Source organism: Hibiscus syriacus, unplaced genomic scaffold (genome assembly GCF_006381635.1).
Source record: "Hibiscus syriacus cultivar Baekdansim isolate YM2019G1 unplaced genomic scaffold, ASM638163v2 tig00002317_pilon, whole genome shotgun sequence".
In the NCBI taxonomy this organism is placed as follows: domain Eukaryota; kingdom Viridiplantae; phylum Streptophyta; class Magnoliopsida; order Malvales; family Malvaceae; genus Hibiscus; species Hibiscus syriacus.
This window is the reverse complement of record NW_024061925.1, coordinates 518,109-590,197: the sequence shown is the minus strand read 5'-3', so window position 1 is coordinate 590,197 and position 72,089 is coordinate 518,109. Positions and strand designations below refer to the sequence as shown.

Here is a 72,089-nt window from a genome sequence, read left to right as displayed (position 1 = left end):
CCTCATCTAAAGATGAGCTCGAATATGAATCATCAATATCAGAGTAATTAGACCAAAGATGATCTTCCGAAAATTGCTTGAAATATTCTTCCCACAAGTGCATGTTTTTGTTCTCCTATAACTCTATCAACTAACTCAACTCCTATTTATAGTTAAAATTTGAGAATATGAATGTTGGAACTCATCACATCGAGGTAACGAGTTTCAATGGATACCAATGACTCTTTTTTTCAATTTTAAACGATTATAATTTTTAAACTAAGGAACTCGTCACCACGAGGTGACGAGTTCTAGTGTATTTTTTTCAAAATTAAATCCACATAATAATCTAAAAAATAACAATTTTTTAATATAACTCATCACCTCAAGGTGACGAGTTTCACAAGTAATATTAAAATATTGGGTACGAAATATAAAAATTATATTTTATGGAATTCGTCACCTCGAGGTGATGAGTTTTCCCTGGACTTTAAAAATTACCGTATATCCCAAATTAATTTTTGAGGTGCCTATTGTGCCAAATAATTACACCGGGTGCTGTATTGGGAAAAAAACCCTTGTTTTAGGCACAATTGACCCAAATTATCTATAATCTAAAATTCAAAAAAAATTATATTTAACATTTAAATATTAAAAAATTTAAAATAGTTTAACAATAATAATGTATATTGAATTAATATTTAATTTAAAAATAATAATATAATCATTTATATCTAATTTAATAATAAAATAATTTATATAAAATATTATAAAAATAATTATGAGTATATTATTCTTAATTTAATTTTTACCGTTCATAATATCACAATTTAAAATTTATATTAAAAGATTTAATATCTTATTTCACTATTTCATGTATACTTAATTTTCATAAATTTATAATCAATTTGGATAAAACATAATATAGAATAAAATCAATTTAAAATAAAAATATATACAATTTAATAGTTTAAGATACAATTAACTCATTAAAATACAAAATTTTAATAAAATTATTTTAAAATTCATCACATACATGCATGCAATGATTTAAAAGTTTGTTTAAGAATATACTATAAATGAGTGGGCAAGGCTGTACTTTCCACCTAGTCAAATTCGGTTGCTAGGTTGTCGCTGTCAGTAGGGATGGGCATGAGACCCAAACCTGACGATTTCCAACCCGATCGGGTCGGATTTTTTTTTAAAAATTTGGGGTCGGTTGATTTTTTTTAATATGGTGTTCAGGTCGGGTCGGGTTTGAGTTTAGGGTAAAAATACCCGATCTGACCCGACTCGAAAAAAAATATAATTTTACCTTATATATTTAGGAATAATTACAATAATATCACTATATATATTTTTTTTTCAATTAAGTCACTGTTTTTATTGAATAAAAATAAATTTTTTATTATTTTGGGCCGGGTTGTGTCGGGTCGAATTTTTAAGCTATATATCAGGTCGGGTGAAAAATTATTTTCGTCGGGTCGGGTCTCGAGTGGAGGACTCCTTGTTCTCGGTTCGGGTTAGGTAGACCAAAAACCCGACCCATGTCTATCCCTAACTGTCAGTATTATAGTATGGTATTTGGCAAAATTGTCAAAAAAATGCATTTGAGATTATTTAATTCCCAAAATGATGTTCTTCCTAGATTATTTTCTCATATACGATAAAATCTACAGTATCGAGCTAAAAACTCCAAGCTTACCTGGTGTCTTTAGGCCAACCAGGAAAACTCTAGGAGTGCACAGCATCTTTAGGCATCTTTAGGTCATGCAGAAGGACCCGGGACTACGTGGCGTCTTGAGGTCAACGGTTCAACATGTAGAAGGCCCCGGGACTACGTGGCATCTTCAGCCTGTAACATGAGGAAGCGGGAAGGTTGACTGCTGCATCCAAATCATGGTGCTATTACTGGGCACTAATAACAGTGCCATTATTGTGCACCAATAATGCATGTAAGGGCGGCAATTTTTTTATAAATAGGGGAAGTTGGGTTTTGGGGAGTAGGGGTGAGCTGAGAAAAGAAAGAAGAAAGTTTATGCTTCCAAGAGATATTAGAAAAAATAAAAGAATATAAGAAAGTTTGAACAAATGAAGAAAAAATTCTAATTTTCTAATAAGTTTAATGTAAATTTTATTTTTTTTATTTTAATATAAATATATTATATTATATTATTTTATTGTATAGATTAAATTATATTTTCGTGGTTTAGTAAGTTTAATTTAAAATTTTGTGTAATTTTTATTTTTATTTTAAATAATAATTATTAGACTATTATTTTGATTTTATATATTAAGTAGTATTTGAGTAGTTTGGTAAGTTTAGTTTAAATTATATTTTTATTTTTTATTGAGTAATACAAATTATTAGACTAATTATTTTTATTTTAGAAATTAAATCGTATTTGGGTGTAAATATATTAATTAGATTATTTATTTTAATTTTATAGATTAAACTGTATTCGAGTAGTTTGGTAAGTTTAATTTAAATTTTTGTGTAATTTTTAGTATAATTTTGGTTTTTAATTTAAATTATAATTTTTAGACTATTTATTTTGATTATACATATTAAGTTGTATTTTAGTAGTTTTGTAAGTTTAGTTTAAATTATATTTTTAATATAAATTAATTAGACTATTAATTTTGATTTAACAATTTTTTTGTTTGAATTTTCATTAATTATGATTAATATTATAAATTGAAATATTTAATTTTTTTTATAGATTTGTTTAAGCATGGCAGAACAAAATGTTCTTTTGAGAGTAGATGATCGACACATTTCTAGTCATTTGAGAGCACTGGTATTATGATCGAATAATATATTTTATTTGAGAACGATGAATTAATTCTAATTACATGGATTAATAATTTGCAGGATGACGAACAATGAGTCGTTCATAGTCGAGTGAACATTTGTGATAAGCCAGATGAACTTATTGTCCCAAATTTGCAAATGGAAAACTATTACGAAGTAAAATTTAGAAGAGAATATAAGTTTGTCCTGGTTTGATCAGTGCATTAATTGAACGGTGGAGACCAGAAACTCATACATTTCATCTTCCGTGTGGTGAATGTACGATCACTTTAGAGGATATGGCTTTACAACTCGGGGTCCCTACAAATGGAATAGCAGTGGTGGGAAAAAATGACCAGGACGTGTTTGAAATGTGCAGAACTTACCTTGGGAAGGTGCCAAAAAAACATTTACTCGGTCGTTATAGTATTGAGCAAGACATTATATATGCAACTATAGCATATATATTACGGTTAATCAGGGGAGTCTTGATGCCAGATAAATTTGGTATTCTTGTTCATATACAACATCTTCCGTTTTTAGATAGATTTTTAATACCCATCAGTATAGTTGGGGATCGATAATATTGGTGTTCTTTTATCACGAGATGTGCAAGGCGTCATTACTTGTAAATAATATGTGCATGATGGAAATCGATGGATGTCTGATGTTATTACAATCATGGGCTTAGCACAAACTTCCATGGTTAACACCGATTAGCCAAACTGCAGTTGATTTTTCTCTTGTCGGAAGGTAATATTTTGATTTAAAATATTTAATCTTAAATTAATTAATGATTTTTTATAGGAACAATAATTAGTGAATTTTATTTTGATTGGTATACAGATGGGGCATAAAATTGAAGGAAAGTGGTTGGTGCACAATAATGTGAAAAGTTTAGATTTAAGATGGACTTTAAATGTAAAGTTGAAGTATATAATTAATTTATTTAGTTTCTTATATTGTTTATTTATTTAGTTGAATTATGGTATTATTTAATTAATTAATAATTATATAATTTTCTTTTATAGTTTATATGGAGGTCGTACAATGATGGAGAAATTATATCGTGTGTGCCACAACATGTCTGGGAGGGTTGTCAATATTGGTGTTCTGTTACACCATTGATCCATTTCACTTTTGTTGAGTTCCAATTTTCTGATAGAGTGTTGAGGTATTTTGACTTCCACCAACCTATTCCACAAATTCCAGAGAATCATGACGCTCTCCACAGATTGGATGGGTAGGGTAGGCACGGTGAGGATTGAGCTGTGAGACATGTCAACTATATCAATCTTTAGAACAACATGGCTTTATACTTGCCAACTCTCATTCTCATTCAAGCGGATGACTTTGACTTATAGAAGTTGGATTACCTAAATTATTATTGGAAACATAGAAAACCATTATTGACAACGAACATAAAAAGATGACAATTTATACAGTATAAGAAAAAATTTGGTAAAACTGATAAACCAAGATAGAGTGGGAGTGGGAGTTCATCTCACCATGGAGCAGAACAAAAGGTAATAGATAATATCCCATCTGAATCATTTGGCGGTATAAGATTATTTCATCAAGTGTTTGGTGATTCTGGTGTTACAGCCTACACTCCTTAGCTTATTCCTCATCAATCACCCATGTTCTCTCCCATGTTTAGAGCAACATATGATTTTGATCAGATAAGATCTATGATGTCAAATATGATTATTTGTCCTCAGGTGGGAGAGCAGAGTAGTGGTGTGTAACATCCTAATAACCAGGTCAGTGACTAAAATGTATATTTTAGAAACTTGGTGCTTAATTTTGAAATAAGTAAAAAGTTTAGGGATTTAATTTAAATTTCTTTGTGTAAAATTGAATTACAAGGAAGGAGGAATAGAGGGATAAGATGTTCATTTGTAAGGAAATAATTAAATTATGTTATGGTTATATATTAACCCACGTGGAAATAGTGGGAAGCAAAAATCTAAGCTTCCAGAGTTCTCTTCTCCTCTTCTCTTCTTCATACGTGAAGGTCTAAGGCAAAGGTGAGATTTCTTATTAGTTGATTATTAGTTGAAATTTAAGTTGTGTTTTGTTCTTTATATTATACTTAAGCTTAAGGAAAGCTTAAGTTACCTTAAAATTCAATGATAAGAGAGTTAGATGTAATTAAAGAAAAGAAGGGAATACGTAAAATTTTGATAGAAAGATATTAATTAGATTTCAAGATCAAATTTGACTTGTCATTAGTGGAAATAAAAAGTATGAAGTGTTAGAATTGGATTTAGAACATGTTGAAAATTGAGTTTAATTTTTTAATGACATATAAAAGATAGAATTTTGAGGTTAAAGAAGTGATTATTGAGTATAAATGAGTGTAAGTATGTGCATGAAAGTTAAGAATATAAAAGGAGGTGAAATATGAAGTGTTTAGAGGATAATGAAGGGATTTTCGTGCTCAAAAGAACACTTATGGGCTGTGTGCATCGGTACATCTTTAAAGGGTACCGATGCACTCTCAAATAAATAAACATCGAATACAATTAGTGCATCAATGCATAAGGAGTACATCGATGCACCCTCTTAAGATTAAAACATCGAATGTGATTTGTGTACCGATGCATAGATAGTGCATCGATGCACACGTTAAGGGATGCATCGATACACTGTAGAGTGCATCGATATATACCTTCATTAAGAGATGAAAATAACCTTTCTTTTAGTGTAAAAAGTGATAGTTTAGAATATACCAATTAGTATACTGATATGTATCAATGTATTACTATGTAGATTTAGAGCGTAATTTTGTTCCGAAACAATTAAAGGATTAGGATCGAGACAAATCAAACAAGGCTAAGGTGAGTATATATCCTAGATGGAATTATATCGAGATAAGACTTGCGATGAGTCTATCTCTTACAGTTGAATTTATTATTTTATATTCATGCACATGCATACATATATATGTATTAATGTATAGTGATTACATGTATAACGTATTCATGATTTAACACGATATTATATGAATGAATACCAGTATAAGAGAATTACTCCAGGTATGTGAAATAATTGAAGTGATCATATGTGTGCATATGAAGTGACCTATGTGTATACATGGACAGTGATAAAAGAGATATGAAATGAGAAATGTATTCATATTTAAGCCCATGTTATTTAATATGAGAGATGTAGGTATAATTGGCATGCCAAGAGTCTATGTAATTAACATGGTCCTTTGTTATGTAATTGTGTACTTGAATATGAGTGTATTAGTTGCATGTATTGCATATGTTATTATCTATGTTAAAAATTATGTTTGTTTGATATGATGGAATATAAGAGACAATAATGAACTTATATGATATGTTTCAAGTAAATTACTTGAGAGATGTTATGAATTCCATAAGTATGTGTATATGCAATAAAATGATGGGCTATAGGATTATATGAATAGAGTAATTATGATCGTATGGTGAGAATATACTTTTTGGGTGAACTAGTATAATAGAATTATACTAGGAAAATAGAATTTAGATAAATTAATTGAGATAAATAAATAGTACATCAAATAGAAAATATGTATAGAAATAAGTTGTATAGGAAATTCCATATGTTTCAATGAAATGATGATCTAAAACTGGTTTAATTCTTAATTGATATAAAATATAGTACAAAGATCTAGGAAATGAAGTCATGTGAGAATATTATAGGAATTAAGTTGTGACAAGTTATGATAATGTGTTTATGTGGCAAATTATGTGAAAAATGAACTAATAGAATATAAAGAATTATTACACAAGAATATAAAATAGAATATGTAACAAGAGTCTATGGATTCTATGGTAAATAGAATCATATAAAAATAAGAGATAAGATAGATTACTGTAATATAGAGATTATATGATTAAGAATTATATAAAAAAGGGATGATTCAAAGGATAATAGGAGAATGTGATATAAGCTGAGTGAGGTAAAATAAATGATTATATGCACATGAAACAATATATTATGTTATATGATATGATGATATGTGTGCATGTATAAATTGATTGTTTAAATTGATATATGATGTTGCATTATATTTATATAGATGAATTGTGAAATGTTCATGCATTATTAAATATAGAGAGTTCAGATTATACATGTTTTATGCCTCACTAAGTCTTCGACTTAGCGTGTGAATGTTTCACACGTAGGTTGGAAAGCGATAAGATAATCTAAGAGGAGCAAGACAGGTCATGATTCTCCTTCATAAAGATAAGATCAGAAAAGTATTTTAAATTATATGTATTTTGTTTTATTGAAATGTAGTTGGCATGTAAGATAAACAATTTGATTTGTATATGCTCTGATAAGTTTGTAAACTTTTACTTTGAAATAATATGAAGCTTTCTTTTAATTGAAAAATTTTCATTATTTTGCACAAGTAAAGGTTTTGAAAGTTGATGTGACACCTCGGGCTCGGATTCGGGTTAGATACGGGTTGGGGTGTTACATTTAATGGTATCAGAGCTGAGGTTTTGTCAATTCTAAGCATAAATCAAAGGTAAAAGAGCTTTAAAATATATACATGCAAACTCAAAGTGAAAATTTCTGATCTGATAATGTAAGGAGTATACTGTCTTGCTAATAGAATTAGATTTGTATGTTATAATAGAAATATAATAATGAGAGTTTCAAAAGAAGTGAGAGGTGATAGACCTGATGGTGATAGCAATTCACCTGCCCTGGCCAGGCAAGATGAAGAGTGTATACCTTAGGAAATGCCTCGTAAGATCAAATGTTGATTTCAGAAAGTCGAAATCATATCATAATAGTGATCCAAAGTTTCTACTATTTTGAATCAGAAAAGTGATATGGAGTAGTTTTGTTATTACATGGATAAGATAGAATATAGTGAACAAGTGTCATTATAAGGACGTTAAAAGATCAAATGATGCGGTGAGAATTTGTAGAAGAGTTCAAGAATAAGTGCATCAGTGACAAGCGTATAAGATAAAGTGAAAGAGTTGATGCTGGCTAATAAGGATATGTGAGGAAAAGTGTATTGAAGTTAAAAGATTTGAAGATATTGTCAGGATAAGTTAACCAAATATGAAATGGATATGGATATAGTTGTGTATCTCGATCATGTAAATGTGATGTAGTGAATGAGATAAGGATTCGTATGTTTAAGGGAAGTTAAAGAGTAATAGAAAAGTTTAAGAATCAATATACCAGTAATCAGTTTATAAGACAAATAAAGTTAGAATACTTGAGTTTGGAACCGGGGAATAGTACTGTGTATGAGTAATAGTACAAGTTTGAAAAATTGAGTAAGGTACCGTGGAGGAAAATTTCGACGGAAAAGAATGTTATTGATGTTGAAATCATTTTTTTTTCAAAAAGTAGTTATTTGTGCTAAAACTCTAAAGAGAAAGCTCAAAATGATTAAGAGAACTGGTATTTATAAATATTAGTATTATCAAATAGAGATAGAAATTATGGGTTTCAAAAACAACTGTGGTTAGAATCAGTTGTATTTCATGTTGAAAGATTAAATTCGATGAAAGTTAGAATCACTTAAGTAGTAGAGTTTGGTACTAAAAGATTAAATAAGGAATTTAAAGATAGATATGAAGTTAAGTTTAGATATGAAATTGGTGAATTGGATTGAAAGTTATGTTGGAAATTATGTATATAAATTGAAGAAGAATAAGTATCTAGAATGGATCAGGTGATGTAGATATTGTTTTGAAGAGTTTAAGAATGGATACATCAGTGATCAGTTGTAAGATAAAGGAAGTTTTAATGCTTGAGTTTGAACTCAAGAGATTTTGATTATGAAACTGAAAATGGAAAGAGAATAAAAATGATATAGTATAAAGGATCACGTAAGATAAAAGTTATATTGACGTGCATATTATAAGTTTGATTAGAATCAAGAAAAGTATGTAAGGTGATAAGAAAAGATTTTTTAATTGTAGTAAGGTATACATATTAATCATTATGATCAAAGTTCAAGGTGTGTTTCTTGATCAAGTAGAGGTAGTCGGAATTGAGGATAGAATAAAAGTTTGGTAATTAGAGATAGATGAAGAAATTGATTGATTGATTCATGATTTTGGAGTGATAAGAACTGATGTTACTGTATACATGATAAATGACATGATATGGATTTTCAACGGTCAAAAGTAAGTGTATAATCAAAGAAGAGAAAAGGTAGAAATGGATTGAGTTATTTGGAAATTGAAGGTAAATCATTAATTGCAATTGCGTAAGGGATAAAGTAGAGAAAGCAACATGAGAACATTAGCAGATATGTTCTTATCAATGTGTACACTAAAAATTCGAGGGCGGATTTTCTTAAAAGGAGGGGAGATTTGTAACATCCCAATAACCAGGTCAGTGACTAAAATGTAAATTTTGGAAACTTGGTGCTCAATTTTGAAACAAGTAAAAAATCCAAGGGTCTAATCGAAATTTCTTTGTGTAAGATTGAATTGCAAGGAATGAGGAATAGAGGGATAAGATGGTCATTTGTACGGAAATAATTTAATTATGTTATGGTTATATATTAACCCACGTGAAAATAGTGGGAAGAAATAATCTAAGCTTCCAGAGTTCTCTTCTCCTCCTCTCTTCTTCATACGTGAAGGTCTAAGGCAAAGGTGAGATTTCTTATTAGTTGATTATTAGTTGAAATTTAAGTTGGGTTTTGTTCTTTAGATTATACTTACGTCAAGGAAAGCTTAAGTTACCTTAAAATTCAAGGATAAGAGAGTTAGATGGAATTAAAGAAAAAAGGGAAAAAGTGAAATTTTGATAGAAATGTGTTAATTAGATTTGAAGATCGAATTTAAATTGTCATTAGTGGAAATAAGAAGTATGAAGTGTTAGAATTGGATTTAGAACATGTTGAAAATTGAGTTTAATTTTTGAATGGCATATAAAGGATAGGGGTTTGAGGTTAAAGAAGTGATTATTGAGTAGAAATGAGTGTAAGTATGTGCATGAAAGTTAAGAATATAAAAGGAGGTGAAATATGAAGTGTTTAGAGGATAATGAAGGGATTTTCGTGCTCAAAAGAATATTTATGGGTTGTCTGCATTGGTACATCTTCAATGGGTACCGATGCACTCTCAAATAAATAAACATCGAATGCAATTAGTGCATCGATGTATAAGGAGTACATCGATGCACCCTTTTAAGATGAAAACATCGAATATGATTTGTGTACCGATGCATAGATAGTGCATCGATGCACACATTAGGGGATGCATCGATGCACTGTAGAGTGCATCGATAAATACCTTCATTAAGAGATGAAAATAACCTTTCTTTTAGTGTAAGAAGTGATAGTTTAGAATATATCAATTATTATATTGATATATATCAATGTATTACTATGTAGATTTAGAGAGTAATCCTGTTCCGGAACAATCAAAGGATTAGGATCGAGACAAATCAAACAAGGCTAAGGTGAGTGTATATCCTAGATGAAATTGTATTGAGATAAGACTTGCGACGAGTCTATCTCTTACAGTTGAATTTATGATTTTATATTCATGCACATGCATACATACATATATATTAATATATAGTGATTACATGTATAATGTATTCATGATTTAACATGATATTATATGAATGAATACCAGTATAAGAGAATTACTCCAGGTATGTGAAATAATTGAAGTGATCATATGTGTGCATATGAAGTGACCTATGTGTTTACATGGACATTGATAAAAAAGATATGACATGAGAAATGTATTCATATTTAAGACCATGTTATTTAATATGAGAGTTGTAGGTATAATTGGCATGCCAAGAGTCGAGGGATTATTAGTGGTCCTTCGGGATATAGTGGTCCTTCGGGACAAAACTTCAGTGCCCCTAGTGGGAATTTATTCAAGCTGTTGTGACAACATTAGTGCACAACCTCATTGTACTCGCGTACCTCAGATTCTCAAATGTGTACATGGGCTAATAAGGAGATAATAGAAATAAATATAATATGATTGTTATGTAATTGTGTACTTGAATATGAGTGTATTAGTTGTATGTATTGCATATGTTATTATCTATGTTAAAATTATGTTTGTTTGATATGATGGAATATAAGAGACTATAATGAACTTATATGATATGTTTCAAGTAAATTACTTGAGAGATGTTATGAATTCCATAAGTATAGGTATATATAATAAAATGATGGGCTATAGGATTATATGAATAGAGTAATTATGATCGTATGTTGAGAATATACTTTGTGGGTGAACTAGTATAATAGAATTATACTAGGAAAATAGAATTTAGATAAATTAATTGAGATAAATAAATAGTACATCAAATAGAAAATATGTATAGAAATAAGTTCTATAGGAAATTCCATATGTTTCAATGAAATGATGACCTAAAACTGGTTTAATTCTTAAATGATATAAAACATAATACAAAGATCTAGGAAATGAAGGCATATGAGAATATTATAGGAATTAAGTTGTGACAAGTTATGATAATGTGTTTATGTGGCAAATTATGTGAAAAATGAACTAATAGAATATAAAGAATTAGTACACAAGAATATAAAATAGAATATGTAACAAGAGTCTATGGATTATATGGTAAATAGAAGCATATGAAAACAAGAGATAAGATAGATGACTATGGTATAGAGATTATATGATTAAGAATTATGTAAAAAGGGGATGATTCAAAGGATAACATGAGAATGTGATATAAGGTGAGTGAGGTAAAATAAATGATTATATTCACATGAAACAATATATTATGTTATATGATATGATGATATGTGTGCATGTATAAATTGGTTGTCTAAATTGATATATGATGTTGCATTATATTTATATATATGAATTGTGAAATGTTCATGCACCATTGAATATAGAGAGTTCAGATTATACATGTTTTATGCCTCACTAAGTCTTCGACTTAGCGTGTTAATGTTTCACACGTAGGTTGGAAAGCGAGAAGATAATCTAAGAGGAGCAAGACAGGTCAGGATTCTCCTTCCTAAAGATCAGATCATAAAAGTATTTTAAATTATATGTATTTTGTTTTATTGAAATGTAGTTGGCATGTAAGATAAACAATTTGATTTGTATATGCTCTGATAAGTTTATAAACTTTTACTTTGAAATAATATGAAGCTTTCTTTTAACTGAAAAATTTTCATTATTTTGCACAAGTAAAGGTTTTGAAAGTTGATGTGACACCTCAGACTCAAATCTGGGTCGGATACGGGTTGGGGTGTTACATGGTGGGCATGCATTTATAACACCAGATCATATGCCCTCGGTGAATAAGCATGTTGGTTATGATGAACAAACTCCTGAACCATCGCAACGACTACAACGAAACCGTCGTGCACCTCGACATTATTATTCAACAACACCTAGACACCGACAGAAGTTGTAAACACTTTATATATTTGAATTAATAAATTTTAAGTTGAAACTAAGATTAATATCCATCACATTCATTCAAATATTGATATTAATCACATTAATTCAACTATTGATATTAATCACATTAATTCAACTATTGATATTAATCACATTCATTAAAATATAGCATCAACAAATATCCATCATATTAATTCAAAAAATAGATAAAACAAAACATTTATTTAAATACAAATAGGCAATAAATTCAATTATTCGTTCAAATAGAAATAAGATTACTAGTGAGGCCTGTACCGTGGAAGGTTTGGATAATTTCTTTTTGAATGACCTTCACCTCTACATAATCCACATCTCTTTGGTTGTCATTTCTCTCTAATATGGATATACATACTGGTATGAATACGAGTAGACTCAGGTCGAACCGTTGGACTTTTATGAAGCAATGGATTTGGCAACCATTCATCATGATGTTGTTTCAGCCAAAATAATTCATTTGGAATTGGTTTGAACTCATGGTTGTATATATTTAATATCCTCTATAGGTGAAGGCATTAATCAATATAAGTGTATGAATTTATTCCAATATGCATTCACGCAGCGATTGCATGTGCACACGGATATCTCCACGCCTATAAATGTTTCTCGCTCTACTCCTTCATTGTGACGTATGCATGCGATGACAATAAAAATATGTCCAATTCGATCGAAGTCATGAACAAACATTGAGGTTTTCAATCTCTTATTTACTTCTATTACTTCCACCACTGTTTGAGCCTAAATTTTACCTCGATTTATCAAACACTCAATCTATTTCCCTTTATTAGACCAAACTTTAGCCAATCTAAAACACGTCTTTTTCACCACACACGCTATTGAGAGATGGCATGTACCTTTTAGTACTGAATTAATGGACTCATCAAGGTTTATTGTCATGTGTCTGTATCGCCGACCACCATTGTATGCTTGCGAACACTTTTCCCGCTCGATTTCGACTCCTATTTCCAAACACGCTCATATGTGACCTTTAAATCCTCCAATTTCTTATCAAAGTTTGGTTGGCGTAGTTCATATCCTGTTTTATAATAACTCATGCTGACTATCTCCCTACGAATGTGGCCATTATAAAACTTCTCAATATAATTCTTACCAATATGGCATATACAATATGTGGGATATGCGTGCAGAGATGTCCAACGACTTTTCGATCGTTCAATTGCTGCCAAAAGGCCTATTCCTCGATCGTATATCAAGGAAACTTCATCTTCTCGGATGACATACCAACGTATATTAGTCAGAAAGAAATCCCAAGCCTTTGTCATCTCTCCAACAATGGTGAATACAACTGAGAAGATATTTTGTTGACCATCCTGCGCAACTGCTATCAATAATATATTTTTATATTGATTGTATAACCACGTACCATCTACTTGGACCATACGTTTACGAAATGGAAACCCTTCTATGCATGACTTGAATGCCCAAAAAAGTCTATGGAATATTCTCTTCCCTTGAACAAGTTGACCTTCTGGGTTGTATGCAGGCATGGTCTGAGACTTCACTATGGTTTCAGTTATGAATTGTTCCATAGCTTCTAACAAATCAGGTAGATCATTGTATGATGTATCCTAATCTCCATATATCAACCTCCTTGTCTTCTCATTCGCATGCCAAACAGGTTTGTATTTTACATTGTATCCGATCTGGTCTCAAATAGATGCAACTAATACCGAGCAAAGGATCCTTGGATTTTGTTTAAGTAACACCTTCACATATTGACATATTACATCGGAGTCCAATAGTCGGTGGTCTTTCGAAAGAGTTTTGCAAACATGTGTGTAAACCATTGTACCTTGTGATGACCCAAGCATCTTGCCTCTGCATTTTGGACACTCTGATCAGCCACTTACACTTGGGCCCATGTTTAACACACTTCGCGTACAGAGTTTTTTGGTTGGTCTCTGCAACCTTGCAATCTACATTTCCTTTTATGCAATACTCTTTAATCGCTAGTGTAGATTCTTTTTTCCCTCTGTATTGCTTCCCAACTGATAATTCACCAGATTTTTTGGATGTTTCAGTCATGTAGCCTGAAGTTAAATGTGGCATCTCTGAGAATTCAGGTGCCCTCATCGCATCATATTCTATCTCGTGCATGTGAGGGTATGTTGATATGGTGTTAGATATTTATCAATATTGATATCAGGTTCATCAACATCAAAAATATCATCATCCTCAGCCAAAACAGGTTCCTCAGTTTCTTCATCTTCACTGGAATCATCAAGTATTTCTCCCCAGCAATTTTCAGCGTCAACATCAATAATCGAATGCGGATGATGTATGCTTCTTGCCCCATACTCTACGGCTCTAGATATTCCACCGACTTCATTTGCACTTTCCAACATCGCCACGAAGTTGTTTATAGACCAATATGTCGGGTATCAAACTGACTTTTGAAAGCCATTTGAGATGAAGTTCCAACCATATTTCTTGATGACCCAGACACATCAGATATATTACACACCTCAACAAATAACTTAATAATTGGAATATTTGTTGAGTCATGTAATTCAATCATAGTTGTAATATCATCATCTTGTTCAAGTGGTATTGTAGCATACCTGACTGGATTGGGACATACCATAAACTTGTACATCAAAGCATCAACTGTAGCTCGGATTTTCATTTCTATCATCTCCTTCATTTCTACAAATGTGATGTCTCTTTTAAACATCATATTTATAGGTCCTTCAAACTGAAAAATAACTACGACCTCATTTTCCATAATTTGTCCATTATAATGGACAATCGTGAAAAAATTGTTGCTCATTTTTCTCTACATATAAAAATATAGATATTCATAATAAATTAAAATAAATTATAGTAATAACGATAAATTACATTTATGATTAAAATGAAAATAAATTAATTACTAAAATATTATTAATTTAATTATAATAAATATTATTAAAGTTTCAAAAAATGTAAATATATTAATAATATTTTTTTATAAAAATGTAAATATATTAATAATATTTTTAATATTTTTACTAGAAATACTAAATCAAATGTTGATCTAATTATTTTAACATTTTTACTACAAATGCTAAATCAATCTTATTCAAATTATACTAATGACTCGTACGATAAAAATGTAAAATTATACCAACGACGAAAAATTAAATTTATGATTAAAATTATAGTAAATTAATTACTATAATTTATATAACATTGCAAAAAATGTAAATATATTAACAATATTATTTTTATAAAATAATGATTAAATATTATGATTATATTATAATAATGATTAAATTTATTACTTCGAATTTTTTATAATTACTTATAATTACTTTGAATTTATTACTCCCTAATTCTCAACCAAAACACCTCATTTTATAAGATCCCGGCGTATTCATTATACTTTCCCGTCAACCACCAACCTACACGGGTTATTAATAGATAATTAATTATTCCATTATTTTTTGTAATTATAATAAAAAATATTTTTCGTCATTATAATTTTATTTTTTTAACATTTCTACTACAAATACTAAATTAAATATGTTCATCTAATTATCTTAATATTTCTTCTACAAATACTAAATCAATAATGTTAAAATTATAATAATAATATTTACATAACAATAAATTGTAAACTGATATTTACTAAGTCAATATGTAACTAACAATAAATCATAAAATACTTTAAATAAAATATTTTTACACTTACTTGAAAGTTTCTTCTAACAAGTTGATGTTATAAAAAACATTTTCGAATTTCTTACTCACTTTTTTACCTGCAACAACATATTAAAATTAATATTTTAATATGAAATAACACGAGACAAAATAGATATATTTTATTCAAATACGAATAAAATTTTATTGGAATAATACTTACAGATTAAAGATTGGAAGAAAATTTCGTTTAAAATTTTCTCTAATATTCTTCTCAAACGATCACTCTTTCAATTATTCTCCAGATTTTGCCTCTTTTCCCCTTTCCTCACCACTACTTTACTCCCTAATTATCAATCAAACACCCCATTTTATAACATCTTGGGTATTTATTATAATTTCCCGTTCAACCATCAACCATTAATGAATAATTAATAGTGCCATTATTACTTACATGTTTCCCAGTCGGAGGCAACCTATCATCCTAGACTAAAGATGCCAGGTAAACTTGGCGTCTTCCTATTTTTCCTGAAGACGCTATGTAAGCTTGGAGTCTTCCTATTTTGCCTGAAGACGCTAGGTAAGTTTGGAATCTTCCTATTTTGCCTGAAGATGTCGTGCACTCCTGGAATCTTCCTGGTTGGTCTGAAGACGCCAGATAAGCTTGGAGTCTTTGGTTCGGTACTGTAGAATTCACCCTAGATGGGGAATAATATGGGAAGAACATTATTTTGGAAATTAAATAATTCCAAATGCATTATTTTGGCAATTTAACCTATGGTATTTACATATTTTATCTCAAAAAGTATATACTAAATACTATTATGGAAAATAAATAAGTTATCTCAAGTATTAAAATATTAACTAGTAGCTGATTATTTTAATGTAATAAAATAGACTTAACATAAAAATAATTACTTAAATTATATTCAAAATAATTTTTTTGCGTCTAAAGAAATTTTTGCTAAAAATAGAAGTCTAAAGTTTTATCCGTTACACTTTTTGGTCCTACCATTAAAAAACGTTAACTGACACGTGTCAAGTCTAATTTTTTTAAAATTTATTTTTTAAAAAATAAAAAATATATAAATGTGACATGTGTCACTTAACAATTTTTTAACTAGTGGACAACTAAAAGTGTAACGGATAAAACATTAGACACAATTTTTAACGAAAAATTATTTAGGCACTAAAACATTTTTTGAGACATTCTTTAGACACTTATTTTTGTATTAAGCTAATAAAATATTAAATTCTTTAATTAATTTAGAAACTTTAAAATTTTATGATTATGAATTAAGCGATTTGAGTTAAAAGGATAGTCAATATAATAAACATTTATAATATTTGATATATAAATTTGATTTTTAAAATTAAACTTAATGCCTATTTTTTATCTAATTAGGTGTCAACCTTGATTTTTTAGTTTAAATTAATACTTAAATTTGACTATTTTGTTCAAACTAATTCTTATTTTAAATAATTCATTTGAACTATGTTTTTAAATTAAAATACAAAAAATTAAATTTAGATATATGATTAGACCAAAAATATTTCAAGTACCAAATTGAATACTAAAACCAAATTCATATACGAAAATATATATAATCCTTAATTTTGGGGTAAAATGGAAAAGATGGTCAAAACGAACCATATAATTTTCCATAAATAAACTACTGAGGCAGACAAGAGTATAAATGCAGAGGCCAACACCCACCTATGTACTATTCTAACACGCTAACACACGCTCTTTAGAAATTCTCACTGACTTCACTTTCACCACTCCAAAAAATATATATATATATATATATATATCACGACACCCCCCAAGAAATCTCCATCTCCATCCCTTTCTCTTTGGTTTTCCATGCTTTGTCTTCATTAATGGAGCCTCAATAAAAAAACATCCGCCTGATTGCTTTTTATTACTAAACTGAGACCTGTAAATATGAAGTGTGCAGGGAGAAGTAAAAGCTTGATATGGGTCACCACACGCACCACAACACCACCACCGATGGCGTTTCACAGCGATATTACAGCCCGCGTTTATCGGGTCCAAGACTCGCCGAACTCACTCGTTCAAGCGGATCAATAACAACAACAACGGAAGTAGTACCAACAATACTTTAAGCGTGCATCATGAGATTGATCTACCGCTAAACTCACCCAGATCGGAGGTTTGAGCTGTGGGTTCGGTTTCGATCGATGGGTTGAGCCAAAGAAAAGGGTTGATGAAGAAACATAGTGTTGGATCCATGGTTTTGGATTTTGGGCTGAAAGAAAGGAAGAGGCTTGGGCATTGGGTGTTCTTGGTTTTCTGTGAGTTTTGTTTGTTTTTGGGTGTTTTCAAGATTTGTGCTACTGGTTGGTGTAGATCTGCCATCGAAACTGCTACATCAGATCAGGTATTTCTGAATTTTATGTAGCTTTCTTTTGTCATAGCTGTATATCATTATGAGTTCACCTGCATTTCATCAACGTGACAAATGTTTATTATTTTTGGAGACTGTTAGGTTAGTTTAATTATCTCTATTGCGCACGAACCAAGTGACATTTGTGCTTTTTAATTGTTATTATTTGAGGTCTCATATTCGAGCACCACCTACAAATATTATCTTGTACTTTTCATAGATTAATGGCTATATTTGCAATCGAATACAATAAAAAGTTTCTTCTAAATGTCGGTAATTGGATAAAAAACATGTATCTCAAACAAAGCATAAGATATGTTCCAATGCTGAAAAATTGTGGGAAATTGTTTATGGTTTTTCCTTGCTAATGTGCTCTCTATCGTTGTAACTAGGGGTTATCTGATTCCTCAACCAGTGGACTAGGGCTAATGGATCAAGGCTATCATGACTATCGGTACAAGAAAGGAGGAAGTGATTTGGATCGAACTCTAATGACATTGAAATCAGAGATAACTGTTGTGAGTTTAAAATCTGTGTCTCAAATATACTGCTTTGCTTCTGTTTGTCTTCAGGCTGAACATGTCGATTAAAAAGTAACTTAAGAGTTGATTATTCTGATTATCCAAAAGAATTTTCATATTTTTTTTTCATTTCTAACCCAGCTTTCAGGTATTTGGTCTCAATCAAATAGTGCGAATTTCACACAGTGCATTGACCACTCAAAGAATTAAAAAAGTATGGGAGTCTTACATCTCTGTTAACTATTTTTCTTTACATTTTATGTTTTGTATGTTCACAGCCATCGATGTTTTTGTTTTTTGCCAACTTGCTATTAGTTTCTATGTTTTCGCTTGTTCTAAGCTTCTGAATGCTGTTTTCTTGGCAGAGCTAGATGCAAAGACAAATGGCTACGTTCTCTTAAATGCCAACGTCGGTTTGAATCAGATGAGATTTGGGATTTGTTTGTTGTGTGTTTCTCATTGTTTTCTTATAGCCTAACCTTTTATTAGTACCATCGTTTGATGTATCAATAATTTTAGAACACAGATATGTGATATGGTTGCTGTTGCTAAGGTTATGAAAGCAACACTTGTCCTTCCGTCACTCGATCATGCCTCGTACTGGGTTGATGAAAGGTTAGTTTCTTTGTGTACTGTGCTAATGTTTCACATCGCCTGTTTTGCACCAAAAAGTACATCAGTTCCTTATCTGATTCTTTTGAATGCTGAAAATGCTTAAGATAACTTGCATTTACACAAGGGTTTCTTCTTGCGCCCTTAAGTAACTTACATCTCGTGCTATTAATGTATGGCTAACTTATGGATTATGGTAATTCCTTACATTGACATTCTTGAAATCTGTTATTGGGTAGCATGCACTCTAGTGGTACGTGTATCATGTAGCCCCTTAGCTGATGGATTGTTTGATATATTTGCAGTGGCTTTAAAGATCTGTTTGACTGGCAGCATTTCATTGAGACCCTGAAAGATGATGTCCATATAGTTGAGACAATACACCCCCCCCCCCCCGAGTATGCTGGAATTGAACCTTTCAACAAAACACCTATATCTTGGTCTAAGGCTAGCATAAACTTATCTTTTTCATTTCCAAACGTCTATGCAGAAACTGCAAAACGCACTATCTTTTTCATACGACTTTTCAAGTGGCTTTGCTTCAGTTGAACCGTATCTTCTGAGATACATATATGTAATTTATAGTTCCTTATGATATTAGAATAACTTACATTCTTTTGTTTAGGTTAGCTATTACAAGTCAGAAGTCCGACCATTGTTGAAGAAGCATAAAATAATCTATTTTACTCGCACTGATTCTCAGCTTGCTAATAATGATATCCCAAGCTCCATACAAAGGCTAAGGTGCCAGGTAAATTAGAGGGCACTGAAATATTTGGCTCCAACTGAAAAAGTCGGAAACACTTTGGCTTCTGGAATGCGCGAGAACGGTGCCCCTTATCTTGCTCTCCATTTGAGGCAAGTAAAAGAAATTTATTTATTTTGCATATCGATACAACTTCCCCTTTGCTTCATACTCTTTTTGATTGGTTTGACATGAGGTTTGTGTAGTCAAGTCTGATGTATGTATGTTCTTCTCTCTTATTTTTTTTTTTTTACTTTGTAGATATGAAAATGATATGCTTGCATTCACTGGCTGCAGTCATAGCTTGTTAGCCGAAGAAGATGATGAGCTACGTAGGATGCGTTATGAAGTTGGTCATTAGAAGGAGAGAGATTAACGGAACAGAAAGAAGATTGCTTGGTGGTTGTCCACTAACCCCTTGGGAGACTTCTCTCTTGCTCAGAGCATTGGGTTTTCCATCAAGCACTCGAATTAGCTGGTGAAGCTTACGGAAATGGAAGTATGGAGCCTCTCAAGGAAGATTTTCCTAATATCTGCTGCCATTCCTCCCTATCTACAGACGAGGAGTTCAAATCTTTGAAGAATCACCAGAACATGTTGGCTGGTTTAGACTATATTGTCGCCCACGAGAGTGATTATTTGTTTATACGTATGATGGAAATATGGAAAAGGCGGTTCAAGGACATAGGCGATTTGAGAACTTCAAGAAGACTATCAACCCTGATAGGTAATTTTCTGCCATTGTTTTCTTGAATGAGTACCTTATATCGCTGCCATTTCCGGAGCAAAATATTTATGAACCATCATCATTCTGTTGGTGCAGGATGAATTTTGTGAAACTTGTGGACGATTATGATGATGGAAATATTTCTTGGAAGGAATTCAGCTCCAAAGTGGAAAAGCTTCATGAAAATCGGGTCGGAGCTCCCTATCTTAGAGAGCCTGGGGAGTTTCCGAAATTGGAGGAGAGTTTCTATGCAAATCCATGTAACATCTCCAACCCGTACCCGACCCGGATACGAGTCTGAGATGTCACATTGACTTTTTAAAATAATATTTTTACAAAATATCAAAACATTTGAACTTATATTAAGAAAATACAATAAATACTATTAAATTATGTTTCATTATAAAAATTTAAGTCAAAAATATATTTATGAACAGTATTATACGGTATGAATAGTACCATGAACAATACTATGAACAATACCATGAAAAGTGAAAATTTTCGAATATAAATTGTGTATCGATGCATTGTTACAATAACTTTCGTAAAAATACGTATAAACTTATAAAAATCTAACATTTCATCTATATAAAATTTATCAATTATATATACACGTTTAAAATATTATAAAACTCAATCATATGACTTTTCAAAACCGATTAGAACATATTGGATTTAATCCTTTATTTACATGTCAACCACTTTCTTTATTACAAAAAACATACTATACATTTCTTTTCTGATATTTGGAAAGGAGGAATTGATCTGTCTTGCATAATTTTTATCAATCTTCCTCTTCTCAAAATCTACGCATGAAACAATTACACGCTAAGTAGTCGACTTAGTGAGACATATAAAACATATAATAAAACTGTAGAATATTTCATATAATAAAATGCATATATATATATATATCATCATTATCATAATCTCTATTTATCATATGATTTTGTACTTATCATTCTTGTATATCATATAACACACATAACATCATATAATTCATGTAACATATTTCATATCACCAAAACATATACATTATATGTATTGTATTTGTTATTGTCTCTTTATTAGCCCATGTATATTACTGATAACTTAAGGTATATGAGTACATTGAGGTTGTACACAAATGTTGTCACCACAGCTCGTATAAATTGCACCGAAGTGCCACGTAGAAATGCACCGTAGTGCCATATAAGATTTGTCTCTAAGGACCACATATAAATTCCTCAAGAATCATATACATATACCAATGATCAAGTAGGTGTCTCAAAAGACCTCATACATGTTCTAAAGAATACATATATATCCCGTAGGATCATGTAGAATTGTCCCGAATGACTGCGTAGACCCTCAACTCTTGGCATGTCAACTATACGTCTAGATCTTATGACACATAACATGGCATTATTTTTCATATTTATCACATATTCATATCGACACATAGTTTACTTACACGTAGAACATTTTCATATGATTCATATTCACATGTCACATAGCTTATATCTTATTCTTATGTCTTCTCATAGACATATATTCTTTCTCATGTAGTCACATAGATCCGTATCATATAACACATATCACATGTGCATGTAATCATATAAATCGTATCATATAACTTATATTATTTCTCATGTGTTCATGTAAACATACATGTCGTATCTTGTTCACATATGTTCATATATACATCATAGATCACATATTGCATATTCATGTAAGCATGTAGATCATGTAACTTATAATAGCATACACTTATTTCCATATACTAATGCAAACATAAGAATCACATAACATTTTAAAGGTTACTTCTTATCATAGTAACTTCGTCACTTGCTCATCGCAAGTCAATGTTTATTCAATAATATAAGTACAATTTAAATTGCACTCACCTTAGTTTTGCTTTGATTCGATCCTAATTATTTGATTGTTCTGAAACTTGTTTAGGCTCAATATCTACATAAACATAATTTCCGAGATAATTATCAGAAGCCTAAACCTTATAACTTGATGTTAATAACTTAAGCTAGTTTAATGAACCAAAATTTCATTTTTCCTTTAGGGGTGTATCGATGCACTATGGGTGCATCGGTACACAAAATAGCTTCGAAATTCTTATGCATCGATGCACTCCTTAATGTATCGATGCACCTTCAAAATTTGTCTTAGTGTGTCGATACACATTCATAATGTATCGATGCATCTGTCAGTTATAAACTAATTTTAATCCGAAAATTCCATAACTTTTCATTAAAATTATTCATGTTTCATTCCCCTTTCTATTCTTAACTCAAGTACATATATTTAAACTAATTTCTACTCATTCAATACATCTTTAACCTTAAAATTCCATCTTTCATATGAAAATCAATAATCATATCAAATTTTCAAGATATTCTAAATCCAATTCTATCATTTCATATCTTTTAATTAAGTTGATGACAAGTCAAATTTAGTTTCAAATTCAACTTATCAACTCTTTTCCAAAAATTCACTTAAAAACATTTTTTTTTTAATTTTTCATAACTTCTTAATCTTTTGATTTTAAGACAACTTAAACTTTCCTTAAGCTTAAGTATCACCTAAAGATCAAAGCCCACTATTAAATTTTAAAGATTAACCCAAAAAAATCAAACCAACCTTAACTTGGTTTGCTTCACGGTTGGGAGAAAAAGAAGATGAAGAAGAAATATTGGGAACATGGTTTTTCAACATGCTCCACATGGGTATTATAATATTTATTAATTATTATTTAATTATTTTATTTGTTTAATGACCTATTTGCCCTTTGACTCTTTCAATAATTACCAATAACCCTTCGGATATTATTTTAAATAAGTCATTGAATTATTCAACTTTTCTAATTTAATCACAAAATTCTGAAATTTTACAATTTGATCATTAACTCGGTATTGAGGATGTTACAATCGACTTCCAGGATGCATCGGTCAAAGAACAGAGGAAATATAGAAGGCTAAAACACAGTTTCTGCAATTTTATCTTGATGCCACGAAGTAAAAGGCTTGACTGAAAAGGATGACTCAATTCATTGGTTGACAAATGCCTGGTCGAGACAGAAGATCCCTGGATTGATTATAAACTAACACGTTAATTCTTCATCATTCATCAATGGAGATTCATACAATTCACTTTTCAAGAGATACAGATGAAAGATACATTCATCAGGTGGAGTCTGATTATGATATCCTTTCCTATCCACCAAACTACACTCTGATAGAGAGAATTTTAATAATTTTATCAGAAAACATTTGGTTTAGATTATGGCTGTAAGAGGGGATTCTGATTGAATTGTATTACACCTGGATGTTAAATTACTAATAAAGATTTACGATTCCAGTTAGTGTTAAATTCTCCTGCTTGCAACTAAAAAAATGATCTAAATAATAGTAATCATAAATGAAACCAATTTAATTTAATCTTTATTTCTGATTAATGAAATAACACTAATGGAAGACAAAGTAGACAGATCAGATATGGAGGAAATCCATTGGTCTACAGCTGCAAAATAGAGTCCACAAGATCAGACAGAGGTGCAAGTTCTCCTTTGTCAATCAATCGAAACTCCTGCATAAAATGACAATGTTTCAGATATGGAGGTCCCCCATGATCAATATTATAAGTACATTGGACTTTGGAAGAACAAGAACTTACCCAAGTGAACAGAAGAAAATGCTTAAAGCAAGTATTCAAATGAGCTTCTTCTTTCAAACTCAGTCTTCTGAAAATGTGTGTGGTAAATGTGTGCATACACTCTGAACAATCTCTTGAATATCGTCTTCACGACATCTCGAAAATTCGCCGGAAATGGTGTCCCTGTATGACAAAAGCTTCTGTTTCTAAGTTCATATCATGATAACATGGTAGTTTACCGAGTTACTAACCCAGTTTTTGAGGGAAAATTGCTTCATCATCCAACTGAGCCTCAATCCAGTTCATCAGATACTCGACATATTTAGGAGCTGATACCTCTATAGGCTTCTTTATAGTAACCCCATCAGCCCACCGATACTCGTATCTGCGGAGTGCGAACATCGACCATCGACCATCGACGAGTGATTTAAGTTCAATCCTCAAGCAAACTATAAAATGTGATTTTAAGTGCATCATAATATCATACCTTGGTCCTGCTGACATAGTTGGACAGTTGTTTGAAGTTAGGGATGGTAAAAAACATCGAATTCGTCGGGAAAAATCGAAAATCGAATTAAACGGGTCGGATTCGGAGATGATAGACGGGAATGGGGACGGAGAAAAATTGAATTTTTTAAACGGGGATGGGTTTGGTAATCCCCGCCCCGATTACCCGAATACCCGGCTCGATAAATATTAAAAATAATTATTATATATATATATAATATTAATAAATTTAATTTAAATTAAAAAAATATATAAAGGAGATTAAGATTTAGGAGAACACATCTTGACCTACTCGTCACTTTCCCTGCGGTTGCTCTCAAGTCTTGCTTCGCCGATCTTCACCTTCCTTGCTCCACTGCTGATGACGGTGGTGGTGTCGTTGACGTGACTTGAAAGTTGGAACTTTGAAAGAATGATTTCGTTTATGAAAGTTAAAACATTATATTATTAGTCGTTGTCATTATATTTGTCTATTTGAATTATTTTATTTTTATATGTTGAATGTATTTGGTGGTGTTTGGCGTTTCAAGTAAGTTTAGATCCGATAATGACATTATTTTTTAAATAACTCGTGTCATCGTGTGAAATTTAAAAGGTAACGGGGATTACCGCGGTGAAAAATAACCATATAAGGAAACGGTTATTTAAACGGGTAATTTTCACTGTGATTATCCTGTAGTGAAAATTATCCGTTTAAATAACCATTTATGCTAAACGGAAATATCCTGTAGTGCGGTTTCCCCGCGGTTTTTCTCGATTATCCGATGGGATCCCCGTTTAAATCCCCGAGATTTTTTAAGAGGGGACTGATACGAATTTTTTAAACGGAGACGACCCGAAACCGCACTGTTACCATCCCTATTTGCAGTGCAGAACTCAGTTAGTGTACCATACAAGATGTTCACTTGATTGAAGAAATCAACAGCTGCTTGAGAGAAGAAAATGAAGAGGGAATTAGTTCCAGATTATATGAATCTGTAGCAAACAAGATTTTGATTCGGATTCTTACTATTCACAGCTAGCCATTCGTTGATATCTTCACCGGGCGGTAGTCTAACCGCTTCTCTCAAGTTACCACTACCCAAGGTAGCATCGATGTGCCTTTGAAGCTTGAGCACCCTGCAAATGCATTTTCATGGAAAATTACTGCAAAGCAACTCCAAAAACAGAACAAGAAAAGCAGCATTCAAACCTTGCTTCCTGACGGAGCATTCTTCTTAGGCCTAACTGTCTTCTGGTTTCTGCATAATTGGGAAAAAAAAAGATCAGCAGCCCTCATCGGTTTTAATTCATACAGCTAAGTATTTATGAAAATCATTTATCATCACGGAACAAAGACAAGATGATAGTTAAAAGAAAGAAATAAAAAAAGATAACAGAGACCACTACCATAATTCAAATAAAAAAAACACAGAATCAAGAAACTTGGAGAAAAATGAGATTTGGGTAACTGAAATTGTACGAACCTGCTACAGATGCCTAACAGACTCATTGAAATGATGAACTTTGACGTTTCTAGCTGTGGTAAAAACTTAAAACCTCTATGCTTATAGCAAAAATGGAGGAAACAGAGGACAAAGAAAACAAGAAATCCGAATATGGTTTTATAATATATAAAAAAATGGAGAGAAAATAAAGGTTTTTGGTAATTAAAACGATAAAATAAATACATAATATATAATAGAAGAAAGGAAGAATGAAGATAAAATGAAAGACTGGCAAAGAGAGTGAGACTCCGCCTCTTAAAGATCAGTTAAAGAACAGAACAGAACAGAACAGAACAGAGCATAGCCAGAAGCCAGAGCAGACAAGGTCCTCCTGCTGTAATTTAATTAATTAATTAATTAATGAGATGATATATAATTGTTAATTATAATTTAGTTAATTTTTTAGCAAAAAATCAGATTTAGTTGGAAAATTTTGAAGAAATGAACGAGGATAAAGGGTAGGGTGGGGTCTTCTTAGCTGTAAGGATTTGCATATTAATGTCGTAATTAAATTGGATTTGGTCCAAACAATTTATTATGTATTATGTATTTTTTTTAATTAATTATTGATATTCGATCTATTGATATACTAATCCAGATCGAATACTACAGAGGCGAGGACAACTCTCTCAACCCAGTTACTCCATTCACAAACATCAGGATTCGAACCCCTAACCTTGCTGAAAAGACCTAGTGTCTCATCCCACTAGACCAACTAATTGTTGGTATATTTTATTTGTTATATTTATAATCATGTTTAAAATATTATACATCTCAATGTTTCATGTCCGAAATTTATTTATTTATGTATGAAGAAACAATGAAGCATAGGTTCCACAACTTAAATGCCAAATATAAGATGTGAAAACAACAAAGCCACTGCACTTCAAAGGCGAGTATGTACCACCAGGAAGGGGTAGTCTGTGTATCCGACGACAGGATCCTGAGCATAAAACGTCTTCCTGATGTACCTATTCAACGGCGCATTAACCTTCAACCTCGAAACCAGGTCCGGATTCGAGTTAAAAATTCAGCCATACGATACCAGGTCGGCATCTCCCTCGGCCACTGCCTGCATCCCGAGCTCCCTTGTGAATCCACCGCTGCACATAAAAGTCCCATCGTAACTCCTCTTCAGAGTCCTAGTTAAATAAGTTTGCCTTGTTCGGTTTGCCCGTATGCATGGTATCGAGGCTGAGTCACGTGAAGGTAAACGAGTTTCTACTCGAACTGTAGCTGAAGTTCGTTGAGCTTCTCGATTACTGCCAAGCCTAGTTTGAGCGGATTTGAATTGATGGCGTCTAGGTGATCGATTGCAGGTGAAATTCGGATAGCTACTAGATCTGCTCCGATCGGTTCAGCTACAGCTCGAACTATTTGCATTAAGAATCTACACCGGTTGGACAATGATCCACCATACTCATCTATTCGATCATTGATCCCATCTTTTAAGAACTGGTCGATTAGATATCCATGTGCTCCATGAATCTCGATCCCATCAAAACCTGCAAGTTAGACTCGTACTATACAAATCAATCATTAAAACAATCATTGTGCCAATGGAAAATGAAGAGTAAAATCTTGCATTCAAGGCCCCCTTGCGGTAGTTTTTAACGGTGAGGCACTGAATGTTGAACGGTTCAGCATTCAACGTGTTTGTTTCTCACCTCTGAATGATTCAGTGCTGACTGATAATAACTATATTTATTTGTTTGAATTAAAATATTTAAATTTATAAATAATTGATAATAGTTTTTAACGGTGAGGCACTGAATGTTGAACGGTTCAGCATTCAACGTGTTTGTTTCTCACCTCTAAATGATTCAGTGCTGACTGATTCAACAAAACAGTGCTGACTGATTCAGTAAAACAGTGCTGAATGATTCAGCATCAAAGTACATTCTAAATGATTCAGAGCCATTATCAAACTGCATGTCACATTCAAAGCTAATTCATACAGAGCCTCTGAATCATTCAACATTTAAATCATTCAACGCTTAATCATTCTAAAGTAAACAAAGAACCCACAAGACAAATCATCACTCAGTTTTTTTCTTCTTACTCTTATTTTTGATGATGAAAATTTAAAATCTCTCAATTTTATTATTAAGTTTTTAAACTTTTTTGTTTTAGCGACTAAACTAATTAAAATATTTAAAATTAATATAAAATCATAGTCACAACTCTAAATTTTTTATTTTTTAATAGTCAAAATCCATAATCTAACCAAGTCAATTGCCCGTAATTCAACATATCAACTTGAGAGCTTCGTACGAACCGAATGTCTTTAATAATAAAAGAATTGATATTATTTCTTAATATAGATACCGCTATGTATTTACCCTAAATTAATAAATAAATAAAAACTTGAGAACCTCAAAATTTTCCGGTATTTTTCTTCCTCATCCACTTAAATAAATGTTCTACCCCTTGAAAAAAACTATGACTAGTTATAATTAAACAACCTCTTCAATATATATATATATATATATATATATATATATATATATATATATATGCACGATTATACAAAATCAAGAAATTTTGTATAATATTACAAATTAAATCAAACTTTATATATAATTTAGTTATCTATTTATAATTTTTTTAAACATCGACAATATATATATAGTAAACATAACTGCTTGAAATTGAATCTTATAGAAAAAAACAAATTTCCCTCAATATTCAATGAACTAAATCTATATAAAGAAAATAAATTATATAATAATGAAAACATAGTAAAATATATCTCTAAATAATTTTATATTCTACCCCTAAAAACAAGATTTTATATTTCAATTAAATTAATTTAAAAAATAATATGCCATGCTAACTTGGTCTACTTTCTTGTTCGACCTTGTTATTTTAGTGTAACTGATTTTCATAGCCTACTAGGTCAATTTCCCATATTCAACATATCATCTTCTTCTTCCCCCACTTAAAATATGATGCAGCAATTGACTAATTATAATTAAACAACATTTGGTCGAGGTTTCACCTTTGGCTTATATAAATATATGATAAAAAATCATTCATAGCAATTAGAATATTTCTTGACGCGATATTATGTTTAAAAAATTTATTTTCAACAAATGTATAATTATTTTACTAAATGGGATTTATTAACCAAAACCCATTAGTTTAAGGCATAACTTTTTTTGGTAACATTGCTCATAAGCCCCCTTAAATACTAGAAAAAAATATATATTAATAACGGTGAAATTTTATGTTCCCCCAAAATGTTAAAGTTATCATTTAGCCCTAAAAATTGTGATGGTATAAGCTAATACGATGGTAAATATTCATTTTAGTTTCTATCAAATTTATAATTCAATTTTGTTTCTAGAGTTTTTTTAGGGAGAGAATGATTTTATGTGAATTATTAATCAATCCCAATTTCATTCAATGTTCCTTTTTATACCTAACTAAAATAATTTTCATTATCAAGTACATAATCAATGGTAATTGTAGACACACATTTTCGTCCGACCTTGTTTGCATAATATTATTATATTTATATATTAGTCTATTTATATTATATAGTATAATGACTATATATTATTTGTATTGTATAGTATATATATTATGTTTATATTATATAATATATGCATACTATACTATATTATACTATATTATATAGTGGGTATATATATTATGTCGTTATATATTCCCGTATATTATATAACATATTTATATTGTAGTGTTTATATATATTATATCATTATATATATACATTATATATTATTACATATTATTTATGATAAATATAAATAATACATATATTTATCATCTTTTATTTTATTTGCAGATCCAACCCAACCTAAAAACAAGCCCCACTAGGCCCAACAGTCCAAGCCCAGCACACGGGAAGCCTGCTCTAGTGGTGCTAAGGTTTTCGCCTTATTCCCTTTAGCGACGCGCGTTTTGGACCGTTGGATCAACTTGCAATCTGGCGGTAAAAAAGATAACATCGTAGGGATCTTGGAGAATCCTCATCCCAGCCGCAACAAACAACACATTTCCAGATTTCTCGGCACAACATGGATTTCGTGAAAATCATGCAAAAAAACCGAAAAGCATATAGTATTTTAATCTAATTAAGACTCCAAATCGAACAAAAAAATGGGACCCCTAAGTCTATAAATCCCTACGAAATCAAAAGAAAAAGAGGTTAGATTGAAAGAGAAAGCAAAAGACTTGTAATTTCGAAAGGAAAAATCAATAAAGAGGTAATATTTTTTATCTTTATCAATTTGGTTTTGTGTTTGCATGTTCCATTGTTTGGCTTTTTGTGTGTTTTTCTTTGTCTCGAAAAAAATCATGGACAGAAGAAACCGATGACCGGATGAAATTGAGTGCGAAAGATCTTTATTAGATCTTGCTCTCCTCGAGGTTTTTTAACGAAAATAGTGGTGGGATTTGGAATGAGGAGGATGAGGGTTTTCGAAAGGCGTAAAAATCGCTCAATTTCATCGCCGATGAACAGTGATCGACGCCAGTCCACAGCGGCCAGCGAGGCGGAGCATGGCCGAAATCTGGGTTTTCCATGAACTCTGGCTGAATGTTCTTCATATGTTGAAGAACATTTCAGAGAAAAGAAGAAAATGATTTTGGTATGTTTAGGGAGAGAGGAAAAATGAAATTTATTTCATGATTTTTGGAGCCCCTGAATCCACGTGTTTTCTCATGGGTAGGGTCAAATTACATTTTCGGTCCTTAGACTTTTATTGAAAATCCATTTTATTTTATTATTTAATTTTAACTATGGTTTCTTTTTTAATTCTCCCTACATTTTGTTTCATTTTTTAATTTGGTTCTTTTTTTATATATTTCGTGTTTCATTTAATCATATTTAAAAGGCTATTACACTTTACGAGATTTTGGTCTTACGATAATCGTTTTAGTTTTTATTTTATTTTTATTTTTATTTTACTATAAATTAATTAATTCTCAAATTATCTTTTCTCTAATTGATTTTTTCTTTACATTATCTTCTTTATTACTTAGTGCTTTCTTAATATGTGTGATCTCTCCTTTATTTGACATGAATTTGTTCTATTTATTTTTGGCATTCTATTATTTTAATTTTATTTCCATTTATTTCTAAGAATGTATATATATTTATGTATTTCTTTTTTCTTTGTTTCGTTCAAAACATTAAAATTTAACCTTTTATTGATTCTTATTTCTGACCTACTCAATATTTTATTTTACAATTTATCTTTTTGACCTTGTTTAGGGGTACTTTTAATCGATTAAAGGTAAGTAATTCGGATCGAATTTTAATTTTTAATTTAACTTTTAATTTTCTCACTTAAGACAACCGAGAAATTAAATTAGTACCGAAAGGACAATACAAGGGTGTTAATCATTCATTGACTGTAACCGACCCCAAACCCGATATATTTTTGATAAAACGCGGATCATGTAAGATGATAAATTGAGGTGTCTTGTCAACCTAATTATTTTAAAAATATAAATGATCAGTGGCGACTCTTGCATGTTTTATTTAAGTCGAAGTCTAATTATGGGCCCACCCGAAAGATAATTACGACAGCTTGGCGACTCTGCTGGGGACAGGTAAGTGAGTTAGGCTAAAACTAATTTACGGTTGTCTTCTTAAGTGAAAATTGTAAGTTAAATTTTAATTTATTTATTCAATCCTTATTATTTATCTTTGATTATTTTCAAATAAATAGTTGTACTGACATTTTTCAATGATTTCATATTTTTCAAAGTTTATCTCAGGCTCTATACCCGAGCTCTAAACCTTTTTATAAGTGGACGTGAAAGTGACGTCTTCGTGGGAATTTATTCTACGTATAAGCCTAGCAAGTAACCTTTGGGATTCATATAACTTATGTCTTCGTGTGAATTTATTCTCCGTACATACATAAGGGAATGTGTCCTCTCGAGTTTAACTTGGTCCACATAAGCTTGTAGTGGGCTTATGACTGAGGGTCTGGCAAGCCCAAAGGGGCACCAGTAAGGAGAACTCGGGTACCTTTTTTTAGAACCTAAATCGGGAGATTACATGGAATCAGAGTCTACCCCAAAACTCTATTTTAAAACCTAGGATGCTTGAGTTATTTCCTGATTTATTTACTATTCAAAGCATGCGAACTAGGAAAATATGCTGTTAGGATTAAGTTAACATGTGGGATAAAAATAATGTATGGGTATGAATTAAAGTATGTGGGTTATATATCATATGGTAGGATCATTTTTTTACTTTCATTATTATTTTGATTATTTTTTTCTTACTAATTGGTTCCCCTTTTATTTTTGTTCTTTTTTTATCATTTGCATCATTTAAAGAGGTGATTGATCCACAAAAAGTGTTCGTTACACACAAATAATCTGCATTAATAGACAAAGGGGTTGTAATGTAAGAGGTAAAAAAATGCAAAGGTCCGACTATAGTCAGAAAAGACTCAGAAAGAAAAGAGAGACAGTTTGCAAGGAAACTATGTGTTAGATATGGTTGGTTATGCTTCTGTCAGCCTTAAGAAGAATGATGTTCAAGAACTGCGGAGCATTTGGGATAATTGGAAAAGCGACCAGAAACTGAGATTCTGCCAGCGGTATGGTGATATCACACTTCTACTCTATGTCAAGATAGATGAGCCCCTAATTCGAGCCTTAATACAATTCTGGAATCCAGAGTACATCTTTTTCACGTTTAACCAAGAAAACATGGTACCTACAATCGAATAGTATACTACTTTGATGCATTGTGAATGAATCAGAATGGACCGACTCTACACTAAGCACATCAAAAGTCAACCTTTCAAGAATGGGTTGGAAAAAGTTGTAGGGGTAAATGAGAAATGGGTAATTGACCAGATTAAGAACAAAGGTAACGGAGAATGAATTGCTTGGACCCATATCAAGCAACTAATGAAGAATCATCCCGATGAATAGAAGGCGATAGACCTTTTACCGCTGGGCCTTTATGGTTTGGTTATCTTCCCAAAGACTTTGGGATACGTTGAGGCAGCTGTGGTGGAGTTGTTCGAACAACTCCCAAAGCGAGTGAACCTAGCACCGACAATATTAGCTGAAACTTTTCGTTCACTCAACCATTGCAGAAAGACTGGTGGAGGAAGATTTATAGGATGCACACAATTTCTTCAGGTCTGGATCCATAGTCACTTCTGGAAGACTAATGAGATCTCTTACCGCTGATTCAATACCTTCAAGATAGGGACATTGTTTGGAGAGCCCTTTGGTTAACCCATAGTGACATCCTTTTTCGATGTGGAGACTCGGAAACCATAACGTTACTTGGATTATGGGGAGAAGTTGGATATTCTCCACTTTTAGCACTTCGGCGGTATGGGGAACGCCAGTTTATCCCAACTACACATGGAATATTTGGATCAGAATTTGTATACCATGAGGATAACTATAAAAATAAGGTCAAAGATGTAGCTGAGTCATGGAAGAAGATGTTCTGTATGGATGTCGTGGCTGTTAAAAACATACTAACTCCAAATTATTTGGAATGACATAAGTTAAAAAAAAATGACACCATTCCCGTGCCAGATCATGAAGACACTCAAACTATGGGAAAACATCTTAAACCCGTTCCCTCCAAACTAGAAATAGCAAAGAAAGAATTCGAAGCTGAAAAGAAAGAGCTGAAACAAAGGCTAAGGGAACTCGAGGCTGAAAGATTCCAGTGGAAGTTAGATGCCGTTACTCAGAAGGATCGGGCAGACAAGTTAGAAAAAGAGCATAAGAAAGTCCACTTTGAGCTAGAAGATTTGAGAAAAGAATATTAAGAGCAAGTCCAGAACAATTCTAATCTGAAAAGATCTTCTGAATACTGAAAAGGTGAAGCCAGTAGCCTAAAAAGGAAGTTCGAAGGGCAAGATGAAATAGAGACACTGAAAGAGCAGTTAAAGACTTCCCAAAGACACTTGTTAGAAAGTCAACACCAGAACAAGCGTTTAAGGATCAAGATAATTGATCTAGATAGGTCTATTCAGAAACAACAAGAACATGATGTCAAAACCATAGCTAAGTTAGAGGCCATTGTAGACGGGTTCAAAAAACAAGCAAGTGAGCTTCAGATAGTTCCCTTTGATGGAGGACTTCAATGGCGTTTTCGTTAGGAGCAGGCTCAGCAAAGGGTGAAAGCTAGAGATGCAATCATTCGAGATTTCTTGGAACAAGTACAAAAAGCAGCTCGTCACTTGCACAATTTAGCAAGAGAAGATGGAGTGGTCCGACAAGGTATTCAACCAGTGACAAATGAAGGAAGAAGAGTTGTCAACCTGTTAGAAGTCATTCGGGGTTTAGAAAACTTAGTCAGAATATACCTTTAAGATGTTTTCGTCTCATAAGAAATAACACTTTTGTCTCAATAAAGATTATTTATAATAACAGACACGTTTTTGGATCAATGCCTATAACTCTCATGCATCATGCATTTTTTTTCATACTTTGCATTTGTTATTTTTTCTTCATTTATTTACATTTACATTAACTAATAGAAAATGTCTCATAAAAAAGGAACAAACATTGGACATACCACCCCAAACATTGAACACCCCTCATCCTCATAACACTCGTTCAAAGAAGAAGAAAATGGAAGCAAAGATAGCTCAACTCGAAGAGAACATGCTAAGGTTACAAAATGAGCTGGAGGAGAAAATAAGTCAGAATAACCAAAGCACTCTGGAATCGATCACCATAAGCCAATAGTCTTTGGTTGATCAAATTGTTGTCAAGTTATCTGGCTTATATCAAGCAAGTACGCCAGGCGCAGGGTCATCTAAAGGGGTAGCTATGCCACCTACCCCGCAGGTAGTTATCTCACTTGGAATCTTACCAGGACTTTAAGGGGACTCATCCCCTGCAAAAACAAATGCTTCATCTACTATAAAAGTACAGACTTCTGTATCCAACCCTGAGAATAACCTAGATGATTATCATATATCAGATTTTGATGAAAATGACAAGACAAAGAAAAGGGGACTATGATTACTATGGAGTTGATGCCTTGGAACTAAGTTTAGTCCCAGATTTAGTTATTCCTCTAAAATTCAATGTCCCTGAGTTTGAGAAGTTTGATGGTAACAGCTGCCCATCAGCCCATATTACCATGTTCTGTTGAAAGATGACAGGATAAGTAGAAAAAGACCAACTCCTGATTCACTGCTTCCAGAAGAGCCTGTATGGTTCAACCATCAGGTGGTTCAGCCATCAGGTGGTACAACCAATTGAACTGGTCTCATATCAAGACATGGAATGATTTAGCCAAGTCATTCCTGGAACAATACAAACATGTAAACGATATGAGACCAGATCGAGTTATGCTGCAAAGTATGAAGAAGAAGCATAACGAAAGTTTCAGACAATATACACAGAGATGGAGAGATTTAGTTATGCAAGTTCATCCACCTTTAGATGAGAAGGAAACCATGAAGCTCTTTATGCAAACACTGAAGACTCCTTACTTCGGGCACCTGGTTACAATCACATCTAGAAATTTTTCTGACTTGGTTATGGTTGGGTTGGGGAGATGATAGAAACGGCCATAAAATAAGGCCAAATCGAAGGAGGGAAGTCAAGCAAGAAACCTCCTATTAAGAAGAGGGATGGAGAGATTAACAACATCAAAACCTATAATGCCAATAAATGTGTTACAATCTCCAACTCAAAATCAACTACAGTTGTACCATCAGTTACTTCTAGATAAAATCAAATAGAACCTAGGAAAGAAAGAGAAAAGGAATATTTTGATCCTATTCTCACGACTTACAAAGAATTGTATCAACAACTCTTTGACACTCATGTAGTGTCACCATACCCGGTGGAACCAATGAAGCCCCCATACCCCTGGTGGTATGATGAGAATGCTCATTGCAAATATCATGGAGTGTTCTATAGCATACTATTGAGAATTACCTCGCATTCAAGAGGATTGTGCAAAGAATGCACAACAAGAATTGGATCCACTTCAACTCAGAAGCACCAAATGTTTCACAAAAACCTTTGCCTAATCATCAAGAGATTGGGATTAATGCAGTCACTAAAGAGAAAGGTAGGAAAGTTAAAACTAGTATTTCTAAAATAAAGTCTTCTTTGGCTTGGGTATGGAGACAGATGGTGAAAGAAGGATTTCTTGCACCACATTCTAATACATCAAAATGTGAAGATGATAAAAAAAATGTTGTTACCACAATGAAGAAGGGCATGATGTACAAGATTGCTCGAAGTTTAAAGCTTTGATCCAGCTCATGATGGATATTAAAGAGCTGAAATTCTATGGAGAAGTTTAGGACACCCCGAAAACTGATATTTGTGTGACTGGAGATTCATCCGAAAGTGGACACGACATGGGTTGTCCTTTGGTAATCACCCATAAAGTAATGATAGCAGATAAAACGTAAGCCAAGGTGGTGATAGTGGCACCGAGACCTTTTCCCTACAAGGACAACAAGAAAGTGACATGGAAATACGAATGTCAAGTAAGAACTTTGAAGGAATATCAATAAAGTGGAGCATACCGTGGGGAAATACTACTCCCAATAGGCTAAATCACCCCAAAAACCACTTGAACCATTCAAAGCGGACGTGTTGGCAATAAATGGGCCAATAAAGGAAGAGGAATCATTGTAATTCCTGAAATTTCTGAAGCATAGCGAGTATAGTGTTGTGGAACAACTACATAATTTGTCAGCATGTATTTCAATGTTGAAACTACTACTAAATTCGGAGGTACATCGGGATGCATTGCTGAAGGTCTTGAATCAGGCCTTCATACCTCAAGACATACCAATCAACAAGTTGGATAGACTGGTAAACAACATTCAGTCTGGCAATCTTATCTCATTTTTCGATGATGAGATCCCATCCGGAGGAAGAGGCCAAGCTAAATCATTACACATTACAACTCACTACAAGGGGCATTCCTTGCCAAGTGTATTAATCGACAACGGGTTTGCCTTGAATGTGATGTCACTAGTTACTCTAAAAAGATTACCAATGGATAACTCCCACATGCGAACATGCCAGAATGTGGTATGAGCATTTGACGGGACAAAGAGGGAGGTAATCGGTAAGATTGATATACCCCTAACCATTGGACCTGCCACTTATAATATAGATTTTTTGGTGATGGACATTATGCCTTCACATATTCTGAAAGGGAATCACATTCTGAGATACAGCAATAGCCAAATTTCTTTTTTCACACATTGACCAGAATTGCCATAAACAACGAATATTAGAGGCAAAAAATAATTGATAAACAGAAACATTATCTAATGCTTTCTTTCATGGACTATTACATCAAATTACCATCCATTAACAAGTCGGTCCGAAGATAGTGCAAGTAGTAAGGTATCATGAAACAAATCATGCTTGCCTTTTCTTTGAAGGGCAAAATTCAATTCACTAAGCACGAGTTGACCAAATCCTATAGCACATGCCCAAAGAACAAAAACATCCACTTAAACTTGTCGTTAAAATTCAATCCAACATTAGATCCTATGCCTTTGGAACGATTGAAAAGATCCTTTGGAAATAACACAATAACTGAAGACAAGAACACTACAGGGGAGATACGAGTGAAATACTATAATAACATGCAAATGTGAACATAATATTCACCAATCAGTAATATCGGTTTCATTCAAAAAAGGAATTTCTGCAAAGAAGTGAATGCAATTACAAAAATGGTGAGTAAAACGAACATTAGCATGGGATAAAGATCATATATGAAATGTCATAGCTACCTTTAAAATTATCTACAAACTAACAGTTCATCACACTTGTCAAGGAAGCTTAAAGGTAAAATATCTGGAAAATGCAATAAGGAAATAGTTTGTACAACATGGGATGATGAGTTTATTAAAGGTGACAAAGAAATGGAATAATTAATAATTGTTCACCTCTTGTTATAACAAATAAACAAATAACGCTTCAGCGTGATCGTATAAAATTCATCCATGTCAATAGAATTTCGGGGAAAAAATATAACAAGAGGAACCAAACCCAAAACATAAATCAATCTCAATTGCTACCAGTGTTCCTTAAAGATACTCAATAAACTATAAAATCTTATGCCTCTAAAATCAAGGAAATATAAAATGCCAACATAAACCCTATCTATGTCCATCATCAGGAAAAAATAAAAACAATCAACTTACAACAAAAAAGGTTGTCATAAAGGCATTGAGATACCTGTAATTCAAATATGGGGAAGATCAATACTGACAACAGAATGCAAACTGTATAATGTTAGATAACAATAGCAGATCATCTAAACATTTTAGTTTCGAAAGCCAAAATTCAATAGAACGTATAAGTGCCTCACGTTTAATCTTTTAAAGTTTTTCTTATTCAAAGTTATAGTAACAAACGGTGCAGAAAAAGACTTGTATCATAATAATGAAATTGAGTTATTGTTTTACAAAAAATAACAATAATCAAAAAATCCAATAAGAAGATTAAGCATTAAAAGAAGCTAATTCAAAGAAACCTAAATAAAAAATAAGTTAACAAACCTTGAAGAACTAAACTCCAAGTCTGAGACTCCAAAGCCAAGCTGTGTTGAAGTAAAGGATGAGAAATTCACTGAGCAAAGCTGAAGAAAAAAGTTGAAGAATTCACTGAGCAAAGCTGAAGGAAAAAGCTGAAGAAATTTACTGAGCAAAGTTGAAGGAAAAAGCTGAAGAAATTCACTGAGCAAAGATGAAGGAAAAAGCTGAAGATTAAGCATGTATGTATTGCGTGAATACTAGTGCTAGGTTTTCTGTTATCATGCAGTTGCAAGTTGTTGTTATTCTGTTATATGCACAGTTATTCCTCATTTTCATGTATAAATAGTTGGTCTCTAGTTGAGAGATTTACAAATTTTCTTAATAAAATTTATAGAGAGTACTGACTCTCTTTCTTTCATTTTTTTCCTTTTAGATAGCTTAAGTGATATCTTATCATGGTATCTTTTTCCAATACCTGATCGCGTTTCTTTTGGTGTTTTCTCTGTTAAATCTTCATTTCTGGTGATTGCACAAATGAGTGTTGATACATATAACTTCAGATCTGGCTGATATAGTCAAGTTTTCTTCATTCCATTACTCGTTTCTTGTGCTTCTACTCTAGGTCTTGTTTTGTTTAGGATTATCTGTGGATCGTATGTATGTATTGCTCGTGGTGTCTCATTGATTGAAAGAGCATACTAGTGATTGGTGGTATTCTTAGATCTAGATTAGAGTAATCTTGATATTCTGTGTGGTTCTTGGTCACATCACTGTGTGGTGAGATTCTTCTTTTGGTACTATTTTGTGTGTTTGTTGTTCTTCTGTTTGTTATCATGGTTGATTTAACGGTTGATCATACTCATGGTCCTGAGGATGTGTCTCCGAATGCTTATTCTTTAAGTCCGAGAGCTTCTCGAGGGATTTTCAGTATTCAATACATACCGAAGCATGATACAGTTAAACTCACTGGATCTACCTATCTTCTTTGTAAGCATCAGTTAACTTTAATAATTGATGGTTATGGGTTACTGAGTTTTATTTCTGTTGGTTCTGTTGCACTTAATGAGTTTATTACTAATTCTTCTGGTCAACTTGAAGATAATCCAAGTTTTGCAGCTTATCATCAACAAGATAAGCTGCTTGCTTCTTGGCTTTTAACTACTGTGAAACAGAGGTTCTGCCTCACTTGAATTGTCTTACAATGACAATATCAATTTGGAATACTATATCTTGATTATTTGGTGATCGTTCTAATGCTAAAATTTCTTCTCTTCGATATAGTCTTTATTATCAACATAATTCTGGTTTGTCAATCAGAGAGTATCTTGCTAAGGTTAAGTCTATTTGTGACTTATTGAATGTTTCGGGTAGTCTAGTTACTGAACAAGAGCAAGAGCATGTTAATGTTATGTTATCAATGGAGTTTGTATCCATTATTTCCATTGCGTCACGAGAGGTGTTGTCTCTTGATGTTCTTACTGAAATGTTCTTAGATTATGAGGCTCGACAGAAGATGTAATTGAGCAAGGTTATTTCTGTTAATCTTGTTCTTCATTCTCGAGAAGGTAATACTACTGAAACTGATGCTTGTGGGTCTCAGGATTCTTCCAATGGGTTGTCACAGGGACACTCATCTCATGGTTAATTGAATGGATATCGTGGTCAAGGTCGAGGGCATCATCACAATTCAAATCGTCCTCAATATCAGTTGTGTGGTCTTTTTGGGCATGTGGTTCAAAAATGTTATCATCATTTTGATAGGGAGTACACTGGTGTGTCTGGGTCTGATTTGTTGACTGAAAATGCTTCGAAACCACCTGGTGCTGTGAATTCTACCAAGCATGTGTAGTCTGGTGGACAACCTTACGCTCACACCATGACTTCTATGCCTTCTCATTCAACTTTTGTTCCCACTCTGGTTTATTATCCTTCTCCGTATGCTCTTGGGTATTATCCTTTTCCTAGTGTTTCTCCTGGTTTTTCTTCAGATGCTCCTTATGGTTCTTATGGTGCATCGCATCCTTTCTTGGCTCATAGTTCTGCAGCCTATATTTCAACTATTCTATCTAACTCGGTTTCTATTTCTCCAGTATCTACTGACTCTTTGTGGTACCCTGACAATGGTGCCACATATCATATGACAAATAACATTTCATTGTTTCAATAAGGTACTATTTAAACCGGTGATAGTGCTTTGCTCATGGGTAATGGTGATGGTGTTCCAATTACGCATGTTGGTCAAGGTTTTTTGAGTTCTAGTAAGAAGCCTTTGCTTTTTCAAAATATGTTGCATGTACCTAACATAAAGAAAAGGTTGTTTTCTGTTTCTCAATTCACCCATGATAATGGTGTTTTCATGGAGTTTCACTCTTCTGAATGTATTGTGAAGGATGCTCGGACTCAAGTGGTTCTACTTCGCAGGAGGCTCACAGATGATGTTCTCTATCAGTTATTGCCTTGTGGTGTTCAAGGTCCTTCTTGTTTGGTGAATAATGTTTTTAAGTCCTCCACATCTTTAGACTTATGGCATCAGCGTCTTGGTCACCCTTCTCTTGATGTAGTTCAGCTTGTTATGAAATCTTGTAGTCTTGTTTTCAATAAATTTAAGGCAATGAGTGTCCGTTATGCTTGTATACAAGGGAAATCTCATAAGTTGTCATTTTATAAATTGTTGATTGAATATAATGAACCATTTTAACTTGTTGTTTCTGATTTTTGGGGGCCCACTCCTGTGTGTTCTACTGATGGTTTTCTATATTATGTTTCCTTTATTGATGTTTTTAATTGTTACACTTGGGTATATATTTTGAAATGAAAATCTGAAGTGGCTCAGTGTTTTCTTCACTTTTCAAAATTTGTTGAAGTTCAGTTTGGATATAAGATCTAGGCTCTTCAAACTGATGGTGGTGGGGAGCATCAACCAATTCGAACGTGGTTTTGTATAAATGACGTTCAACATCATCTCTCGTGTCCTGGTACATCGGAGCTGAATGGTAAAGCTGAGAGGAATCATAGACATATTGTTGAAACATGGTTGACTATGTTAACTGAGGCTTCCTTACCTAAGAAATTTTGGAGTTATGCTATCATTTCTGCTATTTATCTTATTAATCGATTGCATACCCCTACTTTGCATGGAAAATCTTTTTTCGAAGTTCTCCATCATATCTCCCCAGATTATTCATTTCTCCGGGTTTTTGGTTGTGCATGTTTCCCTTGTTTATGTTTTTTTAATCGACATAAGCTGGATTTTAGGTCGAAGAAGTGTGTTTTTCTAGGTTATAGTACTGCTCATAAGGGTTATAAATGCTTGGATGATTCTGGCAGGGTAATTATCTCGAGGCATGTTGTTTTTGATGAAAGAGTTTTTTCTTATAAGGTATGTTTTTCATGTGTTTCTTCCCGGAGCAGTGGTGTTTCAACAGGTGTGCTTTCTCTTGTTTTTCTCATGCAGTCTGCTATATTACATGATGTGTTGGTTGATTCAATATTTGCTCCTATGCAGACTACTATTTTTCCTATGAGTGTAGGTAGTCCATTTGCTGCAGGTCTTGAACAATCTCCTATTGTTGAGGAGCCTATGTCTAGTCCTCGTTTGTCTGCTTCTGTTGAGGAGCATATTTTTCCTCGTGATATGTGTGATGTTTCTACCCATGAGCATATGTATGGTGCACCTTCTGTTAATGGGATTTCTCATTCACGTGATGTGTCTTCCCATGCACCTATTAAACCAGCTGCTTCTCATGCACGTGATATACCGTCTCTAGGGTCTGATTCTTCTATTCCTTTGGTGCCCAAGACTACTATTTGTTCTTATTCATCTCGTGATGTCTCTGTTCGAAATTTACATCCCATGGTTACCAGGGCCAAATATGGTATTCGAAAACCCCATCTTCTACATATTGAATATTTTGATGAAGAGCCTAGAACTATCAAGGAAACTATAAGGGTTCCTCATTGGAATAAAGTTGCTCAAGAAGAGTATGATGCATTGATTGCTAATAAGACTTAGTCTCTTGTCTCTCTTCCTGAAAATCGTGTACCTGTTAATTGCAAGTAGATTTCAAGGTCAAATGCAATGTTTATGGTTCGGTGTCCCGGTACAAGTCCCGTCTTATGGAAAAAGGCTTTCTTCAATAGCCGGGGATTGATTTTTATGAGGTTTTTAGTCCGGTTGTGAAACCTGCAACTGTACGGTGATACTTTCTCTTTCTTTGACAAAAGGTTGGTTGTTGCTTCAAGTAGATATTAGCAATGTTTTTTTAAATGGGATCTTGTCGGATGAGGTTTACTTGACTCAACCTTTTGGTTTTGTTTAAGGTGATGAACGTTTAGTTTGTAAGTTGTATAAAGTAATTTATGGTTTGAAGTAGGCTCCTCGTGCCTAGTTCGATAGTCTTCGAGAGTACTTGGTTTCTGAATGATTTGTTTTATCCAAATCTGATTCATCTCTGTTAGTTCAAAAGTTTGTTAATGGTGTTGTCTACATGCTAGTATATGTTGATGATATTATTTTTGACAGGAAGTGATGCTTGTGATGTTCAATGTGTTATTAAAAAGTTGAATGTTCGTTTCTCGTTGAAGGATCTTGGTCTTTTTAGTTTTTTCCTTGGTATTGAGGTGTGTCCTGATGCTGATGGTTTGGTATTGATTCAACAAAAGTATATTCATAAGCTGCTTCACAAACATCATTTTGGTGATCTAAAGATCCTTCCTACTCCTATGATCTCTAACTGTAAGTTATCTACTGATGATGGAGACCCCATTGAAAATACATCTTAATACAAAAGCATTGTTGGTGCTCTCAAATATAAGTTGTTACTCGACCAGATATTGCATTTGTGGTGAATAAGGTCTGTCAGTTCATGCAATCACCTCGTAATGTCAATTTTCAAGCTGTTAAGAGGATTTTACGTTATCTTCAAGGAACGACTAATTTTGGTTTGCAGTTTACTGCTTTTTCTTGTATATCTTTGACTGGTTTTACGGATGTAGACTGGGGCTCTGACACTGATGATAGGCGTTCCACTTCTGGCTATTGTATTTTCTTTGGTGGGAATCTTATTTCCTAGAGTTCATGCAAGCAGCAAGTTATTGCTCGATCCACGGACGAAGCTGAGTATCAGAGTGTTGCTTCTACAGCTATTGATATTATCTGGATTGAGTCTTTACTTCAGGAATTGTTTGTTGTTCCACATGGTAAGACTACCTTGTGGTGTGATAATTCTAGCACTGTTACGGTTTGTACCGATCCTGTTCTACACTCAAAGTTCAAATACGTTGAACTTGACTTATTTTTTGTGCATGAAATGGTTGTTGATGGCTGACTGCGAGTTAATGAGGTTCCTGCTTATGAGTAGGTTGTAGATGTCTTGAAAAAATCACTCTCTTTTCCTTCATTTCTTAAGCACATGCATAAACTTTTGGCAACACAACTAAGAGTTTCTCCTTTGGCATTTTCCTTTGTTTTGTACACCCATTTGACACCTATCGCCTTATGTCCCTTGGGAAGTGAGGTAAGTTCACATGTGTCATTCTTCTCGATGGCCTTGATTTCTTCGTCTATCGCATCTTTCCATTTCTTTTCTTGTACTGCTTCTTAAAAGCTCACTGGTTCACAATCGACAAACAAACAAAATAATGTAAGATTATCTTGTTGTTCAGTTACCTCATAGAGATCTCTAAGGCTTCTTGTACGTTGCACGACTCTTTCACTTTGACTCCCACTTGACGATGACAAAGGTGATGAGTCTCCTTGAGTGGTTGATGTTGGTGAAGTGGGTGGAGTTTCAAGCTCTTGTTGAGGTTCACCTAGTTGTTCCTTCATTGTCTACTCATCTTCTTCAAAATGGGGAAAGAAATTTAAGTCATCTGTATGAGAGTTAAAATCTCATTCTCCTTCTTCGTTGAAGACCATATCTCGACTAATCACAATCTTCTTATTGTCTGGATTATACATCTTGTAGCCTTTCGAATTAGCATCATAACCGTTGAAGATAAAACTCTCACTTTTATCATCAAGCTTCATTTTTCTCTCGTCTGGTACGTGAACATGAGCTATACTTCCAAAGATTCTCAAATGGGAAATACCAGGCTTTCTTCCACTTCATGCCTCTTGCGGTGTCTTTCCCCTTACACTTCTTGTTGGAGATCGGTTTGACAAATAGACTGCACACGCTACTACTTCCGCCCAAAATTCCTTAGGTAGTTTCTTACTTTTGAGCATGATTCGTGTCATGTCGAGGATTATTTTGTTCTTTCTTTCTGCCACACCATTTTGTTGGGGGATCTAGGAACTGTCATTGGTCGAGAAATTCCATTTGCTTCACAGAACTCTTGAAACTCCCTGGAAGTAAATTCTCCACCTCAGTCGGATCTCATGGCTTTGATCTTTCTACCGCTTTCTTTCTCCATAGCTGCTTTGAACTTCTTGAAGACTTCGAAAACTTCTTACTTCTGTTTCAAGAAATATACCCAGGTTTTTCTTGAAAAGTCATTAATGAAGAGAAGAAAATAGTTATTGTTACCGAGAGAGCTTGGCTTGATCGGTCCACACACATCAATATGGATGAGCTCAAGTGGTTTTTTGGCTCTTATCTCTAACTCCTTTGGAAAACATTTCCTGAATTATTTTCCGACTAGACACCCTTCACAAAGCTGGTCATGATGGCTGATGTGAGGTAGTCCCTTCACCATCTCCTTATTAGATAGCATCTCTAGACCTCCAAAATTGAAATGCCCAAATCGAAGATGCCAAAGCCATGATGCATCTTTGTAGCAAGCTTTCAGGCACTTTGCAATATCATTTTGTATGTTGATCAAGAACATTATATTCTTTGACATCGGCACTTTAGCAATGAAGTTATTCTTATCATCTTTTATAGAAAGATTATAATTCTTCATATGAATATCATAATCTTTCTCTACCAATTGCCCTAAACTTAAGATGTTACTTTTCATATTGGGCACATACTAGACATTGAAAATAAATTGATGTCTCTCATATTTCAAACGGATGAGGATGTTACTTTTCCTTTTCATTGTTATTGTGGAATCATCTCTAAATGAAACATTTCCACTTACTAACTCATCTAGCTCCACGAACATGTCTTTCTTTCCACGCATGTGATTGCTTGCACCACTGTCAAGATACCAAGAATTTACAAAATAGCATTGACATTATTAAAACCTTACTTTTACAAAATAGCAGAACATTTGGACTTATATTAAGAAAATATATGTATTTACTATTAAATTATGTTTCATTATAAAAATTTAAGGCAAAAACGTTTTATGAACAGTATTATACGGTATGAACAGTACCATAAACAGTAAGGTTTTTCATCAGGCCTCAAACCCTCAATAAATCAATATACTTGTTTAAGGCCAACATCATTTCTTTCAACTTAGGCCTCAAACCCTCAATAAACCAACACCGACGAGCTTTTTCATTAGGTACTACCTCAGTAGCATATCGGATAGGTTTGTTGTATTCAGCCTCATACTCATGCACTGCTCGATCGCCTTGTTTCAAGGTTAGAAACTTCAACAACATCGATCTCATAAACTGCTCCCTAATATACTTGTTTTTAAATTCGTCCAGAAAGAACTTCCAGTTCACTTGTTCGGGCGACGCATACATCGTCGTGTTTGTCCATCATAATCGGGCTGATCCTCTAAGTAATGATACTTCTCCAACCAACTTTTCATGATCGGAGCACTGCAGACTCTCCAACATCACCTTAATATCATTCAACCATAAGTCTGCGTCCATCGGACCCTCGCTTTCTTCTCCTTTAAACTCAGGAGCTCCCAAACTTTTTAACTCCTTTTAAATTAGAATCCTTGGTATTGAAGGAGCAGGGGGATTCGGAGAAGGTTGGAGTCGTGTTAAGATAGCATCTAGAGCTTGCATAAAAGCTCCAAACTCCGGAACAGGCATACCCTGAGGTACTGGTGTACTGGCATTCTTCGATGGAATCAGATGTTCACTGTTCTCTTCATAACTTTCACTACTCGATCCATCTCTATTCTCTAGTACAATCTCCCTTCTCGAATTTGTAGAATCCGACATCTGATTTAACATACATACATATATTACTTAAATTAGTAAGGAGAGACATCTATTATATTCTTTCTATAATCTATCAGTAAACTTGACATCTTAGTGGCATGTAATTTTTTATCAAATACACTAGAATTAGGCCGAGAATCGGCTAAACCTGTAGCTCTAATACTAATAAATGTAACACCCCAACCCGTATCTAACCCAGATACGAGTCCGAGATGTCACATTGACATTAGTAAAACCTTACTTTTACAAAATAGCAGAACATTTGGACTTATATTAAGAAAATATAAGTATTTACTATTAAATTATGTTTCATTATAAAAATTTAAGGCAAAAACGTTTTTATGAACAGTATTATACAATATAAATAGTACCATGAACAGTGGTGAACAGTACCATGAACAGTTCTACAGTTTACCGATGCACTGTTACAGCAATGTGAATAGTATACCGATGCACAAAAATTTTGAATAAAAAATGTGTATCGATTCACTGCTACAGTAACTTCATCTCAACTTATATAAAACTCATAAAAATTTAACTGTTCATTACTATACAATTACCATTTACATAAATATGTCTAAATTTATTTAAAACATTTTTTATTAAAATCAATTACATACCGACTAAAATATGTCTAAAATAGTCTATTATGTCGTACGGTTACTGATGAGGCGACCTTGACTGAATGTCCCAATATCTCCTTACAAGCTGTATTCAACCTACGCGTGAAATAAACACACGTTAAGTATTACTTAGTGAGGCATAATTAATCACAAATAACATTTCTACGTACTATTATATTCTGATATTTAATCTCCAAGGAATATTTAATTCCAATGAATATACTATAATCTGCATTACAGAAGCCATTAACCTTGTTTATCAATCATTATTAGAATCCATACATTCCATAGGAAATTTATACAATTCATGTAATTTCCTTTTAATATTAGCACTCTCAGTGCTCTATCTGGAAGATCATACACTTAGTATGCTTCCCCTTTCATTTTAGCACAAGAAGTGCCCTATTCAAAAATCCATACCATTAGTATGATTTTGTTACCATTTTAGCACATGAAATGCCCTATGTGAAAATCCATACCATTAGTATGATTTCCTTCCTTGTAGCACCCTTAGTGCTTTATCTGGAAATTCATACACTCAGTATGATTCCCTTACCATTTTAGCACATAATTCAATATGATTTTCTTATCATTTAGCACAATCAGTGCTCCATATGAAAATCTATACACTCAGTATGATTTCCTTATCATCTTAGCACACAAAGTGTCATTCGGTAATCACTATACATACATCAATAAATTATGCTATTTTAACTATTGCCACATGCACGTACATAATTAAATGCACTCACCTGGTTCGCCTTGCTATTATTTCCAATACGTAAATCTGATTACTCAGCTACTTTGTCTTTGCCTTTCATTTTGCTAGACTCTGGAGCTTGATTTCGATCCACTCAAGCATTCATTAAAGACATATTCAATATCACTTATTAGTATATTGAAATATTTCATTTCTTAAACTAAAAGAAAGGCTATTTTCATTTATTATTTAAGGTATGTATTGGTACACTGCACAGTGCATCGGTACATTCCTTAACGTGTGCATCGATACACAAATTACATTCGATGTTTTCATCTTAAGGGGGTGCATCGATACACTACCTATGTATCAATACACTCAGTGCATTCGATGTTTATTTATTTAGGAGTGAATCGATACATACTTCCTGCGTACCGATGTACTTTGCCCAGAAATCTCATTTCAAGCAAGAAATTTCACTCCTTTAAGCTTCAATACTCCATGTTTCTTTCCCTTTCATGATCCTAAGTCACATACACATGCTTAAACTCATTAATACTTATTTATCCCATCCTTAACCATAAAATCCTATCTTCTACATGAGATTTAAGAATCATACTCAATTTTCAACATGTTCTAAATCCAATTCTAACACCTCATATCTCTTAATTAAGTTGATGACAAGTCAAATCTATAACAAAACATCCATAAACCTTCATATTCCATCATGTCGCTCAAAAACCCATTATCTTTAATCTCTAATATCTCATCAATAACTTAGCCTTAATCTCATTTAAACCTTTATTTAGCTTCCATAATATAAAAAACTTCAATCCCCATAAAAAATTGAAGGAAATAACCATTAAATTGAAAACTTACCTTTGAGCTGAAGGGGAGAGTTTTCCACGGCAAGAAGAGAAGAAGATGCAAAAAAGGGTTGACTTCCTATTCCACTCTTCATCTCATCTCTTATCCTAATCCCATTAAATTGAATATTAAATTCAATTTAATCTAAATGACCACAATATCCCTTTAATCATCATTTCTTATAATTTAGTCTAAACCATAAATCCTATTCATCCTCATATTTTATTATTTAATTTAATTAATCCTTATATTTAAAATCATTTCGATTTAGTCCTTAAATAAATTTTTGGGATATTACAAGTGTCTTTGCCATTTGTCTTTTCCTCCACGTTGTTGGCATTCTCCTCAATTTTGTTGTTGGGAGCTCTACATTCTGAAGCATAATGCCCAAACTTCTGACAATTATAACATCGAACTTGAGATTTGTCATACTTTGAGTTCAGATTGATCCTTCCACGGCATCGTGTTGAGTTTTCTCATTTCTCATAGTTGTTGTTAGAATTGTTGTTGTTGTAATTTCAGCCTCATCCACGACCGCGACTTCCACCTCGTCCATGGCTTCTGCCTAGGCCACGTTGGTTTCTATCATTGTGTTGGCTTTCATGTATATCCTTGAGTTGCAGCTTGAAGAGTTGCTCAGTAAACCCATGCCTTTTCTTATGCTTCTCTTCATATGTTTGCAATGATCCTTGGAATTGCTCGATTGTCATTTCTTCAAAGTCTTTAGTTTCTTCAATCTTCACGACGATGTGCTCAAATTTGGGATCCAACGAATGGAGTATCTTCTCTATTATCCTCACATCTTATAACTTTTCACCATTTCTTTTTAATTGATTAGAAACAACTACTATTATTGAGAAATAATCTAAGATAGACTCAGATGCTTTCATGTGTAAGGATTCAAATTCACCTCTTAATATTTGGAGACATAACTTCTTTACTTGCTCGGATCCTTTGTAAGAGGTTTGAAACTTCTCCCATGCTTCCTTGCTAGAGCTTGCACTTGAAATCTTTTCAAAACCATCATCATCTAATGCTTGATAGATGAGATAGAGAGCCTTTTTGTCTCTCTTTCTTGAATCCATCAAAGTTATCTTTTGATTTGGCGTAAGAGTAACAAAAGCAACAACATCCGCAGGCTCGTTATAGCCTTTCTCTATGATATCCCACACTCTTGTAATCCAAGAAGTGCCTTTATTTTGATACTCCAGTTGTCGTAGTTGTTGTTGTTGAGTGTCGGAACATGGAATGGTGCCATACCATTTGCCATATCTCTTAATATAGTGAGAATTTGCAAGATCCGATTGCATGGATGAATCTAAAACGCTGAAAAACCTTGGGAGGGACTTGGATAGCTCAGTCAACTCGACTTAACTCGGTGAGTCAACTCGAATTTCTGGCAGCAGTCTTTCGGCGGTGCGTGGCGGCGTGTCAGAACTTAGATTGAGAAGATTCTAGCAGCGTCGGATTCCTCTCGTCGAGACCTTCGATCTTTCCAACTCGCTCTAATGCCACTTTATTGGAAATGAAACACTCACACAAATAACTTTTATTGAAACTCAAACAAATATTACAAGAGCACTCTCACTCAAAAACAAGATACTACAACTCACTCTTATAAGACTTTGCATCTTCACTCACTTAGAAGCTCTTAATTTTTCTTGATACTTAAACTAAAATGGGGAGGGGTATTTATACTACTTAAGAACAATCCTACACCACACAAATAAACTAATTTAAAGCATTAAAAAAATGAGACATACCTAACTTTCACCTAACTAAATTGATGTAAGCAATGACATCTTCACCTAATTGATGTAAGCAATGATATCAACTTAGTTAGGGTTTGGGTTTAGGCTCCCATAATGGAAACCAGTTGGGCTTGAGTCAAACCGGGTTTAGGTAATTTCACCATGGATGGTGGGGAACAACAATAATAGGAAGAAATTCAATAGCTCGTTATCACTGGTTCATCCTCGCAAAAATTGGGCTTGATTTTGGGTATTTCTTAAGTTCTTTAAAAAATTGAAATCAAATATATAGAATTTGATACTATTACCTATATTCTAGGATAAATTATGCATTTAGTACCTAAATTATCAATTTTATTTATTTTAGTATCTAAAATTTTCAATTTTTTAAAGACTGTACCTAATGTTTAATTTTTATTTCATTTTTAGTATCCCACCATTGAAAACCTTAGTTTTTGTTTCATTTAAGTATCACATTCAAAATAAGTTTTGAAAAAATTGGAAGTTTAGGTACTAAAACGGGTCAAAACTGATAGTTTAGATACTAAACGTGTTAAGATTTTAATGGCGGGATACTAAAATGAAAACTAAACGTTAGGTATGGTTTTGAAAATTTTGAAAGTTTAGATATTAAAAAGAATAAAATTGATAGTTTAAGTATTAAATGTGTGATTTACCCTATATTCTATTAAATGAACCAAACATTACAACTTCTATAATTTTTCTATTTCATACCACCAACAATTATCCCATTACCTCTTTATCTCATGGATAAATCATGCTTTTATCGCTCAACTTTTATTATATTTCTATTATCAATTCTAAATATTTTAATTTTATCATTTAATTTTCGAGTTATTATATTTTTCATCACTCGAACAATAAATAAAAGATAATAGAGTGATATATGATCTTTTTAATAAGGTCAAAGTCACTTGTTCTCCTCCATGTATTTTCTCTTTCCTCTTATTTTATTTTTTTCTTGTTTTGTCATCTTCCAAACAAAGGGAAAAAATAGAGTTTCATCTCACATCACATTATCAATGAAACTATTATATTATGATGTATTCTCTGATCGTTTAAGATACTAACGAACTCATCTCATATCCCTCTACAATTCTATCAATTTAATTTTTTTTTAAATATATTTGAAACTTAACTGAAACTACATAATTAATTTTAACCATAATTTAACCTACTCTATTTTCTTCAAACATATAATAATATAAATTGACCTAACGATTTTTCTAAAATGGAATGTGATTAGTATATACATATAATTTGGATGAAATTGAAATGTTGAAAATGTTTGGGGATCAATTTAGAATGAAGAAAATAGTTTGAGGATGAAAATAAAATATTGAAAAGTTTAAAGACTAATTTAAAATTATAGTCATAGTTTAAGGATGAAATTGGTATATTTAAAAGTTTAGGGACTAATTTAAAATAAAAACCATAGTTTGAGAACATATGAGGCGATTACCTCATAGAAAGTTGACTATGAAAAAAATCATAACTAAATTTAGTTAAAAAGGATTAGATTGACGATGAATATAAAAATAAATGGTTAAATTCATAATTACTGTAAGGTGGCGTTTGGTTCGTTGGAATGTTTCTGAGGGAATTAGAATCTGTGAAGGAATTTGAATCTATCAGGAATTGGAATCCAATTACATATTCTGTTTGGTTGGCAGAAAATTGAATTGGAATTCTATTCCATATTCTGTTTGGTTCGCAGACATGTCAGATGAATTTGATTTTAGTAATGTAAAATGATAGGATTGCCCTTCTTATTTTTTTTTGCTTAATTTTAGTTTATTTTATAAATTACATGTAGCAATATATTATAAAAATTTAAAAAATATTAAATTTTAATTTTATTGATTGATTATTCATTTCAATAAATTATAAAAATCATACTAATAAACATCATAAGTTAAAATCATCCCAATTAGGGATGGCTATGGGTCGGGTTTTTGGTCTACCCGACCCGACCTGAGAACAAGGGAACCTCCATCCGATACCTAACTCGACCAAAATAAAGTTTCACCCGACCTGACCCGAATATATGAATTAGAAACCCGACCCGAAATAATAAAAAAATTATTTTTATTAAATAAAAATAGTGACTTAATTGAAAAAAATTATATATAGAAGGGTATTATTGTAATTATTCCTAAATATATAAGGTAAAATTATATATTTTTTGGGTCGGGTCGGGTATTTTCACCCTAAACCTGAACCCGACCCGACCCGAATATCACACTTAAAAAAAACCAACCCGACCTGACCAAAATAAAGTTTCACCCGACCCGAAATAATAAAAAATTTATTTTTATTCAATAAAAACAGTGACTTAATTGGAAAAAAATTATATATATAGGGGTATTATTATAATTATTCCTAAATATATAAGGTAAAATTATATATATATTCGGGTCGGGTCGGGTCGGGTTGAGTATTTTTCACCTTAAACTCGTACTCGACCCGACCCGACCCGAATATCACACTTAAAAAAACCGACCCAACCCGACCAAAAATAAAGTTTCACCCGACCTGACCCGAATATATGAATTAGAAACCGACTCGAAATAATATAAAAATATTTTTATTTAATATATGAATAAATTACCAAAAGATTGATGAGGATAGTATGGTCAAATTTCAATTCAGAATTAAATTACATTATAGAATGGATGAAATTCATTTATCTTATTTAATAGAGAATTGAAGTCATGAGGGATTTCAATTCCCTTTAAAAATTAGAATCAAACATGAGAAAGTGATAGAATTGAATTCCAATTCTCTAAATTTCAAGGAATTTTTACGAACCAAACGCCACCTAAAGAAATACTCGATCAACTTTTTTTCCCCAAAGCAGACTTGGACTTAAATCAAAGGAGCATGTACGTCAGTGGAGCATTTCTTTAATAGGTGTGTGTTATATATATTTGAAGAAGAAAACTATTATTTAAAAAGTAAGCTGCAGAAAAAGCTTTGGCCATGGCAATGAGTCAGGGACAATGGAGGTCGGAAACGATGGTGTCGCTCTCGTTTCCATCTCTAATACTCCCTTGAATATCATAAACGACTAGGAGAAGTGATGTCAGAGCTATTGTGTTGACCGTTGAGTTTTGGAGTTTGATCCTGGTGAATATTCATTTTTCCTTTTTCGTTTGATATTATTTCTCAGTGTAGTTTTTATTGAAGCCAGTGGCATATGATTTGATGATTTAAATTTTTAAAGTTTATTTTAGCTGAGGAATTGGTTATTGGTTTATTGTTTAATCGTTTGATTAATATTTTCCCTTTTCAAAAGAAATTATGTTATTTATGATTGAGCACCGGATTAAAAGCCAACTTAAGAGGATTTGGAGTTTGAATTTAAGTTATGAGACTGATTATTTCAAATTATAGTTTTCAATTATTTGTTTTAAGAGAGAGAATGATAGTGTTGACGAAAACGGGTAAAGAAAACGAAAGAACACGAGAATTTTACGAGGTTCGGCAATGTGCTTACGTCCTCGGAGCCTAGGCGGCGCTAGAATTTTATTCAATGATATTTTAGGTCTAGGTTACATCTCTATTTATAATAGAAAACCCTGGTACATAATTACAAAATTAACCCTGTACCGTACCGCAGGGGCTACGCCCCCGCACCCCCAACCCACATAATTTGTAACCCCACAACGAGACTTTCTTTGTAAGGACAGTTGATGTTCACTTCGCTCCATCTCCTGTCCTCTTTACTGGTATATATATTTATGAGCCATACCTAACAGATAGCAAAGTTACTTTTAATACTGGAAATTTCTTGCTGATTCTTTGCATTTTCATGGTAATTGAAGGCAAGGGTGGGGGTTTTGACATCAATGCTTTTAAGAATCAAAGCGGTATGAGTTCTTGTTGTTGGTTGTTTACAAGTTTTCTGTATTTTTCTGAAAGTACTAATGCATGCTTCATTGATGTTTGAATGACAGGTGATACTTCGGGTGAACCGAATGCATCAATTGATCTCGTTGTCAACATTATAGAAGGTGCTTACTTGGCAATAATCTTAATGGTTTCCTGACTGTAATACTTTGGATTCACCATATCCATGTTGCCATGCACGAAGAACTGAAATAAAATCCATTGTATCTGATATTATGTCAGCTTCTGAACAAAGAAGGCTGTAGTACACTCTAGGAAACTACCTTCTGGTATAAAATTATTACCTGATTGGTAGAAATACATATGCCAAGAATAACATATTTGATGACATTCATCGTTTCAGATATTATGCAAAAACTTTCTAAAAACTTCAGATCAGGAATATGGAATAAACTGATAAAACCTGCCAGGGTTTAACTACTGACTTATTACATAATATCTTTAGTATTGAGTGTAGTTGAGCTGCTGGAGTATATGTTCAGCTGCAGTGTGATGATGTGTAAGCAGTTATAGTTTGTTATAAGTGATGATTGTTAGTTGTTAGCTAAGTAGTTAGACGGTTGTAAGTGAGTATTATATAAGTGTTGTATGAGCTATGAATGAAAATTAGAGCAATAATATTTTCTTGATATTCATGTTATTGATTACTCAATATGGTATCAATCGCCACAAGATCCGGAGGATATGCTTCTGCTGCAAGAATAACTGCTGAGTTTGTTAGATCTCAGTTCTATGGCTGCTAGTGATAATTTCATCCTTTCAAGCCACATCAAGATGTTCACAAATAAGAAGATCAACGTTTTACTTGATGAAGTAAATTTCTTGCTTTGGAAACAACAAGTGCTTCTCACAGTAAGGAGCCATCGACTTGAACGACTACTTACTGGTGCGATGAAGCCTCCATCTGAGTTCTTGACTGCTGAGGACGGATCACTAGTGTCGAATGAAGCCTATGAAGATTTCATAGCCCAGGATAGTGCGTTAGCATCATGGCTATTGTCGACTATAAGCCCGCACTTACTCTCTCAATTTGTAGGAGCAGAGACTGCATCTGAAGTCTGGAATACACTGCTGCAAATATTTGCCACAAGGTCGTCCACAACAGTGATTAACCTTCATTGTAAACTACAGTCTCTCAAGAAAGGTGAAGATAGCATGCGTGCTTACCTGGCTCGGGTTAAAGAAACTTGTGATGCTCTAGTCTCTTGTGGAAGTGATGTTTCCACGGTTGGTCACATTGCGAGCATATTAAAAGGGTTGCCTAAAGAATATCAACCATTTATGGCAGTAATAACTACCAGTGGTGACTCCATCTCTCTAGAAAAGGTAAGCACGATCTTGATTGATGCTGAAACACAGTTGGCTGGGTTTTCAACTCAAGAAGAATTAGCAATGGCAAGTTCTCACACAGCTCGGGGGTTGGGTGCTGTTAAAACAAGCTATAACTCGTATGGCCATCGCTCGCAGCATTATTCGTATTATGGTGGAAGGACTGGTGGACGAGGCGGTCGAGGTCGTGGCCGAACACAGCTGCATTTCCAGTTGTGTGGGAAGCCTGGGCACCTTGTTGACAGGTGTTGGCATCGGTTTGATGAAGATTTTCATATTTGTTAACACTAATATTGGTCGTTATCAGTATACAGAAGACATTGCCAATGCTAACAATGCTACCTATGACAAGGCTGATTTCACTGGGTGTGATTGCTGTTTGAATGGGACTCGCAGTCAGCTAACCTCAGAAAATTCCCCTCAAGCTTATTCATCTGTTGGGTCTACACAAGAACAGTGGGTGCTGGATTCTGGAGCCACTCATCACGTGACGCCCAATTCTGGTAACATAACTCGTAGACCATAGCATGGTGGCCCAGGTAAGCTAACTGTTGGTAATGGTGTCTCCCTACGTGTTAATATGGTTGGTGATGGAATGTTAATGACACAATCTAGATCTTTACTATTAAACGATTTACTGCATGTGCCTAGCATAACACAGAACCTTCTCTCGGTGTCCAAGTTTGCTAGGGATAATGGTGTGTTTTTTGAGTTCTATGATCGAGGGTGTTGTGTTCGTGATGTAAACACAAAAGAAGTGTTGCTGCGTGGTCATGTTGAAGGAGGGTTGTATGTCTTCTCAGATGAACAATGGTCAGGTGCTTGTGGTAATGCCTTAACCAATTCAATTGTTGCAGTCGATGAGTTTACTTTGTGGCATCGACGACTAGGTCATGCTACCTATAATACCATTGCAAATGTATGTAAAACAATTGGTGTAAAAGTTTCCAAAGAAATGAATAAAGTTTGTGAAGCTTGTTGTGTTGGCAAAAGTCATAAACTCCCATTCTCGAATTCTTCTACGTTGTATAGTTTACCCTTCGAGCTGGTGTTTACTGACATTTGGGGTCCATCAAATGTGGTGTCTAATGGTTTTCGGTATTACTTGTCCTTTGTTGATGCGTATTCTAGACACTCTTGGGTGTATTTTCTGAAGGATCGGTCACAAGCCATACACGTCTTCAAGCTGTTTTAGCAAATGGTGCTGACTCAGTTTGGTGTCACCATTAAAGCTGTACAGAGTGACTGGGGTGGTGAGTATCGAAGCCTCTCGTCAGTCTTAATCAAGGATGGGATATCACACCGAGTAGCTTGCCCACATACAACTGAACAGAATGGAGTGGTTGAGAGGAAGCATCGACATATTGTAGAGCTTGCACTAGTTCTTCTAGCACAGGCTACTATCCCTTTACAATATTGGTACTATGTTGTTGTTAGTGCAGTGTATCTAATTAATCGGCTTCCAACAAATGTTCTGGATGGGGTGTCTCCACTCGAGAAGTTGTGGGGAAGGAAACCAGATTATAGATTCATGAGAATCTTTGGTTGCAAGTGTTTTCCACACCTGCGAGCTTTTCAATAACATAAGATGGAGTTTAGGTCTAAGCCATGCACGTTTCTCGGTTACAGTCCCTAACACAAGGGCTACATGTGTCTAGCCGAGAATGGAAAAATTTACATATCTCAGCATGTTGTATTTGATGAATCAGTGTTTCCTTTTACAGGTGGTACAGCATCTCGCATAACACCAAAGGTTGCTGCTTCAAAATCTAGTGCCATTGAGATCATCACTGATGTTGGCAAATTAAGTGCTACAAGTAATATTGAGCCACGTGATGTTGGAACTGAAGTGGCAGGAGGTGCGTCTCTCAATATAGAAGAATGCTCGAACCCGTCGTTGAGTGTGGGAAGTCATGTTGCTACTACCAATGATGTTGTTGTGGAAAGTTGCGAGGTAACAAACATGAGTGAGCACAGGGAGCAATCTAGCAGTTAAGATAATGGTGAGCTTAGTAGACACAGCCATGACCAGCTTGGTGGACCAAGTAGTGGAGAACCCCGTGCACAAAGTTTTGTGGAGCTTAGTGAGCAAGGTGGTGAAGGGACAGTGGTAAGTTGTCATCCCATGATGACCAGAAGTAAGCATGGAATCTACAAACCTAAAGTATACTCGGTTGCTTATGCTACTATGGAGCCTGCTAATGTTCATGAAGCTCTTCAATCACCCCATTAGAGGAACGATGTGTATGATGAGCTTGAAGCTTTGCAAAAGAATGGCACCTAGTCTCTCGTGCCCCTACCTGAGGGACGATCAGCAGTAGGGTGTAAGTGGCTCTTCAAACTGAAGAAGAACCCTAATGGCTCTATCGATCGGTATAAGGGTCGGCTTGTAGCCAAAGGGTATTCTCAATTTCCAGGTCACAATTTTACTGAGACATTCAGTCCAGTGGTCAAATTCACCACGGTGAATGTCGTTTTGGCTCTAGCAGTGACTAAGGGGTGGCAACTACGGCAAATTGATGTAAACAATGCCTTCTTACATGGAGAATTGAGTGAAGATGTATATATGCAGCAGTCGCCTGAGTTTAAACAAAGAACTGTTGATGGTGTATCACTAGTGTGCAAGCTCCAAAAAGCGTTGTATGGCCTGAGGTAGGCACCTCGGAGCTGGCACAATAAGTTAAAGCAGTGTTTAGTCAATATTGGATTCAAGGAATCCAACGCAGACACTTCTTTGTTTGTTAAATGTGTTCATAGCAGTTATGTATACATGCTTGTTTATGTAGATGATATAATAATTACAGGAGAATCAAACGAGCAGATTGAAGATATTGTAAAGCTTTTGGGAGCAGAGTTTGCGCTAAAAGATCTTGGAGAACTAAACTACTTTCTTGGGATTGAGGTTCGTCGTGTTGGTGAAACATTGGTTCTTAGTCAGCGAAAGTTCATCATGGAGCTGCTGATGAAGACCAACATGCATAATGCAGGAGTTACCTCTACGTCTATGCTAGTTACATCGAGGCTTACACAAGATGATGCTGGGGATTTGTTGGCTGACGCATATGAGTATCGCATTATAGTGGGAGCGCTTTTGTATGCCTGTCACACACGCCCTGATATCTCATTTAGTGTAAAAAAGGTGGCGCAATATATGCATGCACCTAGGCGTGGCCATTTGGTAGCAGTCAATCGAATTTTAAGATATTTGGTTGGCACGCTTAATCATGGGTTAGTTATAACACCGTCTGTGGTAGGGCTGCATGTTGTGGCCTTTGCAGATGCAAATTGGGCTGGCAATATAGATGATCGAAAGTTTGTTTCAGGTAATTGTGTTTTTGTTGGCGAAAACTTGGTCATGTGGAGCTCTAAGAAACAGAAAGTTGTCTCTAGGTCAACCATGGAGGCTGAGTATAGGAGTGTAGCCGATGTTACTGTTGAAACAACTTGGATTAGTACCCTGCTCACAGATATGGGGATTGTTCAGTCCAAAACACCGGTCATATGGTGTGATAATAATAGTGCAGTGGCTGTTACTGCAAATCCAGTGTATCATGCTAAGACTAAGCATGTTGAGTTAGATGTTCATTTTGTTAGAGAGAAGGTTGTTGCTCAGCAGATTGTGGTCAATTATGTTCCAGGCAGTCATCAAGTAGCAGATAGCCTGACTAAGCCATTGTCTACAGCATAGTTTGAAGTGTTCCGAGCAAAGGTTTGTGTTCAATCGTTTCTTGGAGGAGAAGGTAAAAGTAGGGAGAATATTGAGTGTAGTTGAACTGCTGGAGTATATGTGCAGCTGCAGTGTGATGATGTGTAAGCAGTTATAGCTTGTTATAACTGATGATTGTTAGTTGTTAGCTAAGTAGTTAGACGGTTGTAAGTGAGTATTATATAAGTGCTGTATGAGCTATGAATGAAAATTAGAGCAATAATATTTTCTTGATATTCATGTTATTGATTACTCAATATTTAGTAATACCTGCACGATAAATTGATTATTTGCAATTACCCAAAATTGATCTAAAGTAATCTTGACTCTTTCTATGCTGGTCTTCCATAATCTAGATTGCAAGAAGCCTGTTGTTGCAGCTGTTGAAGGATTGGCTCTTGGAGGTGGCTTAGAATTGACAATGGCTTGTATTTTCTGCTGAGAAACAGCTGTGATTAACTTCTATTGTTAGCCACTTTGATTGTCAGAGTCATAGCAGAATTGTCTGATTCCATTGGCATCTCATTCAGGCTTGCCATGCCCGAATTGCTGCTCCAAAAACTCAATTAGGTTTCCAGAGTTGACGCTTGGGGTGATTCCTGGGCTTGGAGGTACGACAGCTTACTCGAAACTTGCATTTTTCTTCTGGCGGTATGTGCTTTTTTTGGGGAGGTGAGATTTATAAACATGCACTGAATCCATAACATGGTTGTATTTTAAGGTACGCAACGTCTCCTAAGGCTTGTTGGGGTATCTAAGGCTGTTGAAATGATGCTGGTAAGAGCAAGACTGTTACTGGTAGAGCAGAGAAATATTATGGTTATTGATCGTCATATTAAAAAAAATCATGGTCTTGATTCCCTAATTTCATTTCATTGATGTCTTTTGCTTGGTTAGAGGCATCATGTAGTCCTTTTACTGGATGACTGGACTGATTTGAACTTTGAAGAATATACTTAGTTCCGGTGCATGATGTCTTTAAATGATAAAATCTTTGAATTATCACCCATTTCCCACTGGATTTAATTTTGCTCAATGGTTCTGGTAGAATGATTATAAAACACACTGCGGGAAGTAAGCTATGGCGGAACAAAACCACCATCTTTTCCTTTTAATAAGACACCTTAATCTGATTTATATGCTTTGACATCCATGCTTCTTTCCCTGAAATAATTTTGATTGGTTACATGACTCTTCTAGCCAATTATCTTTTCCATTAAATCTAATTCAATACATATCTGATCTCTTTACAGTTTTCCAAACCGGTATTGTCTGATGAAGGAATGTCGCTAGGTCTTGTTGATGACATAGCACCCTCTGAAGAGTTAGTGAGAGCATCTCGACTATTCGCTTTAGAAATTGCCGATAGACGTAAACCATGGGTACGTTCTCTCCATAGAACTGACAAAATAGGATCCCTGTCTGAAGCACAGGGGTTTTAAAGAACTGCTAGAGAGCAAGCCAAAAGAACCTCTCCGAATATTCCTCATCACCTTGCACGTCTTGATTTAGTCGAGGAGGGCATTCTCCATGGAGGATATAAAGGGCTTCTAAAGGTATTTCTTTTCAGAACCTTTTTATTCACGGGATATGCTACATTGACATCTTATGCCGTTTCTTAATGCTAATAACAATAAGCTGACTATCCTAGCAAGAACGTTTATTCCCACTACAGTTTGTTATGTTCAGGGATACATTTCAATTTTCATTATTTCCTCTCATATGATCTTCTAGTTAATTTGTTTGCAACAACTGGATTGTAATATATTCATATACATTCTTGTTGTAACAGGAGGCTTCAGTGTCCAAAGAGATAGTTAAGTCAAACACTACAAAAGCTCTTACTTATCTATTTTTTTCCCAACGTTCTACAGCAAAGGTACCTAATGATTCTTAGAATCAATGATCTCCTTGATTCCATCTTGCAATGATTTAGGGTTGAATGCTGGTTTGAATGAATTCTAAAACCACTGTTCTTGATGCATTGTCATCCGTTTCTATGAATTGCTTCTTTTTCAGGTTCCAAACATTACTGATATAGGTCTAAAACCAAAGCATGTAAAGAAAGTTGGTATTATAGTTGGAGGCATTATGGGCTCGGGCATTGCTGCATCTCTTATCCTCGGCAACATAATTGTTTATCTCAAGGAAATCAGCTCTGAATACCTTCTAAAAGGAATAAAATCAGTAGAAGGTGGATATTCCGTTAATACATTATTTGCTCTCTTGTGAATAATAATGTTTTAAGGAAATTATAATATTTGAATATAACTCTTTGCAAAAGGTTTGTTGGAGGGTTGAAATACTGAAACGGTATTATGACTTGAATTTTCGCTAGTGTTACAACTTACATGTGTTTTTCCTTTTTGTTGGCAGCAACTATTGAAGGCTTAGTGACTAGAGGAAAGTGACGAAGGATAAGGCGAGACAAGCCTTTCTTTGCTCAAAGGAGTTTCCGATTATTCAGAATTTAAGGAACTGGATATGGTCATAGAGGTGGGGTCTTTCGTCATCAAGTTGTTGAAATTTAGCACCTCCAAATCTTGGTTGTTTTTGTCTCTTTGGTAAATTGGTGTTTCAGATATCTCAAGTTGGCCAAATTGTAGTGAACTACGCCCTACAAATACATGTGTGTATAAAATCTTAGGGGGAAAAATACTCGTTCCCGAAGGTGATACACGAGCCCGAATAACGTAGGAATTTTCTATTTTTAGTCTATAGAAGGGTGTAGTTCACTAAAATTTGAAACTAGGTGATTGTTTTCCCAAGCAGCCATTGTCAACCAGAGTCTTCAAACTATCAGGAAAAGATTGTCAATAAGTGATGTTCTCTAGCATTTCCAGCAAGCCAGTCCACATAGGATTAGCATCAGAAGTAGCAAAACCAACCTGGAACCGTCTATCTTTTAACAGAACATGGTCCGTTCAGAAATTTGAGTTAGAATAAAGATGAACTAATTGAAGTTTAAACCGTGCGAACTTTTTGTTTATCAATTTTTACTCAGTAACTTTGGTTTTTTATGATATCAGAGGATTTAGAAATATAAGATGCATTTGTACCTGATAATCTGTACTGGATTAACTCGTTTGCTTCAGTTATTCCTCTTGCAGTCAGTTATTGAGGACGTGCCATTGAAACAAGGAATATTTAGCAACCTCGAGGTGGTCTGCTCTTCTTGCTGCATTTTGGCCTCAAATACATCCACCATTGACCTTAATGTAATTGGAGAAAAGACCAACTCACAAGATCGTATCATAGGGGCTCATTTTTTCAGGTTGTGAAACTTGTTTTATTTGTATACTAATGTTTTTATTATTACCATCATAATAACCCAACATATGTATTACATAAAATGAATTGTTTTAACATGAATTTCTCTTGGGCTAGCCTTATCACGTTCACAATCATCTGGTTTAGAGGAAGCATATGCTGCTGTTTACTCGAATGAACTTTATTTTGTTGGATGCACGCAAAAATATTTTTGTATTATCGATTTTTTGACCACTTTGTTTATATGGATTGCGCCTTTTTTTTATGCCTCTCTGATGAACAGTCCTGCTCATATAATGCCTCTCCTGGAGATTATACGAACAGAGAAAACTTCCCCACAAGTTATTCTGGATCTCCTAACAGTTGGGAAGATAATAAAGAAAGTTCCCATTGTTGTACGTAACTGCACCGGCTTTGCTGTTAATCGAACATTCTTCCCCTACATGCAAGCTCCGCAACTTTTGGTGCATCTTGGAGTGGACTTGCTCGGAATTGACAGAGCGATCAGGAACTTTGGTTTTCCTTTGGGTCCATTCCAGTATGTTTCTTCCCAAGCCCAAAGCATTCTACATGACTTGAGTTTGATGTGTATTGCTTCACAGACAATTTCTTATTTGAGATAGAAAATGGGGGAAATGGAAGTAAACACTACATAAAAGTCCATATAGAAATGGTAACTATGATTTTTTCATGATAATAGAAACATCGAGTTGTACAAATCCACGTGCTACCACAAGTGTAATTTTATGTTACTTATGCCATGCATGATTACTTAGGAAGCTCCATTTTGAATCAATTCATTTAGAAATGCCTTCATTGGCAATACCTGCAGGCTTCAGGACTTGGGTGGATATAGACTAGGCAAGGCAGCTGGGAAACTATATGCAAATGCGTTCCCTGATTGAATATTCATGTCTCCGTTGCCTGAACTTATGTTGAAAGACAGACAAAACGGTAAAATGGTATTTTGATTCTGCTTCCAGTTCATGTTCAGGGATACCTTTCTATTGTCTAGCATTTCAAATCGTTGCTGTTCTATGGCGTTTTAGGCAAAAGCAATGGGAAAGGATTTTATTTTCACAAAAAGGGAAGCAAGCCAGTACCTGATCCTTCGGTGCTACCTATTGTTGATGAATCTAGAAAGCTTATGAATATTATGCCTGGTGGAAAGGTATTTAGTCTCGTATGTGACTGAGTTAAGAACAAAAGACACTATATCTTCCATTGTTAGCTGATATATTTTTTGGTCGGATTTCATTCGACAGCCTATTTCAGTTGCAGATGAAGAAATTACTGAGATGGTATTGTTTCCAGCAGTTAACGAGGCATGTCGTGTTTTGGACGAGGGTGTCCTTGCTCGAGCATCGGACCTTGATGTTTCATCTGTACTAGGAATGAGCTTCCCGTCTTACCGGTAACTTCTTTACCGGCGATTTTTAGTCTGCTACTTGAATTCGAGAATAGCCTCTAATATCTGCAGAGTTTAATTGTTCCATTTTCAACTGCTAAAAGATCTGGCATTCTGCATCCAACTGTTTATTTCTTTCAGCCGTTGCAGTTTCTATTACCAGTCACTACTGAATATGCCAGAAAATGAACTTGCTGCTTCCCTACAGAACTATCACTTTCGATTTAATGGCCTCCTCTTACGAAAATTGCTTTTCGGTTGCAGCGGTGGTATCATGTTCTGTGCCGACACAGTCGGGTCGAACCATATCTATTCGAGTCTCAAGAAATGGTCTGAAATATATGGGAGCTTCTTTAAACCGTCGAGATATTTGGAAGAAAGACCCTTGAAAGGAATGCCACTGGTAATAACTAAAGAGAAAATAATCTCAGTGACCAAAAATCCCATATAATATACGATTTTAATCAACTTTTTCCGGATTTGTCAAAATGACCAACAAAATCGCAATGCGATCGCTAATTCGCAACGCGATCTCCATTATCGCAAATCAGTTTACAGATTCGCAACGCGATTATGACTATCGCAATGCGATTTTTCAATTTCGCATTGTGATTTTCCCAATTCGCAATACGAATAAGTAAATCGTAATGCGAATTTGGAAAATCGCAATGCGATACTGACTATCGCAATGCAATTTTCCTAATTCGCAACGCGATTATGACTATCGCAATGCGATTTTTCAATTTCGCATTGTGATTTTCCCAATTCGCAATACGAATAAGTAAATCGCAATGCGAATTAGGAAAATCGCAACGCGAATACGTAAATTGCAATGCGAATCTTACTATCGCAATGCGATTTACATAGCGCCATTCGTATTAACGCGTATTTTTTTTCAAATTCCAAACACGAATTTTTTCTTAATAAATCGGAAACTGAACCGTCCACAGTAATCGCAACTCATAACCTCAAACCTAAAATCACAACACTCAGTCCCATCTCCATCTCTCACTCTCTACGGCGAAATCCGTCCCCATCTCCGAAGATTTCCGTCCCCATCGCCGGCGAAATCCCTCACAACCATTCACAGTCAAAAATTCCTCACAATCATTCAGAAATGGAAAATCAACCTCCGAGGGTTAGTTTTGTTTTATTTTTATTTTGAAATTTTTGCATTATTTTAGGTTTTTCATATTGAGATTGATGATAAGTTTACTGGTAATTTCAATAATAGATTAACCATTTCACTTAGATTTCTTATTAAATTCATTCGATTGCTGCCAATACTGCTAAACTGTTTAGCCTGTGAAGTTAGTATTTGTCTTTGTTTTGTCTTTTGGTTGAAGTAATGCAGAAGAAGAATAGTTTCGAGAATGAAAATCGTAACGCGGAAATAACTATCGCAACGAGAGAATCGCAACGCGAAATAAAAATCGCAACGCGAAACCAAAATCGCATTGCGATTTTCATTTCGCGTTGCGATTCTCTCGTTGCAATTTTCATTTCGCGTTGCGATTTTCATTTCGCGTTGCGATAGTCATTTCGCGTTGTGATTCTCTCGTTGCGATAGTCATTTCCGCGTTGCGATTCTCATTATCTCGTTGCGATTTTCATTTCAACCAAAAGACAAAACAGTGTTGCAAATTTTAGTTTCAAGAATAAACTACTATTTATGTTTATTATTTTTGGTATATCTTGACAGTGTAGTTTTTGGTATATCTAACTTGGTATGTTTATTGTTTTTGTAGAAATTTTTTTCGGCTTCATTGACATTAAGGAATAAAGTTAGCCTAGCCACTACAATTGCTTCGAAGCTTTCACCTGCACAAAGAAAATTGTTTGAGGAAACCTGCTTCTGGCCATGGCTGAAAGTACAGCATCCAGGTGGAGATGCTAATTTGACCCATTTGTGGCTTCAGACCATGACTAGCTATCTACCCGACAGTATACAACGTGGTGAGGAAGAGATATGGTTTCATTTTCCACCGGCATAAACTTGTTTTGGGCGGAAGGAGTTCTGCTTAATCACTGGTCTACGATTCGGACACGATGATGTAGGCCGGTACACTCGTCATATCACCCGCCCATCATGGTTATCCAGGGTTTTTCCTGATGAGTCAATAGAGAAGCCGAACTTACACGTCGACGATATGAAAAAATTGTTTAATAAGAAAGATGATTTTACTCGGATGAATGACGTCGATGTTGTCCGAGTATGCCTTCTACTACTTTTGTATGCCGGCTTTTTAGGCAGAGAGGCCAGACAACCTATTCCTCAGGAGCTAATATTATTGGTAGAGGACCTAAATGCATGGAATCTGTTTCCGTGGGATTCGTATATATGGAAAGCTACCTGGACTAAGTTGTCGTCTGCCTTTGATGACCGCAAAAGTTTGCGGGGCGATGGGTCGAAATACACTTTGTCAGGCTTTGTTTGGGCCTTTAAGGTAAGAATTTCTATATAATGTTTTCAAAATTATAATTAATTATTTAACAATTACTAATGTTTGTTATTATATTGTTTGTAGATTTGGATATTCGAGGCCTTTCCCGCCATGAAGACATATGCAATAAAACTTCAAATGATATTCCCAGGGCTATTTCCTGGAAGAGGAAACGTCTGTTGGATTGGGAAGACTTAATACCATATGCGACAATAAATAATGTAAGTTAACACAAATACTATCATATATAAACAAGTTATTAATAGTAGACGTTTAACTTTGTTTGAGTTTTTATATTTTTAGGAGGCCAACATTCCATTAATGAGACTGACACCCACGGAGGCTGAGCTTGCCACTGATTGGTGGCAAGCTAGTCAGCGTTTTCTTGATGGCACGAATGATGAGCAGCCTCCACTTCCTCCACTTCGAGAGCCATCACCTCACCCAGAGCCATCACCTGATCGACCCGACTATACACCTCTACAACGAGAGCCATCACCTATCCCGTCACATCATCGAGCCTCTTCTCCACCATCACCTCATGATAGGCGACCGGCAAAGATGCCACGACTTCTATCTCCCTGTTCTCCACCTCCACGGGATGAGTCAAGGGAGTTACGTGATGAGGTCAATGCCTTGCGTGAGGAGATCGGTACTCTACGCGATAACGATGGTGCATGGCGTGTAGAGGTGTCTACTTTACGTGGTGAGGTTGCCGCTCTACGTGAGATGGTAGTATCGTTGCAGAATGAGTTTCATACTCTAAGCAACGAGGTAAGTTTAAGATTTTCCATATTTAACTTGATGATAAATTTACTCGTAATTTCACTTAAATTAACTATTTCACTTAGATTGCTTAGTAAATTTATTTGGTTGCTGCCAATACTGCTAAATTGTTTATTAATACTGTAAAGTTAGTATTTGTCTTTTTGTTTTGTCTTTTGGTTGAAGTAAATTTATTCGGTTGCTGCCAATTCTGCTAAACTGTGTATTCTTTAACACTGTGAAGTTAGTATTTGTCTTGTTTGTCTTTTGGTTGAAAGTTTGAAATATATTTGTCTTTGTTTTCACTGTTTAAATATCATGTCTGTTTATTTACTGATATTTGTATTTAATTATTTAGCGGACCGATAAGGTGGATGCTTTACGTCGAGTTTTTCTTGCACGACAGAGTTCACGCATCAGACGGCATGCACGTGCTATTAAGTCTCCGTATACCCCAATAGTACGAAGACACCGCAAGAAGAAGCCCGACTCGCATGTCATCCCTCAAGAGTCCACTCCTATCGTTGAAGAGGCCCCTATCATTCCTCGAGAGTCCCCTCCCACCGTTCAAGAGGCCACTGTCATCGTTGAAGAGGTCCCTCCCACCATTCAAGAGCCCGATTCACATGGCGTCATATGTAGGATTCTTGAGAAACCCTCTGACGTGCCGGACATGATGGATTCAAGTTGGCTCTCGTATGAGTTACCGGCCAGTACCATACCGGTATCTGAAGTGGAGAGGAAACAACTACCGGACACAATTCTGGATAACACCCTTTGGGCTAAGATCGCAGTTGATTTTTATCTACATGAGCGAAGCCAGGGGTGTTTCACTGACATATGTAAGCTCAACGATGATATCTATTTGTTGCTTGATCGGTCTTGGTGGGGCGTATTATTAGGGGTCGAAGATAATGGCTATTTCGATGGAGGGGTAAGTCTTATATTTTTCTTATATTTAATTTGATATTTTTTGTAAATTTATGTAAGTTACTAATATATGTCTTTTTTTGTAAAACAGCATATCGATGCATGGGTGTCACGTCTTCTAATAATTAGGAAACTTAAGGAAAATAAAAGAAATACACGATATACAATTATGCCGACGTCTTTTAATGCCGTTCACTTGAAGAATCAACGAGATGAATCATTTGCGTTGGGCAATGGACAAGCTAAACTTTATCCTGCATGGTGGGAGGTCGATAAGGTTAGTGTTTATTTTAGATTGAGTTTAAAGGTATTCATAAATAAGTGCGCAAATGAATGAATTATTACTTATGATTGCAGGTGTTTATCCCTATTTTGGAACGTAACCATTGGCTTCTCGTCGAGCTTCAGATCCCATCCCTTAAGGCAATAGTATATGACAGCATGATAAATTATATATCATTGGCTGATTTAAGAGATATTATTAAGGGATGGAGCTCTTATTTGGATAAATTCTTGGATGCGATAAATTATTGGACTCGTTCTGGAAACAAGAAGCCAAAGAAGCTCAATATTACAGTTAGCAGAGACGAGACCGCACCACAACAAACGAAAGGACCCAGAGGGGATTGTGGTCCTCTCGTATGCTTGGTGTTGAACCGTTTGATCACAGGAAGTATAAAGTATCTACCTCCCACCGATATAAATAGAGCTGCAGTAGGCTTGTGGTTTCGACATTATATGGCTAGATCGATATATACGAGACGTTGCCTACCTGCATCCGCGTTATAAAAATGTCCATAAACAATTGGTATGTTTATAGGCTTGTGGTTTGAAAATGTTTGGTTAAGTACCTAGAATTCAATAATTTGTTGTTTGTAGGTTTTAGATGTGTAGAAAGTATTGTTTGAGCAAATGTTTGGTTTATGCAGGTTAATCTCAGAAGTGAGCTGCGTGAAAATGATGTATGATTGCAAAAGTTGATTCAATAGTAGAAGTGTTGTTTTCTCTAAGAATTATTGCTTATTTTTTGATTGTTTAATTGATTTGTAAAAGGTGATTTGTAAAAGTTGATTTGTTTAATTGATGTTAACATAATTCTTATTTGTGCTTGTTTAATTGATTGAAATGTAATGGTTGATTTTGTTGATTTCAATCTGCATTATGTTGAAGGCAAAAAGTACAATCGCAATGCGAAATGAAAATCGCAACGAGAGAATCGCAACGCGAAATGAAAATCGCAACGAGAGAATCGCAACGCGAAATTAAATTCGCGTTGCGATTTTCATTTCGCATTGCGATTCCCTCGTTGCGATTTTCATTTCGCATTGTGAAATTAGAGTTGCGATTTTCATTTCGCATTGCGATTCTCTCGTTGCGATTTTCATTTCGCATTGCGATAGTAATTTCCGCGTTGCGATAGACATTAAGATGATTGCCTATTAAGTGATAACATCTGAACAGATCATAGCAATTTTTAAACTCAAGTTACTAATACATGCCTAACTGAAAATGTTAAAAGTTCACACATAAAATCTACATAATACAACGTTTGCATTTAAAAATCACCTAAGTTAACAGTCCCAAAAGGTGAAGCCAATTGTGATTGAGATTTTAAAGATGATTGCGATTTTGATTGCCTTTTTCTTGACACTATATGAGCTTTGGATTTTGATGATGATCCATATTTTGGTAGAGGAAAAGATGATTGTGATGGCACTGGTGATCCACATGTCAACCTTGTATAACCACTTTTCTTGCACCGACTACATGTCAATCTCTTCTTCTCTTCACCCTTAGACGATATACGATCGTGACTTTTTGGTCGGCCAGGTAGCCTTCTGTCCATGGCTGGTGGCAAAACTGTTTGTAAGTCATCTGGTATGTCCCACTCAGAAGGATGTGGAATAGGGTAGACAATCTCGGCATAAGTCTGTCGATATACTTCTGTAGTGTAGCAATCCATAGCGTATGTGCTTGAATCATCTTGGTTTAGATGAAGAGCAACTTTTATAACATGGCCACACGGATAACCAGATGTTTGCCATTTCATACAACTACACGTCCTTGCATTTAGATCGACAAGCCCATTTAAGTTATTATCCAGTACTTCAAACAAAGTGTTTGAACATGGTTCAACTCTCCATGACGTTGACTTCACAACACGTTTCGTTATCTTTTTTCAGTCCATGGTGTAACACGATGTTCCAATGTTCCTGTAAATTTAAATAAATAATACTTAGTAAAATATATGATAAGTTACGAATTCAAAGAAATAATACCTGCATGGTTTCTTTTCTTGTAGTACCACTGTTGAATAGAGGCTCGAAAAAACTCCATTAACATAGTAATGGGTAATTTCCGGGAATGACGACTTAGAGCGTTGATTGATTCTGCACTATTAGACGTCATGAAACCATATCTTGCTCCAAGTTGATGTACTCTTGACCATCTTTCAAACCCGACATCTTCTAGTGTTTGAGCACACTGAGGCAAAACATCTTAAACAGTTTATATGCTTATTGAAATCCACTTCCCGATAAGCTTTTACAGCCTTCCAGTATGTCCATTTGTGCTTTTTTATACAGCAGACCTTGATTTTAGATTTCTATACAATGAACACCACAAAGTCCATGAAAAGCATCTGGGAAACACCTTCTAACAGCGTTGTCAATTGAGTTTGCCCTATCGGATATGATTGTCAGATTGCTAATAGGACCTATGCAATCCTTAAGATGCCCCATAAACCATGTCCATGAATCAGAGGTTTTCAGATTTGCCAACCCCGTAAGCTATTGGCAATATCCCATTGTTAGCATCCATGGCTACTGCTAATAAGTTTACTCCAAGGTATCGACCTTTCAAATGTGCTCCGTCAACTATAATAACTAAGCGCATGCAAGTAATAAACGAACGAATCTACAAAATAATATACACAAGAAATAATCATTTAAATGTGAAATGCATGTAACTAACAGAAATGAGTCAACAGAATTATATTGATTTACTAACTGCAGCACCAATGGCGATAAACAGCAACTCAAAGCGTCCATCTCTATCTGTTTTGATATGAGTTACCGACCCAGGATTTTTCAGCTTTAAATTGTGACAATAAGCCGGCAGTTGGGCAAACGATGCTTCTGGCGACCCCCTCAACAATTCCAAGGCATAACATTTGGCTCTCTAAGCTTGAGAATATGATATACTAATCTTGAACCGAGCATTCATGTCAGTCATAATTTCATGTCCCCGATATACCCTGCCATTCAAAACATTAACTCAGCCAGAAAA

General features: G+C 34.3%; 4 pseudogenes; 2 read left to right on the top strand and 2 right to left on the bottom strand.

Moving 5' to 3' along the window:
* Positions 1-17,696: 17,696 nt before the first annotated feature.
* Positions 17,697-21,626, top strand: LOC120144281 (annotated as a pseudogene).
* A 2,726-nt stretch (positions 21,627-24,352) lies between these two features.
* LOC120144653 lies at positions 24,353-26,506 on the bottom strand (annotated as a pseudogene).
* Positions 26,507-27,386: 880 nt separating this feature from the next.
* LOC120144272 lies at positions 27,387-31,076 on the bottom strand (annotated as a pseudogene).
* A 23,741-nt stretch (positions 31,077-54,817) lies between these two features.
* The window catches only part of LOC120144262, an 18,110-nt pseudogene continuing 838 nt past the window's right edge, over positions 54,818-72,089 (top strand).